At 40.0% G+C, this 62,569-nt stretch overlaps 4 protein-coding genes across 9 annotated transcripts in view; 3 read left to right on the top strand and 1 right to left on the bottom strand.

Moving 5' to 3' along the window:
- The first annotated feature begins 3,862 nt into the window (after window positions 1-3,862).
- On the top strand, window positions 3,863-33,150 carry LOC102790571 (protein Shroom2). Of its 6 annotated transcripts, XM_035908648.2 has the most exons (11): window positions 3,893-3,973; window positions 15,038-15,139; window positions 15,444-15,461; window positions 16,988-17,104; window positions 17,179-19,474; window positions 19,781-19,836; window positions 22,758-23,387; window positions 25,711-26,202; window positions 28,723-28,897; window positions 28,995-29,267; window positions 30,417-33,150. In XM_035908648.2, the coding sequence occupies exons 1-11, from the start codon at window positions 3,912-3,914 to the stop codon at window positions 30,687-30,689; spliced, it is 4,494 nt and encodes a 1,497-aa protein (XP_035764541.2). In that variant the 5' UTR covers window positions 3,893-3,911; the 3' UTR covers window positions 30,690-33,150. The 6 variants fall into 6 exon arrangements, with proteins under 6 accessions (XP_006792929.2, XP_035764541.2, XP_006792928.2 ...); XM_006792865.3 differs by lacking the exon at window positions 15,038-15,139 and having other exon boundaries at window positions 3,897-3,973; XM_087836347.1 differs by lacking the exons at window positions 3,893-3,973; window positions 15,038-15,139 and adding an exon at window positions 9,651-9,856.
- A 5,905-nt stretch (window positions 33,151-39,055) lies between these two features.
- Window positions 39,056-40,348, top strand: LOC102791603 (claudin-34-like). The gene has a single exon (XM_006792870.2). The coding sequence runs from the start codon at window positions 39,181-39,183 to the stop codon at window positions 39,880-39,882; it is 702 nt and encodes a 233-aa protein (XP_006792933.2). The 5' UTR covers window positions 39,056-39,180; the 3' UTR covers window positions 39,883-40,348.
- Window positions 40,349-41,648: 1,300 nt separating this feature from the next.
- sumo1 (small ubiquitin like modifier 1) lies at window positions 41,649-55,031 on the bottom strand. The gene is made up of 5 exons (XM_006792871.3): window positions 54,930-55,031; window positions 54,458-54,532; window positions 46,700-46,777; window positions 46,480-46,551; window positions 41,649-44,504 (listed from the first exon to the last, which is right to left on the bottom strand). Exons 1-5 carry the CDS (start codon window positions 54,939-54,941, stop codon window positions 44,436-44,438), a joined length of 306 nt encoding a protein of 101 aa, XP_006792934.1. The 5' UTR covers window positions 54,942-55,031; the 3' UTR covers window positions 41,649-44,435.
- A 3,396-nt stretch (window positions 55,032-58,427) lies between these two features.
- map3k2 (mitogen-activated protein kinase kinase kinase 2) overlaps window positions 58,428-62,569 on the top strand; it is a 17,616-nt gene continuing 13,474 nt past the window's right edge. Inside the window, exons 1-5 of the mRNA XM_006792872.3 lie at window positions 58,428-58,767; window positions 61,847-61,919; window positions 62,225-62,343; window positions 62,426-62,466; window positions 62,564-62,569. The exon at window positions 62,564-62,569 is cut by the window's right edge and continues 94 nt beyond it. Of these exons, the coding sequence (XP_006792935.2) occupies window positions 61,865-61,919; window positions 62,225-62,343; window positions 62,426-62,466; window positions 62,564-62,569 (221 nt within the window). The 5' untranslated portion in view covers window positions 58,428-58,767; window positions 61,847-61,864. The remainder of the gene's footprint in view (window positions 58,768-61,846; window positions 61,920-62,224; window positions 62,344-62,425; window positions 62,467-62,563) is intronic.

The following is a 62,569-nucleotide window of genomic DNA, read 5'->3' as shown; positions in this document are numbered from 1 at the left end:
TTTTTCACACCAAGCTGCTTGCCTATTGTAGATTCACTCTTCCCAGTCTGGTGCAGGTCTACAATTCTTTTCCTGGTGTCCTTCGAAAGCTCTTTGGTCTTGGCCATGGCGGAGTTTGGAGTCTGACTGGTTGAGGCTGTGGACAGGTGTCTTTTATACAGATGATGAGGTCAAACAGGTGCCATTCATACAGGTAACGAGTGGGGGACAGAAAAGCTTCTTACAGAAGACGTTACAGGTCTGTGAGAGCCAGGGATTTTCCTTGTTTGAGGTGACCAAATACTTATTTTCCACCCTGATTTACGAATAAATTCTTTACAAATCCTACCATGTGAATTCATGGATTTTTTTTTCACATTCTGTCTCTCACAGTTGAAGTGTACCTCTGGTGCAAATTACTGACCTCTGTCATCATTTTAAGTGGGGGAACTTGCACAATCGGTGGCTGACTAAATACTTTTTTGCCCCACTGTATTTTTTTATGGAACAAAAGAGGAACTTTCTTAGGATTGGGGGGGTTTTATACCAGTTTTTGCTATGTTTGACTGCTTTCTTGGCTCATGTGTAGCTTGTTGGGGCTGAGCATCAGCCAGCCGGTCAGCAGGAGTTCAGCAGGAGGTCAGAGGTCAAAACCACAGTGCTGGAGTCTGACGGTATATATCAGAAAGAAAATGCAGACACAAGTAATATGTGGTTCAGAAGCACACGTTGTCCCCTGAAAATGCTAAAGCCCTGCAGTGTTTCTTCTACAAACACGAGCTTGTGGGATGGAGAGGAAGGTCGGCTGCAGGCTGACAGTCTCTTACGTGGGCCTCTCGCTGTTTGTTTGCTCCCGAGGCTTAAACAAAAGCTGGTATTGTGGAGGCAGCAGGGCTCCGGCCAGTGCTGTTATTCCAGAGCACAGATAACCACTTGTAAATTACACCGAGAGGATCACCAAACGCCCCTCCCTCCAAACTTCTGTCAAGCCAGCTCTACTGGGAGATGGTAAGAGACCAGTTTAACCTGCAGGTCAGCAGCTCATCAGATTTCTTTTATCTAACTTTTGAAAAGTCTGTAAATGTTGCTAACAGTGAAATGCAGACATGTCAGAAATGAAAATTGTCTAAATGAAAAATCTAATGATCCAAAAGCAACACTAGAAGAGTGAATCAGCATAACAGGCTTCCAAACAATAACACGAACTCAAACATAACAAGAATTAATGCTCAAGATACTGAAATTATAAATCAAAAACTCAACCTAACAATAAAGAAAAATGTTAATTATTATTATTAACCTTTATTTAACCAGGAAGATCCCATTGAGATTAAAAACCTCTTTTTCAAGGGAGACCTGGCCAAGATAGGCAGCAGCAAGTGTCTCACAGTTACAGAAATTACTCAATTAAACAGGCAGCATCTAATTGAAACAGTTGCATGTTATGGACTTGTCCTCAAGGATTCGTAGTTTAGATTTAAAAGCACTTAATGAAAGGAATTCAGTCATTTTCCATTCGTTCTGCAGTTTGTTCCAAGCCAAGGGTGCTAAATGAACAAAAGCTCTTTTACCAAATTCAGTTCAGGCAAATGGAACAGAAACAGTAACCATGCGGACGAAGAGAATACCGACCAGCATGTTTCATTGTAAGAAGGGAACATATATAAGAAGGTAGCAACCCAAGTATTGCCTTATATATAAAACTGTATAGATGAGAGTTCCTCCGACTTGCCAAAGCAGGCCATCCTACCTGAGAGTATAACTCACAGTGGTGAGTCTGAGATTTACGGTTAGTGATGAACCTCAGAGAAGCATGATACACAGTATCAACCATTCAAAGACATTGAGCAGAAGCATTTCAGTTTTAACTTCAGATTTTTCACAAGACACATATTTTACATGTGGTTTGATGGTGAGCGAGTCATCAATCAAGAGTGTGAACCAACTCTATTTTATAACCTTCAAGAGTGGTTACTGATGGAATTGTTTGGGCCCATTTCCTTGATTTAGAAAACAACATGAGCTTTGTTTTGTCTGCATTGAGAACAAGTTTAAGCTGAAGTAATGAGTGCTGGACAGCAAAAAAGGCTTTCAAGGAGTCAATGGCTTGGACAGGAGTTGAACCACAGCTGTAAATAACTGTATCATCAGCAAGATTGTTTATGTAAATGATAAATAGAAGAGGACCTAATACAGAGCCCTGTGGCACTCCGTTGTGCACTGTAACAAAGTCAGAACAGAGAACATCAGATTTTATGCACTGATACCTATTGTTGAGGTAGTTTGAGAACCATGCCACTGCTCTGTCAGAGAGTCCCGACTGGAAGACTCTAAGTTTTAAAATACAACGATCAATAGTGTCAAATGCTTTTGACAAATCAATAAAAAGTGATGCACAGTGTTGTTTCTTATCAAGTACAATAGTAATATCATTTACCACTCTCATTGCAGCTGTGATAGTAATGTGATTTTTCCTAAAGCCTGATTGATATTCAAATAAAATGTCATTGGTGTGTGAAAACTCCTTTAACTGCTCACACACAAGAACTTCAAGAACGTTGTCAAGCACAGATAGATTGGATATTGGTCTGTAATTAGTTAACCCTGCTGAGTCGCCCCTTTTAATACAGGAGCAACAAAAGCTGATTTCCATACTGAGGAAATTTCATTCGTATCCAGTGTGAGGTTGAAAAGTGTTGTGAGAGGCTCTGCCACAAGAGGAAGAGTGAAGCAAAGCAGAATAATATTATAATAAATGATCATATCAGCATAAATATATCAGCACAGACAAAGTCCAGAGGTCCAGCTCAGCAAGTCTTATTAGTGACCACTGCTTGTCACAGCTGTCAATCAAACCAGTCATGCCAACTTAAAGCCTCAACAAAATCCCCCCAAATTTGTTTTTTTTAAATGATCTCCTGTACAGTTTGTATGAAGGTGGAAAATATCCATAGAGATGAGGAATGCTTGTTGTACCAGGTTGTAAACATGTTTATTTCTGCTGTAAAGTTGGACTTTTTAACATGGGAGTCTATAGGGACTGGTTCACTTTCGGGACAGCCTCTAGTGGACATCAGAAGAACTGCAGGGTTTCACCCTGGCGGTTGCTGCTTAATTTTTTGATGAGCATCTAAACTTTAATAAAGATGCGATATGCCTGTAGATATAAAAATGAGGACTCATAAGAAGAGCTTTGTACAGTTTTGGGTAAAAGTATTTGCACCTTCTTGATTTCTTAGTTTTTCCATATTTGTCACATTTGCATGTTATTAGCTTTAGGAGGCAATTTCTTTTTTACACAGGCCCAGGTACATTTTTTAGGATTTTTTTTCCCTAATAAATTAACTCATTTGCTAAATATTAACATTTGTTTCATGACTTAAAACATGTAGGTGTATAAATATGCAAAAAAAAAAAAAACCCTATAAGAAATCAGGAATACAAATACATTCTCACAGCGCTATGCACCCATACAGATAACCTTTTTGATTACATGTGTCACCATGTCCTGTCCTGTCAGAAGAACATGCTCGTCTTCTTGCTTGCAAATGGCAACAGAGTCTTAGAGCTTGAATCCAATTACTCCCTGCAAAGCCACAGCGTGGACCCAGCTTTGCAGAGTGGGTTGAGTCAACAGGAGGGAAAGGTGGACTGGTGGTGTTTCAACAAGCTGCTGCTGGGAAGACCTTTAATCTGAGTGGGTTTAGAGAGCAAACGACGGGCTCAGAACAACAAAACGACCTTTAAAGCTCTCTGAGACACCGTTGAATTGCCGTGGGAGCTCCTTCAGTGCAGGCGTCCTCCCCTGTTTGCAGGAGGAGTGGTATAGTCCATGTTGCCTAGGTGAGTTGACACTGCTTAGTGGGATAGGCCGTATCAGCAGAGCCCATTGTTTTCAGGGGCTTTGGCTACTCAGACTCCTATGTGTGTGTATGTTTCCACTCTCTGGACATGTGTGGTTTTTAGAAGATAAAGAGAAGATTTCCACTCCCAGGTACTTCCTCTATTCCTCTCTCCCTGTTTCTGTCTTTTTTCTTCTGCCTTTTTTACTTCATCATCTCCTCTGATTCAATCAGTTGGTTTCCTCTCAAGTGGGATTAAATCAGGAAGCAGTGAATAACTTTGAGATAACGGCAGCTTCTCTCTGCCTAGATGATATATAAAGGTTGAGAAGCTGAGGCACATTTTACCAAAGCCTAACAAATAGCTTGAGGGGAATTTTTTCTGTTTTCCTTCATTTCTTGTGGATTCGCACTGAGATGGAAAGAAGGTGGATGGCATTAATGCAGGTAAACCATATCTGTGTGGGTAACTGATTCTCCGCTTTAGCGGATATGCTCGGTGTGGATTTAAGAGGCCTGTAATGTGTGTGGAGTCTTAAACCTGTTGCTCTCTGTTATCACAAAGATAAGTAAGCTGTTTTTTTGAGCCTGTGTTCATGTTTGTTGGCAGGATTTTAGAGGAAAAAGGACATTTTTGATTTTACAGGGACTTTCCAAAAACCCCATCCCCTGACATTTATATAATTCAAAGTGAAACTGATGTGGTGTTTTATAGGCTTATCGTTAGCTTAAAATGTTCACAGATTTGAGAGCCTGTTACACAGTTCTTAGATTTTAAAAGCTGCAATCATATAAAATGCTAACAAAAGACACCCATAAAAAGAGAATGAAATCAAGCGCGTCTTCAGGGATTGTTTCTTAGATGTTGTTGGAAATAAATAGTACATAAACATAATTTTTAGGAGACTGGTTTGCTGCTTAACAGCTGGAGTTGAATGAAAGCTTCTGAAAACAACGTCTTCAATTCCCTCTGCATCTATATGTTAATTTCCTGGGGAAAGCTTCAGGTTTCAGAACATTTTCCTCACTTTACACTAAAACAATATTTATGCCCAAAGTGCTGACTTGTAGTAATTTGATTACATATAGTGTGAAATGTTGCATTATATGGAAACTGGTCAGATGAAATTTACTTCATTGGTCAGTTTATAACAAGCACATGTTCCTTAATGATTCATTTTTTAATAAATAGCCTTTTGATTTTATATATTAAGTTGTATAAAGTTATATTAATCAGAATTATTGCTTTGTGTTTCTTGAGACTGAAGTAATGCTAGTGAGCACAGGATCACAGCGGTGTCCTGGATACAAACATAATACAAATATCTTTGTGGACTTTGTTGTCTGCAGTTTGCTGTTGTCATTTCAGCCTCCTGGACTCTTTTGCTTCGCTTTTTCATCTGTATTCACATTAGACTTTAAAACAAAGCAACAGAGTGCTGAGCAATAATAAAGGCAACAAACCTGAAAACTTAAAATAGTAAAATGGAATTAAAAGCAATTTCAGATTCAATGCAACGGGAAAAAAGAAGGAATAACTGGCACATATACACAAGTATAGTAGCAAGTATATAAAATCAACCAAATAATAATAATTACTATGTTAAGTGAAGATTATTTATTAAGTGTCTTTCACAGACAGCCACAAAGTGCAGTACACACAAAAAAGAGTAAAACAAATGAGAAAATTAAGTGCCATAGTAGCTAATGTACAGAGACAGTAAGACACAATAAAATAAACAGATCGTTAAAAGTAAATAAATAAATAAATGATGATGATACTACTACTACTACTACTGCTACTACTACTAATAATAATTATAATTATAATTATAATTATTATTATTATTAGTTTTAAATGCCCAATAGAAACCTTGTTTAAACAAAACAGGAGTGCAGAAAGTCAGCTAAATAGTAGTAGCTAATGGTAGTGCTAGCCTGGGTTCCACACACTGAAAGGCACTGTCTTCCCCAGTCTTTAATTGTGTACGAGGAACACTAGCAAATTCTTAGCCTGTGAATGAAGAGATTTCCCAACAGTTGTAGGGCCCAGACAACAAAAGCTCAATCACCTTTAGTGACTAGAAGAGCCTTTGGGTTTGGTCCAAAGTCACGCCAGAAGGTCTCAAGCAGCATCCGGGCTCAAGCTCAAACTAACAGATAGGAAGTGAAGGCTGCAAGGACTGGTGTGTTGTGGTTGTTCCTTGTGCTACGTGTTTAAAAGCCTGATAGCAGCATTCTGTGTGCCTTAGGATAACTGATAACTGGATCCTGTTCAACATATTCAGGTTATCTTGCCTTTATCTAGTTTCACTTATCCTAACATTGATAATCAGGCTCAGCGGTCACATGAAGATCATTATCAGCTCAATGATTGTGTTCACATGAAAGTGTTAAGTTCAGGTCTGCTGGGAGCAGACAGGCTGATTTTACAAAGGAAGGTAGAACCACGGTGTTAGAAAAGTGTGTGATGCTTCTCAGTATCACACCTCTGTCATGAAGGCGCAGTAGAGTCTGGCAGTAGTTCCATTAAGACGTGCAGCTCCATTCACAAAGCTCCATTCTTCTACACCAAAAAAAGAGTTGACCAATCAGACTTGGCGCGCATGTACATCTTAAAACCCCTGAAGGTTCTCATCTATGTAGTTTTTATGATGTTGCTTAGCAACCACCCACAAAACTGCTACATTTGTAGCCACATTTTGACTTTACTGCATAACAAAAAGATCTCATTTAGACCCACAAAACTTAGATAATGTGCCACAGCCTGGCAATCACCTAACAGAAGTAACAGCAGAACCTCAACATTGCACAGGACCCATCAAAAAACTGGCTGATTATTATACTGAATCACATTTTGTCACTGCTATTAAGTATATCAGTTTGCCAACAGCCTGAAAACAATTTTTAAAAAAAGCTGTAGCATGGGCATGTAGTAGTTGAATTAATTTGTATATTTATTGTTAAAGCTCATTGTAAAGAGTAAAAAGTTTATCTGATCTGCTGTTTTCTGGAGATTTGATAGATCAGCAGGACGTGATGTCATACTTACTAATGCCTAAATTTGATCAGGTTAAGACTAAAATTAGGTTGCTGGGGTTTTTTGTAAGGATACTTGAGACTGTGACTCTGAATTAGTCAAAATTGAAGATGTTCCAGATGTTTGGTGATCCCGTATTTGAACAAAGTTTTTGCACTTTTCTCGGCACTGCATTCGATTCCTCTTCTCTCCTCTTTGTTGTTCTTTTTTTAAAAAACTATTTCTTTGTTTCCCGTGGCGGGCAGTGACACATCGATAAGCCCAGCTGTGATGACGCTGGCACTTTCTTTTGTGTGGGCAGCGTTCACAGCTCAACGGGGGCGAGATCAGCCCCGCAGACGGCCGCTTGTTTGGGTTCCAGTGTCAGCAAGATGGTGAATCAGCAGCATGTGAAAGGGTGAGGGAGGAATGGAGTGACACAGGGAGTGGTGATGTCATATGAGTGATAAATAATCAAACATTTCTTGCATATGTCAGTATCCTGCTGTGGCTCAGCTAATTAATTACAAATACAAAGGTTTGCTCGTCTTGTTGGGAAAACAAAAATAAATTGGGCACTGAGCTGTCTCAGTTACAAAGTTGAGCTTTTTAAAGAAGCTATGCAGAAGGTTCCCTGTGCAAATTCTGACACTTCTGGGTATGATGCATCAGGGAAACCATGTGAAAAAAATCTTCTGCCTTTTTATTCCCTGAGGACAAGATTATTATGAAACAGTGCTAAAAAGCAGAAACTGAGGTTTCGAAAATAGAAGAAACTGCAGTTCCTCTAGTGGCCACTTGGGGCTTGATTCAAGACTCAAGTGGCCGCTAGAGTTCCCATAGTTGAGACTATAGTCGTCCATCTTTACAGCAAAAGTAAACGCGTTTCCATCCTACTACAAAAAAGATTTTAATCTCTAAGTTTCCCCTTTCATAACATCTCTGAGCAAGGTGAATTTTATTATAACTAATTAATTAACAACAGTACTGAGAGCACACTCGCCCATAAAATAATTAAGTGGAATTCAAATGTTTATTTTACCACTCTGTGCACTAAATCCCAAGACTCATAATTTTCTGGAGCATTAATCTTACCTTTGCAACAGTGTTGCAAAAGTAAGATATAGAGTTTTATCACCATTTTACACAATAATGTCTCTGATTGGAGTAGGTGGTGCTCATAGGGCTCATTTATGCAGAAGAAGAGTCACATGACATGTGAAATCCCCGTTGTTATGAGAGCGTGCACAGAGACTGACGTAGAAAGTGTGGCTTAACAGAAAAAGTTGATAACCACCTTCATGATACCTGTTATCTCCAACTGTGGTTTTAGGATTTGCCAAAACAGCCTGGCTGTGTTGATCTTCCTAATGTGCACCTCGGATTTACCTCCAAACAACATCCATGCATGTCTGGTATTTGTGGGTTCAAACACTGCTATAATTGAAGGCTCACATGTGCTTTTGCCAGTTTTAAATGCAATGCAGTCTAACACATGTTGTGAATCAAATATAAAGATCAGACGTGGCTTTGCTTTTCTGACTTTTTAAATCACAAGTTGGACAATAGTAGATCATCTGGGTCTGAATTAGCTGTGAAATTGTTTAAAGTTAAACTAACTGGACACATACATCAGTATTGGTCAACCTAGCAAATTAAATTAATGGTGCATTCATCAAAAGCTCCCATAAAAACCTGAAACCCATCTTTACTGTTTTGCCTCGTTGGCCTAAAACAGCAAGAATTGGAGTAAAGATTGGCTCTTGGAATAAAAGCATATACTCACTGTATGGCTATAGCTAAGCAGCCTCAGACCTTTGTGTGGTTCCTGTGGTGTTTTAAAGTTGGCGTATCAAAACTGTTGACTTGTGTGAATGTTTACAGCACAGTAACTGTAAAGAAGTTTATTTGTCTCGTTTTTAGAGCAGCCGCATATTTAAGTGAACGTGATAAGGTGGGGGATTTGAACAGTAACGTGCCTTCACACACAGTTTTTAAACTGCTGCAGAGCTGTCACCGTCTCCTCCCCCTCTTTGGAGGAGATATCTCAGGGTGAGGCAGTCACTCAGCCTCTGCCCCCTCAGTCTGACATTTGCTGGTATCTCTGAAAACAGACGTGGACCTGGGCCAAACATTCCTGTCTGTGCAGCAGTTCCTGGGAAGGACACTGAAGGAGATAGTCAGCAGTGGGGAAAAAACAAAGGTTGTGTGAGAAAAACCTTTCATAGAAAAATGTGTTCGTTTTAGAGGTTAAAACCAAGAATATTTTTGAGAGGTTGACATAAGCCACTGATATCTAGACTTTTTGACCACCGTGTTTGATTTTACTGAGCCAGAAGTGTACATTTTTGAATGATCACTGGCTCCTGTCCAGTTGGGCATTTTAGCTTCAGATACTACAGGGATTGACTCCTTTTTAAAGACGGCCTCAAGTGGCCACTAGAGGAACTGCGGATTTTGGCACTGAAGTTTTTACTCTCAGCTAAAATTTAGTGGCATGTTTTCAAAGCACATCATCCAGGTAGTGTCAGATTTTAGGACCTGAATGGCTTAATCCCGCCTTCCCATGATCGTGCTTGCTCTGTCTTCATTTACTTTCCCAGCAGCCTCAGTGGCTCTGCAGAGGCAGCAACTCCCAGACCAAACACTAGATTACAGCAAGGACGCTGGACAGGACAATAACTCCTCCTCCCCTCCATTTTCTCAAATCCCCCACTTTATAATCCTCAAGGAAATCTCCTCCCCCGAGGAGGAGTGTGTTTGTGTGTGTGTTCAGACTGGGAGCAGCAGGAGGAGGAGGAGGAGGCAGTAGCTCTTGAGTCATGGGGTTGTCAGATTCCTCTGGGTGCTCGTCTCCATCAGGCTGGTGGGAGTACTCATGTTTAAGTGCGTCTTTTTTTGTCCTCAAGTGTTTTTTAAAAAGAAGCGGGTGTGGAGAAATGGAGGGAAAGTGTGCACTGTGAACCAAAACTATCAGCTTACACGTACACATGAAACAACTTGTTTCATGTAGCTGGTAAGTTACAATGTTTAGTCCTTCATTAATATCATTGTTTAGTTAAAATAATAGTCCTGATTTCTGCACGGTGTCAGATAGATCTGAAGACTTGCTGCTGTCTGGAGCAGGTGTGTTTTAGATATTTATACGTTTTTGACCTTCGAAGCCTTTTTCGACAGATACTTGGGGATTTTATTGTAAGTTTGAGCATTTCTTTCAGATGCAAGCTCCCTTTTAGGTCATTGAAAGCTGACCGCCTGCAAAAAAAAAAAAAAAACGCAAATAAAATCCCTCCAGGGTACACAGACTTTTGGAAACAGTGACAGAGATACCTGCGTTTGCTTCCTGATGGCGTCACACTGTGTCCTCCCCTGGCTCCAACTAAGCAACCAACCCTCTGCTTCCTCTGTACATCATGTGATGATGCAGAGATTATTACTGAAACTCGATGAAATGCCGCTCGGCTCTGAAAGGTGCTGGAGAGAGGATTCAAATACGGGTTACAACTGTAAGCAGAGTAGTAGAATTAGCACTAAATTAGTGGTGGGGACAATTTTGAGCAATCAGAGAAAGGGTATAAATTATGACCATAGTGTGTTGCAAAGCAGCTCGCAGAGGCAGCAGAAATGGTTTTCACACTGGAGCAACTTAAAACTATGAGATATACCAACTGAATATAAAGAAGATGACGAGTACTGGCACTGAGATCAGATGACGCGTGCTCCATACTAGGATAAAGGTAATGGTAAAGTTCAGAGTTAACAGCAGATACACGTTATTAATAATTGAGGAGATCAGAAATAAATTGCTGAATCTGTTTCAGTCATTTTTAATTAATTAACAACATGTTATTACAGGAAAGCTTTCATTCAGAACTATCCCACTTCATTCCTAATGATCTATTACACAGTGCTGTGCAAAAGTCTTGAGCCACTCATCTTTTCTTTATATTTTGCTTCCAAGGAGCCAGACTTTCTTCTTTTTTTTTAAAGTCCTGTTGAGGAGTGTTTCTTGGGACATTGGCTGCTTTTTCACTCATTTTCAGTCCAGTCCTCACACCTGACCATTTTCATAGGAATATTTTTTGTTTGTAAAGCCACTTAACTCTGACCTATGAATCAACACGACAATGATCACAGACACGCGTCAGTGCTCGGATAGAAAAACACACAGTGGAACACTAGCATTCATGGATCTTGCTTTTCCTAGCAAATATAAAGAAATGAAGGCTGGTTCGAGACATATGCACGGCACGGTCTCTAATGATTAACATATGGTCATAATGTGGACTCGTGGTTATCGTCGTGACTCTATTATTTGCAATAGAAGTGACAGTATTAGAGCGTCACAGCTGGTTACTAAGGGACTGAACTCTTTGTTTGTGTAACTGTTGTAGCACCTTTATTGCACCCTGTAAAAATCTTATCTTGAAGCATCAGCTGTTCTGTTTCTACACTGACTGCTAACTTTTGCAGAGAGTGTAGCTTTAGTTCATCCTCAATACTCAAACGTTAATCTACGCAAACTCTGCATTTTCTTATTTATTTATTTATTTTTTATCAAAGATTTACATTAGAAGATTCTGCTCCATGATTGGCACGGATTGGCTTTAACACAGTAACCAATCAGGTGGGAATATTATCTGTTCTTCCTTTGACTGTAACCTCCATCTGTTTCACACGGTCCAACAAAGCTCTCGCTGTTTTTTTCAGATCCAGATTTTATTTACAGTAGTCAAATATTCACTAAGAAATCAAGATGAGTAGCTTCTAAAGATCATTTGTTACTTTTCATGTGGTTCAAGCGATGATGCTTGCTTGCATCCCAGGGTACATCTGGACTGTAGCTAGGTCGGAGAGCCAAATCATTTTATTATTAATCGTTTGGTAATCGGGCTGGTTCTTACTGTATTTACTTTTCCATTCTAATTTTCCTCTTGGAGCACTTTACACAACATGCCTCATTTAAGGCAAGCATTTTTTTTTAGCATTTGCCCTCTGATGAACATGAATGCATGGGAAGCAACTTCAAGTCCAGTATCTTGCCCAAAAACACTTTAGCATGCAGACTGGAGCAGCCAGGGATCGTCCCACCAACCTCCCGAGCAGTAGAACACCTGCTGTTCCTCCTGAGCTACACCCTTTTACAAAAATGTTTAATATCAGCCATCCACAGCAAGTGACTGGGAGCCTGCTGCTCCTGTTCTGCTTCAGCAATAGGCCCAACTGGAAGCTGACTGTATCGCTCTCGCAGCCATGTGGGTCAGCCACGTTTCAGTTTCAGGTTCAGTTCTTCCTGAATGAACGCGGTGCGGCTTGTATTTCCTGGAAGCAATATCTGTGACAGCACAGCTGCGCCCCCCTGACAATAGACCCTCAGCGCTTTAGAAAGAGGGGACATTTGCATTTTCTTTGTGCAGCAGCTTGTTTGGAGCTCTCACTTTTGTCACATGGAGGGGAGGCAGTGTTGGTGATTAAATACAGATATCGACTCTGTAGAAACAGCAAATGATTGTGCAGATATGGGAAAACGTAAAGAAATATGGGAGGCTAATGTTAAAATAAATTCACCCAGGCCCAACACTAGTCATCATATCTCAGCTGTATTTGTTTTGATCTTCTGTTTTCTAATGTGTGTTCTGTTACAGTGTTACCGTGCATTCCTATCACGGTGCTCCATGGCTCAACTTTACTGCACTACAGGCTCAGCTCAGGTTGAAAGTATGAAACCTTGTGCAGAGAATATCGCACTTAGTGCTGCCAGACCCAAAATGTTTGACGCTGATCTTCAGGAAATAATGTGAAGCAAACAGGGAAAGTGTCGAATGTTGATTAGATACCAGTGAAACCAGTGAAGTTAAGACAGAGAGCAGGACTTAAAACAAGTTCTAATGTTAATATAGCCAGGCAAAAAAAATACCTCGCTATCCCATTAATTTGGCTTCATAGTGTACTCCTTAGATCCCAAATTAAGAAAGCTGCTTATAAACTCCAAACGCTCCATTTTTACCAAACTGTACAATAAATAAAGTTTACCAGATTTGTAGTAGGAAAGATTTTTGAACCTTCAGATCACAAAACAACACAGCAAAGGGCACCAAAGACCAAAAACCAAAACATTTATTGAATCAATCAAACCTTTGGATGCTTATAAATACATACAATTTGAAAAAAAAAATCTCATTATTATCTGAAAAAGTTTGACTTACTAAACTTCTGAGAAAATAATAAGAAAAGTATAAATATTTAGATAATGCTCGAAAATTTGTTCCATCACAGCGAATCATGGAAGGCGGCCAGTATCGCTGTCCCGCTTGAAGCGAGGGAAAATACCTCCCTGCATTCCTTTGCTGAAAGAATGTGGCGTCGCCATCGCGGCCTGGCAGGGTTAATGTTTGGCTCAGGGTCGGTAAAAGTCTCATCTGGTCCAGATATTTCATTCCTGGACAAATACACAGCAGTGTGTGTTTTAAAGCACCAGCTAAGATGAAAAAGAAAGCTAGGTTGATATCAAGGAGTGGTATCAAAGAGAGGTTTGGGGGTGTCCAACTCAGATGTAATTTTTCTAAGCTGCTAAGCTCCAGCGGGACCATATGTCTCTGACAGATCCATCTCTTAATTTGAAAGTCCTTCACAGTAAGAGACGGATCAAGTCCAGGAGCCAGTAAACCTGCTCGCTTGACCTTTAGACATCATTCTGGATTAAATGTTCCTCACAAGTTGACAGCTTACACTTGAAAACAATGACAAGACGGCTCAGTTAAATGTCACACATCACGGTCCAACTTGTTTCTCACAAAGACTGCAATTAAACAACAGCTGTAGCTTTAAACTTGCATTATTTTTAAGGACCAGCAGGGGCCAACTGCGAGCTAGACAAGTAAAATATAAAAGTGCCCAAAAATCCCCAAATTTTCTTAATCCTTTTGTGTATTTTGTGTAAATTGGTATGAACCAATTTTTAAAAAAAAACAAATATCTAAAGCAGATAGCGGAAAAAACGTTTTTCACCAGGTGTAGCATGAATGACTGCGAGTCAGGTTTGACTCTGTAAAAGTTATGAAAATACCGTTTATGCTGTCCTTCACATTTTCCAAAGTTGTAGCAGATTGGAGTCTCTGCCAGGCCGATTCTGGCCTCCAGGCCTCATATTTGACACCTGTGTCCTAGAGCAGCGGTCCCCAACCTCTACTGCGCCACGGACTTGTTTAATGTCAGACAATATTTTCACGGACCGGCCTTTAAGGTGTCGTGGATAAATACAACAAAATAAAATGATACGACCAAGACAAAAACTGTGATATTTTGTAAATATAATAATAAACGTGAATTCACTGTGTAATTGTGTAACTTTATTAGCAGCGTCTTCCTGAAATCTGCCAACAACATTGAGAGTAACATCCTCCTCTCTGCCCCTTAATGCTCTCTGGTTGCTATGGTAACACGTAAACATTTCTTTCAAAATAAGACACACAACTACAACACGGGAAAAGAGTTAACGATAAAATCCCTGAAAAACATACATTTCACACCCGAGCCTCAACTCTCGCGGCCTGGTACCAAACGACTCACGGACCGGTACTGGTCTGTGGCCGGGGGCTGGGGACCGCTGTCCTAGAGTATTGATCAGATGTTGGTGGAAGTTGCACACTGTGAGCTCATTGTATTATTTTACGGGCAATAACCTGTGAATTATGAAGAATCATGTGCCAGATCAGAGTCACTGACTTTCTGGTTAAAAGCTGCTGTATAACTAATATTATCCTTATATGCTGAGGTTAGTTATTAGCTGGCTAGAAACTGATGAGAGCCGGGTAGTCACAGTGAAGAAATAAAAGGAATCCATGAGAACCAGTGATTACCAAATAAAACAGGAAATAGATTTAAGCATAACTATCCAGAACCATTTAGAGGTTTATGGGAAAACCGTCCTCAGCACCCTCACTCTGTCACCTCAGGAAACACTTTCCAGATGACTTCATGAGCTCAACTGCTAGTTTCAGATCATTCTGGGGAAAAAAGTGAGGCTTATTTTGTAAATTAAGGTCACGTGTAGACTGAAAAAGGAAAGGAAGTGTACGTGTCCCTGTGGGAAAAACCAGAGCAGTAAAAAACTACATTTGATTGACATCTTTTATTCTAACTCTTGACTTCCACCTTTTCTTCTTCCTGCTTCTCTTCTTCGCCCACTGCCCATCAGGGTTAAAATGGTAGATGTTGTGTCACCAAGTACAATGCCGTCAGAAACTGAGGTGCATGTGGCGAGGAGCTTTCTCACCAAGATTTTGCGAAGCTCTATGAGGTACCATCCAGTTAGCTTGTGTCTGGCTGTGTTTGCTGGTAGTTTTTTGGTGGACCTACATGGCGTCAGATCATTGAGCTTTGTGCTTCGTGTTCTTTTGTAGTACTTTAATGTGTATGGTGCTAGCTGTCCAAGTATCTTTAGTTTACTTGCACGTTTGTGTCTGTCATCAGTTCTGTGATGTGGGAATTACCAGATTTTACACGTACAGCGCATTAACATGACTTGCTTGCATGGTTTTCTTGTGGTTTTATATTTTGTGGAAAAATTAATGTGTATGATCCTTTTTCAACATGCTCTCCAGGAAGAACCGCTTCAAGGGGTACGTGCATGTTTGGTGTGAGCAAAATTAAACTGTGAAGCTGTGGATTTACCTTTGTGGAGTCTTACCTATCAAGGTACTGATGATGTTTAAAATAGGGTTTGCAGGCCTGAGGCACACAGTGAGCACCCCCCCCCCCCCCCCCCCCCCAAAAAAAAAAAAAACCAACCCCAAAACAATACAAATAATTATTTGTTATTCGAGATCACAAATGTGTTACTAAAAATAATAAATTTTTTCATCTGCAAAAGTTGCTTTTTGCAGTTTAAACAAACAGCATATCTGAATATTAGGAATGATCATGATTTTTAATTATTCAAATATTCATTAAACTTCAAGTCACTGGGTGCCCTGTCATTCTAGGTGTTGTTGTGATATTGTTATAAAAATGTTTCCTATCATGTGTTTGTCAATCTGCTTCTACTTTTCATAGCTTTTCCTATTAATCAGTATGGACAATAGAAATGAAACATGGCAGGTTTTTTATTTTATTGTAGAAAATGTATTTTAGGAAAAATATTAGCTCGTACTGAATCTGATGGCAACAACACGTTTCAAAAAAGTTAGGACGGGGTCATGTTTACCACTGTGTAGCATCCACTCTTTTTTTTAACAAGTCTACAAACATCTGGAAATTGAGGAGACCTACTTCTGGACTTTTGTCCTTGATATGCAAGGTCTTCCCTGAAAAAGACATCAGGCACATGTTGCTCTAAAACTTGTAGATATCTTTCAGCACTGCTGGTGGCTTTCCAGATGTGCAAGAAACATCATTTAAAAGTATAGTTAATAACATGACATTTTTGAATATCTCTCATAGAGATATGAGAAAGACAACAGAGCTATTAAAATATTAAGACTCAGTCATTTTAGTCAACACAATAGCTTGGTCACTTCAGTGTTAAGTTATAGTAAATATTAAACAATATGTAAGTATATTTTCTCTAGAAATATATATTTTCCCCTGGTTTTGCTATTGCTAGCCATCATTGAATAACATCCCACTACCCGCTATCAGGCATCCGACCGCTAAATCATATATGGTGCTGTGAGATTAGATTCTGCTGACGATTTTAGCTGTCAAAAAGTGTCACTGAAAGAAGAACTCATTCAAAAAATGATTAAAACATGGGTCCAGAGCAAACGCTGCCAGGTCACAAGTCTGCTACAACTATAGTTATTAATTTTAGTGTTTTTGGACAGTGTAGCTATATAATTCTTACCAGTTCTTTGTAAATATTTGTGTTTGTAATGGTGCCATAAATGTTATCTAATGATCATGGGTTGTTTTGTTTGTTTTTCCTTGCATTTCTGTGGAGTAATAAGACTATTTACACTGTTTAAAATACTCTATTGTCCTGAAACGATTGAATACACAGTGGTATCAGGGGGAAGGATTTGGATGATGGTGGCCTGCAAAGCCCATGAAGAAATGTTAACCTGTAGAACTCTGTGAACTCTTGTCTTCTATGAAAGAATTTGAGAAAGAGCATTGAGAAATTGTTTGCTGTGCTTCTGCTTTGCAGGAAGAATGACCCAAGCTCACGTCCTCATTCCTGGTATGCCTCGAAGCTGACAGAGGAGGAGCCTCCTGAGAGAGAGGCTACCCAAGCCCCAGTCTGGCAGCCAAAGCATGAAGCAAGGTGAGCTTTTTTGGTGGTTTATCTTGTCTTTCGTAGACAGATCACAATATTTTTTTTCTTATCATCCCCTCCAGGCCCAAAGAGTCGTCCACTCAAGGAGATCAGGACATTCAGCATCAGCAAACCAGTCAGATGAGCTCAGTGAAAAACATGGAGAAACTTGAGCGTCCCTCACATCTCTACCCAGCAGGTCGTCTTTCCCCAAATAAATACACCAGCAGTGCTGAGCCAATCTGTGGACTGGGACCAGGCAAGAGGGACTCTGGGTTCAGCTGTTTCTCAAGTGGCTCCAGCCCCCCTGTTCATGACCTTAATGCATCTGGTAGAAAGGGAACAAGCACTGAAAGCATTTTCTTCAAGGGTGTTCACAATGAAGGACCTCAGCAGAATGAGCGGCCCAGATATCTGCAGCCAACACTGGGGAACGGAGGCTGGAAGGAGCAGCCAGCATCTCGTGTTTCCATTGCAGGGAGACCCAACGTAGGCCCAGTGTGGCAGGTACCAGACAGGAAAAAGTCTCAGTCTCCTCCTCCGCCACCTCCTCCCCTGCGTAGTGACAGTTTTGCAGCTACAAAGGTGTTTCCATACTCTGAAGGTCCAGCAAAAAGCCACGGCACATCATTTGAAAAACTGCCAGAAAGTAACCACCACAGTGGCATCAGATCCCATCAGGAGAAATCCTCAGAAACCAGACGTAGCTTCAACCCAATACCTGCCAAAGACTTCCTCCATCCAAACATGCCGGCTGATTACAACCACAACCAGCTCAACCCCAACAAACACTTCTCTTTGTCCAGCAGTGATGTCAGACAGTTTCATTACACCCAACCACCTGCCCACCAGAGGCAGTTCAGTGATGAAAGTCCCTTCTACTTCCTGCAGACTGGAAAGGCTCCTCCCACCAAGACTCAAAGTGTAGGAAGCTACTACCGCAGCCTCCAGGATCTGCCCACAAATGCTTTCAGCCGCAGGCAGATGCCACACTCTGCAGCATCCATGGTAAGCACTGCTGCAAACCCAAACCTGGAGAGCGGAGGGCATAAGAGATACTACGGTCTTGCAAGTAAGACTGCGCAGTACAAGGCTAGACAGGGCAAAACTGAAAGCCGGATGACAGAAACAGAGAAACACCACTGGGTGAACAGCAATGAAACAGGGTACCCAAGTTCCCTGAAGACTAACACTAAGGCAAAGTACTCACTGCCTCAGGCCCAAATGCCTTATATTGAAAATAAGGAATGCCATACCCATTCCCACTTTGGGAATGGACTTCACTACAACCACCAGACCTCTGAAATTTCTGTTCAAAGACGTAGTCCAGAGGATACTGCAAAGAGAGGTGAAGGTCACACTAATGACATGAAAATACAGTTTCCAGTACATCAAGTCAAAGATCACAAGGCTAATCTTCCAAGACATCAAGACCCATGGGTCCCTCAAGAAGACCAACGAATAACCGCCCTGAAAACTCCACTCCTCCACTCCCTGACTCTGGAAAACAAGACTCTGGCAGCAACAACCACAACTGTCTTGTCCACCCAGGACACCAGTGACACCATGGCTGCTAGCAGTGGAAAAGCAAATCGCCGCAGTGACCGTTATGCCACCACCCTTCGGAAAGAGATCCAGCAGAAGCGAGCCCAGCTGCAAAAGAGCCGCAGTGCTGCAACTCTGACTTGTGATGCAGAGGATGAGGATGCAGAGGAATGGAGATCTATGGAAGCTTCTGCATCTTCTGCTGCTTCCTATTCAAATACTTACAAGGACCACCTGAAAGAGGCGCAGGCCAGGGTCCTCCAGGCCACTTCCTTCCAGAGACGAGACCTAGAACCCCAGGGACCAGAGGCCTCTGTGCTTAAAACCTCAAATGGGCGCGCTAGGGGACGTAAGCGATGTCAACTGGCAAAGAGGACGCACTCTTTTTCAGAGCCTGACAAAATAGACAAAGTGGGAGTGGAAGGAGAATCCCAAGCAGGCTCATTTGGGGAGCGGAGGAAGTTCTTTGAGGCGAAACCAGCCTTTTCCAGGCCTGTACTGAAGTCAAGTCAGAGTGCAAACTCGAACACAGACCTGGATGAGTCGGGCAAACCCAAAGGGAGAGCACCTTCTATAGGGTCTGTTGAGCCTTCTCCATCCACAGACCCCAACCACCTCAACCCTGGACATAACGAAGTCTTACTAGAGCAGCAGAGGCTGGGAACATTTGCTGAGTATCAGGCCACATGGAACAAGCAGAAGAAGTCATCGGAAGGCAAGACGCAAGGGCGGTATCACTCAGCAGAGAATATCTTAGATGCAGGTGCAGAAGAGAAGGCCATCTGCATCCATGAGAGATCCAGATCTTCGCCTTCTGCAGACTTCTATACACAGGTGAACAAGATTAGGATGGTTTTTATGTTCTAGACCGCCAAACAACAAAAAAGTACAAAAGTCAGTTGGAACATAACCTTAAGTTGTAAAGCATATTTGGCTGTTGGTTAGGTTTGGGCAACTAAAAAGTCCTATTTAAGATAAGGGGAAAATGGAGTCACAGTTATAAGAAGCCTTTATGACACTACTCTTGAGAAGTAAAAATATGCACAACAAATACCCTAAAGTGTACTAAGTATTTAAACGAGCAAACTGATGCTGATGTTTTCTATGAATGGCACACTAAACTTCACCTTCTTATTGCAGAAAATTCATTCTTCTTGGAGAGACACTCAGGCCCAAAAGGGCAGTTCAGCTACCAGGTAAGATTAATTTTTGATTGGACTACTAATATACAGAGAAATATACTAATGTACCACTAATATACAGAAAAACAGCACTGGGTTTTGATTCACGAATCATTCACTGCATCTACAGTTAGAGTACTGTGCAGGTCTTGAGACACGTCTCATTTCTTTATATTTTGCTAGAAAAATGGAAGCTATGTGCAGCAATTTAGTGAAGCATGTGTAAACTGCAGTATATTAAGCCAAAACAAAATATTCTTGTCATGTCTTTAAGTCGTCTTCAGGAATAGTTCTCCAGGCTTCTTGAAGGACATTCAAAGCTCTTCTTTGGCTGTTTCTGCCTTTTGTTCTGTTCTCTGTCAACATGATCCCACACTGCTTCAATGATGTTGAGCTCCGGGCTCTGGGGAGGCCGATCCATGACTGATAGTGTTCCACTGTGTGTTTTCTATCCACGTATGCTTTTACTGCATTGGCAGTGTGTTTGGGATTATTCACATGCTTGAAAATAAAGCTGTTGTTAATCAGATGTTTTCCAGATGGTATTGCATGGTGGATCAAAATCTGATGGTACTTTTCTGTGTTCATAATTCATCAATTTTGCCAAGTTCTCCAACAATAGTGAGTAGACACTGTTGTGTCACAATGACGACATTTGGACCAAAAAATGTCCAATTTGGATTCATCACTCCATTAGACCTGTTCCGACTGATTTTCAGTGCAGTTCTTGAGCAATTGTGCATACCTCAGCTTTTTCTCCCTGTTTCGTTTCTTTGAGAATGGCTTCTTGAAAGCCAATGTCCAAAGAAAAACTTTGACTGACCTTCAGACCACAAGAAGACCATTTTTGAAAATTACAAAAAGCCTGGCTTATTTAAATCAAAATGCAAATAAATAGGGGGTGGCTGCAGAACTTTTCTAAACATTTCTTCTATGTTCACCAACTCCTATAATGTGTTTAGAGGAATACTCATCACTTTGCAGTGGGACATTTGACAGGAAGAAATATCTGTTTGGTTTCATATAAATGTGGAATTTATCCAGTCTGTGACATTTCAGTGCAGAAAGAACTGCTCTCAGTTTCTCTTCTCAGGCTTCCTGAGCTGAAGTGATCACTTTCAGTCAAACTAGAACCTTTTTTTATCTTTTGCTATTGAAGCTCAGGTTTGGGTGAATAGATTCTCCTCCGACTCGAGTCGTCAACTACACCCTTATTTACAAAACGTGTCTGAAGCTACTGTGGATTTACAGTGGGTGGAGAGGGTATCAGTTTATCCGTAAGCTGCTGCTGACAAAGAACACTTATCTGCTGCATACATGATCAGTAATCCTCAGCATTCACTCCTTTTGTTGATGTGCTGCCTGGTATGCAAGGTGGGATATAAACACAAATACAAACTCATCTTTCAGCATAATCTTTACTCAGAGGTGTAAGCCAAAGTGATGCTCAAATTCTTTCTTTCTAGTGTTACAATATGCACTTTTTTCTTTTGTTGTATTGGATTTTTCCACATTTACTCTTTTATTTATCCCATCGAACTGTATATATTAAATGGAAAAAGAAACAAAACATCCTACATTTTTAAAATTAACGTGTTAGATATCTAATAATACCATATTCTTCTAAACATGTTTAGATATTTTAGCCTGTTATGTGAATAATGTTCCTTAAAACTGTCAATCCCTAAAAATATATCTGCAAATATAAAAAGCATGCAATGCAATCTAACAGCATATGCATCAGAGCTCTTTTTAAGCTCAGTGATGAGCTGCAGGATGCTGGTTTTTGATACGTGAAAGATGGGAAGAACAGGCTTTGGAGGGTCCGAGTCATATAAAAGCTTTAAGATTTGGTGCTGGAGCCCTGGAAACATTTCAGTGGTTATTGTAATTATTCACTGCCCCTAACTGTGGACTAGCTCCCTTGTAATCCAAGCTCTGTGTTTGGTTTTCACACTCGTGGTTCGGGTGTCGTGAACTGTAATAGACTCACTCAAACCACACCTGTGAACCTCAAAGTCATCAGTAATATTACTCAAATACACCAGGTGAACAGGTTCTTCTGAACTTTGTATCCATGTAACCTGATGTAAACCTGCCCCAGGGTCTTGTCCCAGTCAGATATGCCAGAAACACCTCACCCAAGAGGGTTGAATTTTGCACAAGTTGCTCCATATAAGATCTGATGAATTGTTTAACCAGCTGAGAACTTTAGAATATTTAATTAAGAAATATTGTGAATACTTTCCCAGTGATCAGCCCTTTAAGTACAAAATCTATATGATGTTTTCCTGCATAATTTCATAAGTACAGGAGAAATCCATATGAAATTATGAAGGCAATTTGTGATACTTGGAGTGGGTGTAAATCTAAAGATAAAATCTGTTTTTTCCATATCTCCATATATAGTTTCATCAGCACAACTGCAGCAGTTTAATGTCTGTGAAGCGTTTGTTCCCCTTTTTTTACTTGTTTTCTCATAATTCAGTGGAGAAAACTTCAGAAGGTGTGTTTTGGTTAAACTTTCAAGGCTCATATCACCATGTGGGAGAGGTGTCTGCTCATAACAAGACGGGGGAGACCGTTCATGATTATTAATTTAGAAAATGAGCTGTTTTAGGCATTTATCTAGCTATCCAAATAAAAATAGGAGAATAAACTGTATTAAACTCTATTTTTTAAAATATTGTTGCAGACTTGTTTTTTTGCTCAGACATGTGGTTCAAACATCCTGATAAACCTCATATTGATGCCCAGTTTCTTCCCTGAACTGACTTAAAAGGAGGCAGCACATATTTGAACATTCCTGAGATGTGAACTGAAAATGTCTGAATCATCGTGTTGGAGATGAAATGAATTGATGTATTTTTAAGCCACGTGATGTTTGATATTCCTCAGGTGCTTATGATGAGGTTTGTCTTTATTTTGACCTCTAGAGTGAAGTCGGAGAGTCAGAGTTATGAGCCCGACCACAGCCCACAGCTGGTCGAGGGCCCCTCCCCAGGGCTCCCTGACCAAAGGACAAATCCCGCTGCCATTCCCGCCCACACCACACTGTCCTCCGGCCCTCGCAGCCTCAGCCCCAGCCCTGGTTCCAAGCACCCAGCCCAGCCGCCACAAACCCAGAGCCTCCTGCCGCCACCCAGGCCCCATTTAGGCCTAGAAACCACATCCTCCTCCCAGGAATTCCTCGCTGGCGCCCAGGCAGATCCGGCTGGAGTCCAGCCTCTGTCCAGCTCTGCCTCTGACACCCAGCACCATGCTGCCACCTCCACTGCCGCTGCTGATCAGGTCTCCTCTGCTGGCCCCGCCTCGGCCAGCTCCCCTCGCCTCAGAGAGAGGTCCTGTGCAGACGAGAGCAAAGCAGCTGAAGGACATGAGGTGAAGGAACAGCCGGCTTCACCTTCTCCTTCCTCATCCCCTCTCTCCTCCTCTTCCACCTCCTGCACGGCCCCTCTGCCTCTTCCCGGGCTCGATGGAGCACGGTCCCCCTCGCCACAGTTTGCGCCACCGAGGCTGACCGACAGACCGCCCGCCGCGTCTGTGCAGAATGACTCAATGCTCAGGTAAGCAGCTTAACCTCTCTGCCTCCTTGTTACGTAAAGTTCCTCCTTCCCTGTTCCCAGAGGAAGAGGCTTTGAGGAGCAGCTTTAGGTAAACATGTCCAGGAGGGAACGTGAGATTGAAAACACGACAACAGCGCACAAACAAAAGATAAATAACGACCGAAGCGGTGACGTAGCCGCTCTGCCAGCAGCTGTGGATGCAAAAAAGCGCTCACAGAATCAGACCGGAGGCTGTAATTTTCTCAATGCCACATGAAAACTCCGACCTTTGATTTCCACTCAAGTTCAGCGAGCGATTCTTCCTCCAGTTAGAAACTCGCTTTATATAAATCTCTCCCTCATGTTTCAGCCTCTTTTAATCAGTTGAAGTTTAATATTATTTGTTGTCATCCATCTTATCTAGAAAATTTACCTTGTAATGACAAATGTGATCATGTTGTTGCAAATTGTGTCATAATGTTTTAGTTATCTGCACCTTTTTTTTTATTACCCTCATAATGGTTTAAGGGGTGTATCCCCCACATCATTTGTTCTTTTTAAATGATGCTGTTAAAGACCAGTCTTAGGATTAACACCAGAAACTGCTCTGAGAGCTGTAATTATTGAACTACATGTCCCATAATAATTGTAGGACTGAGGATGCACTTTTAAAACAGGAACCTGGAAATAGTGGGGAAAAAAACAATTATTATGCATATTATTCAGCAGAGGTTTGATCAAACCTTTTGCCATTTTTCTTTTACAGCTGGTCTTTGTCTGAATAGATATTTCCAGATTGTCTTTGTACTTCTTTGTTTTTAGCTTTGCAGGCGATCAATCTGAATCAGAATACTTTATTAATCCTTAAAGGAAATTATGTGGCTACAGTCGCTCCAAGACAACAACATTAACAGACTGAACTAAATTAAATAATACAATATATTACAAAGTTTACAAAATATAAGAAATAGCTCTAATATACATACAAATAGCTCAGTTATAAATATCAGAGATCCTGTGTCATTCAGTGGTGAATTATGGGTAATCTCAGTCTTGTACTGAGCATGAGCATGTGATTGGCCAGCATGTCATGGAGGGGTTGAGAGGTATTGTCCTTATCTTGGACAACATCCGCCTCTCCGACACCATTTTAAGGGAACCGAGCTCCATCCCCACATTACTGGCCTTGCATCTGCGACCCTCAACCTGCTGCCACAACATGCAGCAGCATAGAGGATGGCACTGATCACAACAGACTCATAAACAGACTCACAGTTTCTTGTTATAAAGCACTGCGCCCCTCATTTCTTTATATTTTGCTTCCAAACAGCCAGACTTATTATTTTTCAAAGTGGTTTTGATGCTATAGTCGAGCATTCACTGCAGACCAAAACCACCACCAGGCCACCAGGAAATCAGACTCTGAGGCCTGGGATGGAATCAAATTTCTGGCCTGAAATATTGTTTCAGTCTACCCTGGAGCCATGTCTTCTCACATGGAAGATTTGTAACATCAGATTTCTTTTTAGTCTTTGAGAATAAAAGTCAAACTAATTTAAAGGTGCCAGAGAGGAAACCAAACAAAAAGGTAGAGTCAGTAAACAATTTAGAATTTGGTAGTAAAATGCCTGGAAAGTTAAACATAAAAGTGTAATAAAGGATCCGGTAATTGGGAGTGGGGGGGCCACACAGGGGAAATAGATACAAGGACTGTATGTGAAAGACGGAAGTAGCCACACAAACCCTTTTGTCTGTACAGGCCTTGAGCTCAGCCCTTTACCATTTGACTGTCACCAGCTAACGACTGAGCATGCTCTATTTTATCACAACAGTAATAATGATTTACAGAATAAAGTCTGTGTCTATATTACCTGAAACCAGGAACTGAGCCCAAAAAGTCTCCAGTAAAGTGTTTAGTGACATCAGAGGCACACAGACTGCGATACAACCAGAATACTTTTTGCAACCAGAGGAGTCGCCACCTGCTGGCTGTTAGAAAACATGCAGTTTTAAGGCCCTTCCAGACTGACCTGATCTGTGCATGTAAATTTGGTTACTGGCCACTTGGGCACAGGTTCAAGAGGAGGAACAGAGCAAAGGGATGAAGTAAAAGTGACAGGGATGATAAAGAAAACTACATACCACACTGTGTCACACTAGACTCTCTAAATAAAGGTCGTGACAGTCAATTTTAATAATTACAGGTACTCTAATGTTAATATTAAGACTGGTGGGTGAATGATGTGGGGGATTTAGTGCTTAAAACATTATCAAACTAAAAATTTAAAAAAGGATGCAGAGACTTAAATTTTCCTGCATTGATCCTATTGTGTTTCTTTTTCAGGTCAGAAAGCGAATCAAAGCGCCCCGCAGTGATGGACGTTAGCGGTCAGGTGAGGAAAGTCCCCGTGAGGATCATTCACGCTGAGAGCAGCACAGGACGCGAGGGTCGACCCTACCTGCCTCAGAACAGCGGGTCCTGCAGCCTGTCCGAGCTGCCACCACGCATCCCTTCCCTGGGCGCCGCGGAGCGCTTGTCCTCATCTCGGTTCAGCACCTACAACCGCCAGACGGCACAGGAGTCAGCCCCCAAGCCCAGTTCACCTGGGCCCCAACATTCAGAGGAAGACGCCAAGAGAGAGGAGCTGGTGAGGGACATTATGGGTAAAGACAAGTCTCTGGTGGACATACTGGACCAGAGTGGCAGGAAGACCACCATGGACCTGATGGAGGGGCTCTTCCCACCAGAGGAGGAGATCCTGGAGGGGGCCCAGCAGCGCAGGAAGGCCTCAGCTGGATCCAGACTGCTCACATCGTCCCCCAGGAGCACAGACAGGTGGGACACTGCAGCAGGAAACCTTTCTATTCAAAATGTGCATTTTGTGATTGGAGTAACAGTAAGTGGATCTAGAAAGGCTGATTTTACACACAAAGATAACAGCTGTTTCAACAAGCTTATTGAGGAGATTAAACAATGTGTTTCAGACAGAGGATAACCTGAGTCCAACTTTTAGATAAATTACAATTATTTCTAACTGTAATCATGCAAAGCTACCCTAGTAGAGTCCAGGTATAAAAGTGAACTGCTGGAGAATGAAGCGTCCACTGCAAGGCTGATTTTCCATTTGCCAGACTAGCCTGCCCTCTGGTGGACAAGTGTTGCAATTTCGATTAATCCACTTTCCTCGAAATCATAATAATAATAACTTTATTATTACAGCACTCTTCAAAACAGAGTTACAAAGAGCTTCACAGTTAAAATAAAAGCTGCACATTGTAGATAAGTGTACATGTTAAAACATACAGACACATGCATACATACAGAATTCTATCGTCTGATAACGATATAAATCACAAAAATGTAACATTTTCTGTAAATTCTGTGAATCTCGGGCAGCTCGACTTGCGGGAAGTGTTTCCAGCTGCGCGTATGTAGCTGGAGTCCGCCGCCGTTTCCTTTGTATTTATTACACGGCGTGCTGCGGGGAAAAGCCTGTTCTAGCGTTTAAGTCTAAGGTTTATTGTTTAGCACCTGGCTGCTCTTTTTTACTTCTCATCCGTAAATAATCTGCTCTTTCACGTGATTCAGTTTATTTTGAAAAGTCTCAACAGGATCTTGAGCTTTATTGTGAAAGGTTTATGTGGAACATAAACAAGCAGACACGCGATGGTTTTACAGTCGTGGTTGCTAACAACAACGTATAAAGACAGGTGCTTGTCCATCCGTAGTGTGGTTATATCTTTAAGAAATGAATATAGCCACTACAGTGACCATCAAAACGAAAAAATATTGCCGTAAACAGTTTATTTTGCGACACCACGAAACAAACGATAGCATAAAATGAAATGATAGACGTTTTTATATCGTCATCCGATATATATCGTTATATCGAACAGCCCTATACATGCATGGTTTCAAACTATAACAACAAATGAAGGAGAACAGATTAAGAAAACACTAACCTATAAAAATGAGTTTTTAGCATTCACTTAAAACAAATAACCAACAGTCAGCCAACATAATTGAAGGATGTTGTACAAAATCACATTTAGTAGACAAAAACATATTTGTCTTGGCTATTGCTGGCTACTTTTTAATGCTACTTGTGGCAAAAGGCCTTTCCTATACTAATAAAATGCAGTTATGGTCAGGAGTTTCTATCCACTCATCATGGGCGTGAATGTCCTGGTAATTTGGTGCTTTAAAGGATTTCTTTGAACTGTTCCTTTCAGGGATGGACTTATTGTACAGCACATATCTTTAATGACTTTAAAAACAACAACTCAACAAAAAATACATTAAAGCTCAAACATAAACCTACACTTCCAATCATTTTTGGTAAAATGTCCCTTAACAAGTTGTCCCTGGATCAAATGCTTTAGGTAGCCATCAGTAAGGTTCTGGTATAATTCTGGCTGATATTCGATCATTCTTCTTGTCAGAATTTGTAGAGTTAATTTAAATTGGTTTATTTCCCAGCACAGATCAAGCTTTTAAGTGGAGTCCAGAAATTGGTTTGGGGTTGGGGCTTTATGAAGGCTGTTCCAGAAGCTTAATGTTAGCCTGCTTTATCCATCCAAAACCAGTTTTGATGTGCTTGGGATCATTTTCCTGTTGGAACAACTGTGTCCAAGTTTCAACCATCTAGCTGTTGATCTGAGATAAAGTCGAAGAATGTGGAGGTAGTCCTCCTCCTCCTTCATTATTCCATCCACTCTGTGCAACGCACCACTGGCACCAACACAGCACCAACACAGCACCAGAGCATGATGCTACCACCACCATGCTTGACAGCTGGTACAGTGCTCTTAGGTTTGAAAGCCTCAGCTTTATTCCTCCAAACATACCTTTTGTATTTGTGGACAAACAGCTCAAACTTTGTCTTGTTTGACTATAAAACATTTCTCTAGAAGACATTTGGGTTGGGAAGATTTCATTCGAGCTTAAAGGTGTTAATTTGTCAGATTTCTTGGTCAGCACCCTCTTGAATCTTGAATCTCAATCCGTGACGATGTAAAACTGTCTGCATTGTGGACAGTAATGCTGGTGTTCAAGGTAGGATTGAGCCTTGGGGGTTTCTGGGTTGTTCCTGAATATCCTAACTGATTTCCTCTCATCTGAGGATGACAGCTCGTGTCTTTATCCACACTTTTGCAAAGTTGTGACATATCTAAATAACTTTTACTTACGTTCAATTGTTTGAACTGATGATCGCTTGAACATACCGAATGTTTTTATATTTTGGTGTCATCACCAGAAGAGTTCCAGTTGAGGACTTCGAAGATTTTGGGTGCAGACATGCAGTGTCAGTAAAAGTTGCGTCAGAGTATTTGTGTTTGTCCTTGTGCATTTCAGAAGGGAGGAGGAGGAAGTGTCTGTGTCAGCAGCCGCCTCACTAGTCCCCAGCTCCTCCTACTATAACACGTCAGCTCCTAAAGCTGAGCTCCTCATCAAGATGAAGGACATGCAGGAGCAGCTGGAGGAGCAAGACTCAGAGGATGAGCTGGATGTTGATCTGGTCAATAAAAAGGTAAAATATGCCCACTTTATGTTTTATTATGCATGCCATTCTGCTATCCTAAAGTAGTAAATGGATTGTTTTTATGTGTCTACTTCATCAACTTCAGCAAGAACTGATCTCCAGCCTTGCGAAGAAGCTGGAGGTGCTGCGGGAGGCAAGGCAAAGCCTGCAGGAGGATGTGGAGGACAACGAGGCTCTGGGCCGTGAGGTGGAGGCCATCGTGCAGCGCGTCTGTCAGCCCAACCAGCTCGACAAGTTCCGCATGTTCGTGGGAGACCTGGACAAGGTGGTGAGCCTGCTGCTGTCACTGTCGGGCCGGCTTGCCCGGGTGGAGAACGCCCTCAACAGCCTGGAGGATGAAGCACCGCCAGAGGAGAAGGTAACCCCAGCCACTGTTCACCAAATCGACTGCTTCCCTCAGCTTTATGGAAGTTTACACTAAGTTTTAGGACATTGTTTAGCTCTTAATTTTATAATTTTGTTTATGTGTATTTCACAGCATATTTATTGTTTGCAGTTTACAAATATGAACACGTCTGAAAAAGATGAAAAGCTTTGAGCTAATCTATTTAATCATCCCTCCTGAAGCCCAGTGACAGAACAGCAGCTGCAATAACAACAGTAAAACAATCTTTACCTTCTGTTTATGTTCATAAAAATGCTAATTGAATTCACATAACATACAAAACACTGTATTTGTCCATTGATGCCAAACGTGCAGTTTAATAATGTATGTATGTGTACCTTAATAATGTATGAACATTTTAGTTCACAGTACTGTGCAAAAGTCTTGAGCCACCCCACATTTCTTTACATTTTGTTTCCAGGGATCCAGACTTTCTCTGAAGGGTTTAGCAGGCTTTCTGAAGGTCATTCTGGATATTGGCTTCACTCATTTTTACTTAGTCCTTTACTTTAGTCCTTGTACCTGACCACGGACGTCAAAAAAAAACTAAGACAAAAACAAAGAAAAAACAGAACAAAAGGCAGAAACATCCTAAGCTTTGAATGTCCTTCAAGAAGCCTGGAGAACTATTCCTGAAGACTACCGGTACTTAAAGAAATGAAAAGAAAGTAGACTGTGCACATGTTTCAATAAATCACTGCATATATTTCCTATTTTTCTAACAAATGTAAAGAAATTGCACAGTACTGTACCTCTCTGTTGTTATGAAATGAGCTCTCTGCAGTAAAAAACAAATGCAAAAGAATAATCATATGACATTATTGTTGTTGGCAGCTTAAATCATAACTGGAATTAATTTCAGGTAATGAATCTACAGTGCAGCAGATATGGCACATATTTCCCTCAGGAGCTGGCTTTAACTGTGTTTGTCTCCACCAACTTACCTCTAGGACTCTAAATGAAGAATAATCTAGCTTAATGAATGCTGGATTGTGTGAATACGTAACCGCTTCCTAAGAAGTTTTCTGTTTTACTGTTTTTGCTGCACTAAGCAGGTTTAATGTGGTTACATGATCCATAGATGATGTTCTAGATTAATAACTCATATCTGTCGTCCATCAGCAAACCCTGACTGAGAAGCGAAAGCTGCTGATGCGGCAGCACGAAGACGCCAAGGAGCTGAAGGAGAATCTGGACCGTCGGGAACGACTGGTGTCCAGCATCATGGAGGCCCACCTGGACATGGAGAGCCTGGACGACTACAGGCACTTCGTGAAGATGAAGTCTGCGCTCATCATCGAGCAACGCAAGCTGGAAGATAAGATCAAGCTGGGCGAGGAGCAGCTGAAGTGCCTGTTGGACAGTCTGCCACTAGAGCAGAGGCCACTGCTCTGAATCAGTCAAGAGGATGAACCATGTAGCATTTTTATATGAACATCTTTGAATTGCGTGTGAGTTTATGACCTCAGCCTAGATTTGATGCTGGTGGAGCTGCTGTTGTTTGTTAAAACCAAACTGAGGAGCCTCAGAAACCAAATCAGACACCAGGATTAGTCAGTTACACCTTAAACAGCTTAGAGTGGACCACCACTGATTGTGATTCTTGGACTCTCCTCGAGTAGCTTCACATGACTCACAGGTTAAAATTGTTCCTTTTTTTCCTTTTTTCTGGGCCCTGGTGCAGCACGACAACAGCTGTTTTACCTTCTATATGTCTGACTGGTTGCCCCTCGTAAACAGTGGGTGGGACTTCTCCACGACATCATTTAAAGCAAAGACTAGAAAAAAAACTGTCCAAAACCGAGTGTTTGGATCTTTTGGGCCACGGGGATGGCCATACGTAGTATGAACATAAACATAGAGCACATATAAGAGGTCCACTTTAAAACTGTGGGGTGTTTTTGATGGTCAGTTTTTACTCAGAAGGATTCGACAACAACACAAATGTGTTGTCATTTGATTAGTGGAATCATGCCAGGCATGTTTGTCTTGGACATACAGGGCGGCAAGATACCTCTCTGCTTTGGTCTATTTTTCACATTATTTTGCTGCTTAACAGACGTAATTAAAGTCAGTAATAGATAAAACCATTATTGCATGCCGGTGCTGTATCAGAACTCCCCTTTTGGCAAAATGGGCTCAGAGTGTCAGAACATTACTCGTTACCCAAGCAGAGGCTGACAAATACATATGAAACCAGAAACCATAGACTGTATATAAAAGACGGAGGACCACAACGTCACCATTTGGTTAGTGAATTTCGCTTATGAAGCCTTAGCTTGAGATTTTTTGGTGTCTTTGTGCTTCAAAAGCAGACGTGTTGACAGAGGGTTGGACTTGACAGAGAAATCAAAGACACTGTACACCCATTGGCTAATGACTCATGATTGACAAGTTGTTAGCCAATGGTATGCTCATACTAAACTCATGTGGCTACAGAGAGGAAGAGGAGTGCACTCAATAGCTGGGCCCAAGTTACAGAGACATAGTTGCAGAATTTAACATGAATTTGTATGATTTCTCTCAGTTTTTCCCCAGCCCTCCCTTTTTTTCTGTCTTTATATTAAACCCACACTTCTTTCTATTAAAATAGGAGCCCCAGTGGCCCACAAAATGGTGACCGCAAGCATGTCTTGTTCTGATCGTCATTGGTGTCAGTAGACTGTCCTCTCAGTAGACAGGCTTTGTGACCCAGAGTGAAATACTGATATCTTGGAATATATTTATCAAGCTGCACAGAAAACTTTGCGGCTTCATGTGAATAGGTCTTTGGCGATTGATCTGATTGGTTGCCATGTGTGTTACGTTTCATTCAAAAAGACTTGAAAACAGTAACTGAATAATTAAGTGTTTACTTTGGTCACAAAGATCTCTTTACTATTAGCCCCCTTTACAACTGGAAGTCCTTTTAAACTAAAGGTATCGCCCCCTGATGGCCTTTATTTAAAAAAAATGCAAGTTTAAGGTACTGCAGTGACGGCTTCCTGTTCCAACTTTTATATACAGTCTATGCAAGGAACTCAAAGTACAGCTTTTTGTGGAAGAGCTGCGCCCCCTGTCTGTTTTGTGGAATAAAGCAAACCAGCACAAAGTGAACCAACTCTATGATTTTATCACACTATTTAAACACCTATTAGCCAAGGTCAATATATTTATCAAGTAATATTACAGTAAGGGTGAGTTTTAATACATACATATTTCTACACTGAGTGTTAAATGCTGATAGTGCTGCTCGCTGTGTGAAGCCTTTTTAAGCTATGAAACTGAGCCTTTATCTAGACCCTTGTGAAGTTTAATACATAGAACCGCCACCACACGTGAATTATGATATTTTCCTGATTCCCCGTATGAAAGCTGCGTTTCTTTTGCACCTCATAAAACCAAAGCTCATAAAACCGAATTACGCTGTTACTTTGCTCACCCTGCAGTGTTTCCAGTCCCCTCTAATGTTCTTTTTATTTAACTTGCTGAAAGTGGCTGGGTCACGTATGTTTTATGTTTTTAAGGTAATATTTCGTAGTAATTTATTGTAAAGCTTTGTCTGGAAATGTATGTAAAGAAACACTTAACTGCTCAGCAAACGTTTCAACTTGGATTACCCAGTGAAAATCATTTCTAAAAAAAAGAAAGAAGGCAAGTTGTTTAATTTTTTTTTCATGACATATTTTGTTGTCTAATAAGATTAGAAAGAACACGTTTGAATCCAAAATGGTAAAAAGAGTTACGATCTGTTGAGGAAAATATTCTTCTATTACAAACTGTTGCTTTCCAGATGTTATTTTTACATGTGATGCACATCTCATTTTAGAGTGAAGCTATTTTATTTATGCCAGAATAAAGGGTGAATTTGATAAAAATGAACTATCTTCTCATGCTAATGTTCCTCCTGCTTGTTTTCAATACAGCAGTGCGTAAATAGTGACTGATTTTCTGCTCTCTCGAGTAAAAGGACCGAGACACTGCTGGTGTTTCTGTGGAGGCCGATGTAAGAAGTAAGCATGTGAAGATGTGCCTGCGGTAGCCTCGTGTACAGCCCACACTTCATGTTCGCTATTTGCAGATGGCCTCCTTAACGCCTCTCTCAAATTTTAATATCAGACAAAGATAACCAGAATAAATGAAAAATGCAGTTTTTAAATGATCATTTCATTTATTAAGGGGAAAAAAGCCTAACCTACTTGTGTGGAAAAAGTAAGTGTGTCATAAACCTCATAACTGGTTGTGCCAGTGTTTGTGATCCCTGTCAATAAATCTTTGACATCACTGCAGAGGAATTTTGGACCGGTCCTCTTCACTCACGTCGGAGGGTTTTCCATCTGAACGGCCTTTTTAACACCATACCAAAGCATCTTAATCTGATTTGAATCCAGAGTTTGACTCGGTCACTCCAAAAACCTTCAGGTCTTGAACTGATGGTCAGACATCCTCCTTCAGAGCAGAATTCATGGTTCCATCAGTTACAGCAAGTCGTCCTGAAGCAGCAAAGCAGCCCCATCACACTACCACCACCATGTTTGACTGTTGCTGTGATGATCTTTGTTTGAAACGCTGTTGGTTTTATGTCAGATGTAACAGAACTCAATTGTTCCAGAAAGTTCAGTTTTGTCTCGTCAGTTCACAGAATATGTTCACGTGGATCATCAAGATGTTTTTGGTAAATGTGAGACGAGCCTTTGTGATCTTTTTAGTCAGCAGTGGTTTTCTCCTTGAACTCTCCCATGGACGCCATTTTTCTCCAGTCTCTGTCTTATTGTTGAATGTGTGACACAAGTGAGGCCTGCAGTTCTTTCAATGTTGTTCTGGTTCTTATGTGACCTCCTTGAGTAATTTTGGAAGGTCGGTCACTGCTGGGAAGGTTCACCACTGTTCCAAGTCTTCTCCATGTGTGGATAATGTTTCTCACTGTGTTTCACTGGAGACCCAAAACCTTAGAAATGGCTTTGTAACCTGTTCCAGAGTGATAGATGTCACTGACTTTGTTTCTTTAAATTGTGGTTGGTGGGTCAGACAGGTTCTGTTTAAGTGATTTCTAACTTAAGCAGGTCTGACAGTAATCAGGCCTGAGTGTGTTTAGTGAGACTGAACTCAGTTTTGGTTAATCACAATTAAATTCACGATTTTCCCACAGGGCCAGATAGGTTTAAATACATTTTTTCCCTTAAGAAATGAAAACATCATTTGAAAGCTGCATTTTGTGTTTACTCGGGGTACCTTTGTTTAATATTACATTTGTCTGATGATCTGAAACATGTAATTGTGACAAATATGCACAAAAAACAGGAGGAAATCAGAAATGAGGAATGGGAAATACTTTTTCACAGCACAGTATGTTAAGAATGGTTGTTCGGCCTTTCCTATGTAAAGATCTGAACACTCATCACATATGTGCACAAATATGAACATAATCATTACATTTAAGCACTTAGAAGATCGATGGGCATGAAAATAGGGGAAAATGTAAATTAAAATAACTGGATTTAACTATTACTGTAGCAATCAATTGACAATTACACCTTGTACTTAAACATACCTTAAACTGAACTTGTTTGGTGGCACTAAAGGAAAGGCATGTTTTATCATCGGCTGTGTGCATGAGTAATGATGTCTGCACACTCCTGCATACAGGAAAAAAACAAGTGACTCACTTAAAGCAGCATTTTGGGCTCCTGATGCAGGTTTTAAAGCAGCATCTGATAGCTGTGTCAGATTACCTGTGAATAAAAAGATTAGTAAGGCACCGATAATATTTAAATAACAAAGATATTTGGTTTTGACCTTTGAAACCGTCACATGTTGTTTCTGTTTGTTTTGGTTGGGCTAAGGTAAAGCAGAGATGAAGAGAAGTTTGTCATTCAGAAACCATAACCAGCCAAAACAAGAGAAGGTGTCTTTATCTGTTGTTTACTCAGTGTTTCAAATATTATATATTATCCATTTTTATAGCTTTGCACCGTGACGTTTCACAGCCACTCCTGTCTTTTATCGTCTCTAAGGGATCAGAGCTTTTTTCTCCTTCCCAGACCCCTTCACCTTAGTTCACTTTTATTTATAGCATGTTGCACAAGCTTCATATTGTGAGGTACATATGAGAAAGAAGCCTCAATAATCAGCAGCACTTGGTGACAGCAGGGAGTAAGGACTCCTTTTTACCAGAACAGAAGCAGTCACAGGGAGGGACGGCCATCTGAGAGATCACCAACAAAAAACTCAGGACAAAGCACTCAGGAGAGAGTCGGCTAAAGTTAACGACCTGCAGTAAAGGAGTGGAGGAAAATATCTCAGTGCATCATGGGAAGTCAGCCCGAGTGTAAGACAGCACAGCCAGGGGATGGTTCAAGGTCAGTAATGTTGCTGTGAATGAGTCACTGCTATAGTCAAGCCCAGAGATTCGACTTTACTGTAAGTCCTCCCTGCTGTTGCTCTGATCTCTCTCTTCTTATTGGGAAAGAGAAAAGAAAGAGAAAGGCTCTGGATTAAACCTCCCCTCCATTAAACAGAAGAAATCATCGTCTTCATCACGTTTCCATGTCATTAAAATGTATTTAAAGGGAAGAGAAGAGAATAATAATGTTCAAGTAGTGGTACTGATCAGTGTGGTGCTATGCTTAGGAGATACAGTAATGCGCAAAATTCTTGAACCATCCGTCATTTCTTTATATGTTGCAAGGAAAATGGGAAATAAGTGCAGGATTTATTGAAATGTGCAAACATACATGTAAATACAGTATATGGGTTAAAAAACAAAAGTTTGTACAATTCTACTGAGCTTGAAAGTCAATATTTGGTATGCTGACCTTTATTTTTCAGCAAAGTCTGAGCTTCAAAGCTCTTCTTTGGATGTTTCTGCCTTTTGTTCTGTTCTCTGTCAACATGATCCCACACTGCTCCAATAATGTTGAGGTCCGGGCTCTGGGGAGGCCAATCCAAGTGTCTTGGTGTATGTGAGTAGAGGACACCTAAATGCAGACTGAAATTACTGGTAGGTCAAATGAAAAACTTTAAGCATACCTTTGATAAACAACAGAGGAAACAGTCCAAAAGAAAAACATGTATGAAAAGTGGCAAAATCCAAAAACACAAGAGCGGGAAACCAGATACAAAAATAGCTAAGAATATCATGGGGAGGAAAACCAAACGTGCTGACAAAGAATACGTTCAAACTGAAGCTAACATGAAGTAACTATCAAAATAAAGAAATTTCCCACTTGTGGGACTAATAAAGGTATCTTATCTTATCTTACAAAGCAGGAAGTGAGAAGAGAGAATAAAACGGGGAAATGCAGATACAAATGAACTTAATACAAAGAAAGTGACACAAGAGGATGGAAACTACATGAAAATATAATCACAACTATAACAAAAATAACCCCAAAACATAAAGCAAATAACAACATAAACTTGGAATTTATAATTTAAAAACACTAGGCAAATGACAAGAACTGTGACACAGCGTCATTGTCATGCTGGAAAATGAAGCTGTGACCAATCAGATTCTGTCCAGATGGTTTTTCATGGTGGGTCAAATTCTAATGGGACTTTTCTGAGTTCATAATTCATCAGTTTTGGAAAAGATCTCCAACACCACTGACTGGAATGAAGCTCAAACCATGACAGAGCCTCCACCTCGTTTTACAGATGGCTGTAGACACTCACTGTTGTGACTCAAGACCTTTGCTGCATATTTACACTTCTAAAAGACTCATTTAGCAAACATTTTTACTCTGAATTGTTCTCATTTAAAGAGCTGAACTGAAACACTTCAGCACAAACCTTTATGAATTTCCCAGTATGTATAAATCTGCAAGTCATCCTAAATAAGACAGGACATTTCAAAAATAACAAAAAAGCCCCAACAAAGAGCTGTGAAATGATCTGAAAGGACAAAGACTAAAATGACTTGACCAGTAACAGCGGTACATCTAAACTTTTATTCTGTCAACCATTTACAGCTTCGCAATCATGACCAGAAGCTGTATCCAGGTTACCGGTGCACGATGAGGAAGTGCTGCAGGGTACCTGTGAATGAAAAAAGCCTTCCTGTTTGGCAGTTTTAGTCTGGTTTTCTTTCTCTGAAGGCGACTTGGGAGGTGTTCCACGAAAGCACCACTCAGGTATGTAACAAAACCAAGAGTTTCTCTTTAAACGCTGCAGTTTTTTAAATGGATTTCAATGACCTGATGTCTTCAAAACTTGCTTTCATCACATGCTGTGTATAATAGATATGAGGAACAAGTGTCGGTAACATCAGTGAGGGTAATTTGCAGGGCTGAAAGTTCATTTCAACAATACTGAGAGAAAATGGTGTGTGTTTTCTTTCTTTTCCATCATGTAGAAAGTTCCTTTAGTTTTAGTTTAATATTACAAAAGGCGAGATACACATAATGTCTGTGGTGTTAGATTTAAAGCCTTGAAGCATTATCTAAAACTCTTTTAGTTGTTAGAGGAGAAACAGAAACACAGTTAATTCCTTTAAAAAGTGGAAGCTAAACAAAGAAATTATAGCAGTTTAGTTGGTGTCAGAAACCAGACAGAGATGACATAGGTCATTATGTACATTTGACTGTGTGTTTAGCTTCATTGTCAAATTCATTTATGGAAGTCAAACAACTCTGTGAATAATCATAAAACAGCACCTGGACACTGTAAAGCTGTTTCTCACCATGTATGCTCATAAGACTGCATATTTGCATACGTTAACAGTGGGCTTAAATGGGGCCCAGTGAAATTCAAAGGGACTTATCGCTGTCTATAGTTTATAAATGAACTAAAGTTGCCAAAAGAACAGCTATGATTTTATGTATCTACAGCAGATGAACAGTATCTGAAAGTGACGTCTTTAGAAACAGGAAAAACAGTCCTAGTGGATCGATGGCTGTCAAGAAGCCATTCTTAGGAAGAGAAGAGAGACAGAAAAGGCTGAGCTATGCCAAATTAAAATTACAATGGCATCTACAAAACATGGTGGAGGCTCTTTCATGGTTTGAGCTGCATTTCAGTGGTGTTGGAGATCTTGTTAATGATGTGACAATGATTGCAAACTCACTGCCAATGCAGTAAAATCATACCTGGATAGACAAAAAACACAGTGGAGCACTATCGGTCATGGATTGGCCTCCCCAGAGCCCGGAGCTCAACATTATTGAAGCAGTGTGGGATCATGTTGACAGAGAACAGAACAAAAAGGCAGAAACAGCCAAAGAAGAGCTTTAAATGTCCTTCAAGAAGCCTGGAGAACTATTCCTGAAGACGACTTGAAGACATGACACGAAAGCTGCCTAAGAGAGTTCAGACTGTGTTGAAGAATAAAGGTGGTCACACCAAATAATGACTTTTAAGTTTGTTAGAATTGTACAAACTCTGTTTTTAACTTATATACTGTATTTACATGCATGCATGGGCATGTTTCGGTAAATAACAACATATGTCCAGGCAATTTAACACTTCAGGAAATCTTTCTTAAAATAAAAGTGAAGGATACAAAACTAACAGTCTAATATATTAAGATAACTTTGAAGAATTTTCACATAGAGATACTAAATAAAAATACCTACAGGCTACTTAAAAAGGAAGTACATATGGTATTTATAGGAAGTATGTCCAATTGAAATGCTGCCCTGTAGTCTTTGTTGATGGTGCTTTGTTGCTGCTCACTAACAGCTGTGTCTGTGTTTCTTTCCTCTCAGAGGGAGCTGCAGGTGGTTGTTTAGGAGGTAACCCAGGAGACGAAGGAGGGAAATAACTGACGACTTGTGAGACGAGAACAGAACAACAGCAAGACTGTGCTGGAGCACAGAAGAGTAAAACATGACAGAGGTGACATCGCCCACCTTCCACCTGTGTTCGGTCTCCTGTTGACACCTTCAGTAGGATCAGGAAATCCACTGCTATGACCTACCTGGCTCACACAGGCCACGCCCAGTTTGGTGCTCTCGGGCTGGCCTGTTTGGGATGGATGCTCACCGGTGTGGCTCTTGGACTGATCCAGTGGAGGGTGTGGCAGGTATCGGACAGGGCGGTGATCACCTCCGGTGTGGCATGGGTCGGACTCTGGAGGGTCTGCTTCGCCAGCCACACCGTGGTGAGCGAGGGCTTCAAGGTTATGTACTGCAGGTACATCATCCTCACCGATTCCTTCACGCCACCTGAGATTGCTGCAGGTCAGGTCCTCATGCTCCTGTCTCTGCTGGTGGGGGTTTGTGGGAACGCTAGTGGTGTTTACTCCATGAGGATCGTCTACTTTGGGATAGGTAAGAGCTCTACGGTCCGCCGCGGCTTCATCCTCACGGGAGTGCTGTGCCTCCTCGCTGCTGCGATATCGCTCGTGCCTCTCCTCTGGAATCTGAGCGCTGTGGTGACCAATCAGACCATCGAGTTCCCGCCGGAGTTTAAACTCCCCCCAGCACCTGAATCTCAGCACGTGGGAGGCGGCATTGGCGTCGGGATGGCGGGATCGGTCCTGATGATTGTCTCTGGGATTATTTTCTGCAAATATCGATTACCAGAGAGGCCTCTGAGAGAGCAGGTGCACCAGGAAAATGACACCCGGGGGGAAGATAACCCCACATTTGAGTTTCAGGAACACTTGTGAGGAGTTTGTGTGTGATAAAATGGACAAAAAAAAGGTTTTTGCACAGACTTTACACTCGTTTCTTCCTTTTAACTCCTCAAATGTTTACAGTGACTCATCTAGTTTTATAATCTCAAGGAGGATGACTCATCTGCTGACAGCAAACACCCATAACGCCCTCACCTTCATATGCCCGAGAAGCAGGAAAATGAAGATAACATGTTTCTTACAAAACAGACAACTCTCTAACTTATGGTTTAAAATTGGAGCCAAAAACTCCCCCTTCATGTTCACTGTATAGACAAAAGCTGTTAAGCTACTTTAAAAACTGCATTGATGCGTTAACAACGCTCATCTGCTAAATAGCTGAATGTAAATGTTACACAGTGTGAATAAATTGTGTGCTGAAATTATTTTATTACACTTCCTTTTCAGATTACGTCACATTTTCAATGTTTTATTGCACCTCGACTGAAGTAAATGTGAAAATGAGAATACTGTGACAGAGGTCTGTGTGTACAGGATACCTTTAATCAGCAGATTTCTGAAAACAGCTCATCAATAAATTAAACACAAACATGAGTCACAAGAAAGGCACTAAGTGTCCCATCTGTAAGCTGTGCTGTCGATGAATGTGGTTGTTTTGTCTCAAACGGGAAAATTCCCACCACTGCTCTTCAAAGGTCTAAAACAGTTTGCTATTTAACCCTCTTAATATTTTATTCTTGACTGTAAATACAAATGATTTTTACTGGTTTCCTTCTGCTCAGTCAGTATCTGACCTTTTCTACTTCCCTTCATGCTTTTGTCATGTAACCTTTGTTCCTAATTTTATTCTTAAAACAAAGAACACTGGTACAGTACATGGTAAATTACAACAATAAACAATATAAAATGTTTTTAAAAAATTGGGAAATGATAAAGTACATGATAAAATGCAATATTTTTTTTATAAATAATAAGTAAAAAACTAAAATAGAAAACTATAAAAAAAAATGAAATGCAAAAATATAAAAAAAATATGGCATACTATTTTAAATATTTTTACTAAAGATATAAAGAAAATGGCAATTATACAAATTTAAAGCAGAAAATAAAATTTAAAAATTCCTAAAATTAAAAAGTCTAAAAACAAAATGCTAAATTACAATAAATACAAATATCATGCAAGCATGATGCAAAATACAAACTATTTTAAAAGTGTAAATTATAAATATAAAAGAAAAAAAAAAACAACAACAATATCCAAGTTTACAAAACTCACAATTATTTTAAAAAAGGTATTCTTACAACTGAAAATTCTAAACTAAAAACTATATCTTTTAATTATAAAAATAAAATTCAAGCGTATAAATAAAAATATTAAATTTTAACCTCATTATTACAATGAAATATAAAAATAAGAAAAATGCAAAATGACTTATTAATTGGGTAAGTTTTACATTTAATTTGATATTAAACACATTTGTTTTCATCAGTTGGTGCAGCTACACTTTCTGGACAAAAGTATTGAGATTCACCTATTTGGTATTAAGAACTGTTGCCATAAAATCAAGCACCCAGTCACACAGCATATTTGTGACATAATGGGTTTTCTAATGGGCTCGCTCAATTTGTATCTGGCTCTTAAAGGATGTAGTGAGTTCACTGATCCACTGCTCAGTATGAACATCTGGAACAGGACAAATATTATACGAAAAGCATAACAGGACCACTTTAAATTATTGGACTACAACAAGTGCATAAAGTACACACACACAAAAACAAAAACATGCAACACACCAAAGTTTTGTTTTTAAATATTTTATTCAAAAAAAAGCCAAAAGCTCATCTCCAGAATTTCAAACCATCTGTATCAATGTTCCTCGAGTGTCGGACAGTCCCTTCACCTCACCGAGATCGGGTTATGGCTCAAATCACAGCCCTGTACGTCTGGGTGGAGTTTGGGTGGAGCAGATATATCACCAATGCACAAAAAGGACAAATTTCAAACAGCCGGCCAGGTTGAGAAAATCTTATCTACCTATTTTTTTTTATTTTTTATGCACACACCTCTGGGAAATGACAGCCACTGATCATTACTTTATTTAACGTTGTTTTTCCTACTATGAACTCTGAGATGCTGCTTTAACCTGATTTAAATGTGAGCCAGAGCTCTGGGGCTGCGTTTACCTTCTGGAGGAACTTCATACAGTACACAGATTAAGAGTTTCACTCCAAAACCAGGAAAGCAAAGCTTTAAAAACACGCGCCGACACCACAGCAGAAGACCTTTCTTTGCACAAAACTGCCAGAGGACTTCAAAAATCTCTGTGACTGTCAGCGATTGAAACGTGTCTATAACAGGTTTATATTTTCATACATAATTACAGAATGAAACCCTCAAACATATTAAAATAAAGACACTGGAGATATACATGGCATATCATTCACACACACTAATACTGAATACAACATATACACGTAAAGAGCAAGTCCTTTAAAAATGGGTTCAAATCTGAAGTAGTTTCATTTCAGGTTGGTTATTATCATCTTACAATATGGTGCAGTTTAAGAAACATGGCACACGGAGGATGATCAACATAAACTCTTATGTTGTCCACTTCTTATGGTGGACTGTCCACTAATCCAGCTGTTTATGAGCCCTGAATGTCTCACGAAACATGTGGAATGAAATGTTTAACCTGTTTCTTTTCTCCCCAAACATGAAAATGAAAGCTTAAAAGGAAGAGTTCATCCAGAAATCCCTGACTATCACCACGCTTACACCGGGCATCGACAGGTGAGCTCACTTTTAATCTCAGCTACAATCGAAGAGGACAAATATTTAATGGCTCTACCGCAGCTCAAGCAAGCCTGACGAAAAGATGGCTGACCCAGCCTCATTAATTTGCATGTACTGGACATAAAAAAGAAATCATTTTAATACAAGGGGTCCTACGAAAGTATAGCGCCACAAACGGGAGGTCTGTACAGCTGTCAAATTAATCCAGAATTATGGCTTCTAATAAACATGACGACCAGGATCAAAAGCAACCACCTGTTTCTCCAAAATAGGGTTTTTGTGGGTTTCTCAGGTGCTTCACAAGTACAGAATCATCCAACACATGCTGAACATCATGTCTGTTTTCCACACAGTGAAAGATCCCCAAAACATGTGGCCTGCTTCATAAGCCTCATAATTTCCCTTTAAAGGTGGTTAATTTAAATTATTGTGTTTAAAATTACCCAAAAGCTCCCTCAGAATGTAAAGAAACAAGTCCTGCATGTTGTGTTTATGAGATGTCAACTCAGGCTGAACTAGGGCTGAGCTGTACTTTGACGTTATACCAGTTTCTACCACAATATGGGTGCAGTGAGTCAGTGTGGCCTTTGTTTAGTCAGACAAATTATTAAGAAAACATTTTTCTTAACAAACAGAGAAAGCCTCTGAGGAAATGGTGATAGGACTAAAAAGAAATAAAACGCTGCCCCCTGGTGATGAAAACCAAATTCTGCATTTTTGAATTTGACTGTTTTAACAAAAAAAAATAGATAAGATTTGTCTTAAAAGTTAAACAAATAGATGAGATACTGTATTAAATGATCATGATTATAATTCAATCATAACTTGAGCTGTTGTGAGTGACAGCAACCAGATGTGGGTCGCATGTTAATGCCAGGTGTTAATACAGCATATCTGTTTCAGCTTCCTAACCAAACTGAGGATATGGTACTCCACCCCATCGACCAAATACGGCCACTTCTGGCTCAAAAAGAAAAACATAACAGCAGATGAAATGTTGAAACTTCAAAAACAGGTGATCCCATGGTGGCTACAACCCCAATATTTAGTTTCCTTTCCAATATAACCCAAATAAACTGCTTGTGTATGTACTGTGTAGTGTACAAATATAAAGGATATAGGCAAATTTTTTACTCCAAAGATCCATGTTTACTGGATTATAGAAGGCAAATAGCAGAAGACCTCAAATTGGCCATTTTCAGCACGATCAGAAAAAAACCGTCCTGCTAAACTTGACAGCTTGCTCCAACCTTTTATTGTCAGGAGGAGTTATATTTAATCTATCTTGGTAAAGAGGTGGGGCACATTCAAAAGAAGAAGATCAACTCAAACTTTCAAACTATAAAAATCCCATACCATCATCGGCACCGAACAAAAAAACAGCGGGTACTGAAAATAGAGATTAACAAGGAAACCTGAAACTCGAAGGGTGAACTGAAACTGAAACAAACCTTTTTATTCTGGGTGAACTAATCCTTTTACTGCAGCTGCTTATTATAGGATCATTTATTTCTTCTGAAATAACTACATGGATGATTAAAAACAGGCAGGAAAAAGAACGTTTTTCTTGGTAAATGTGGGCTGAATTCATCCCTGCACTTCAGAGAACCGGTAGTCCATGTCCTCGGCATGTTCGCCTGCCTGCCCACACACACATGGAAGCCCTAATTGAGTCCGTTTTGATCCAGATGGTTTGAAACTGAACAAAAATACGTACATACATACAAAATAAAATACAAAATAAGTAAAAGAGGAGGAAGAAATAAAAGAATTTAGAAATGTGGGAGGTTTAATTGTTCCAAAGTCCGCCAGTCTGTTCTTGATACACCTCGATGACGTCCTCGTCCTCCATTCCCAGCTGGCATTAACACACAGCACAGAGACACGTTTTAGTACAACAGTAATTCACTTCCTGTTATTTGCAGCTCACCAAATCCTGCCTCACATCTTGCTTGTGCTGATTTTAATCCCTCATCTCTCCAGAGCACACCTCCACCTGTCTGGGCTCTCTTCCACCTGCTCTCTACTCTCACTACAGGTCACAGTGTCATTTGCAAACAAACTGACCTCATCTGTCAACACGTCCATCAACCCTACAAACATGGTTCTCAGAGCTAATGCCTGATGTTATTCTACTTGATGTAATCTGTTAGTGCAGTGGATAAATGCATAGCTGCATTAATACATCAGAATGTTTGACTAACATTAAAAAAAAATCATTCATACATGTGCTTAAAGTATTCATAATAAAGTTTAAGGGCCATGCAAACAAGTTTTACACAAGTTTCCAAGGGAAAAAACAAATAAAACAAAAATAGGAAATAATGAGATGGATTTAAGATATGAGAGGAACCTGGAAAAAACTGGAGCGTTCACAGGGTTGCAAATTTAAGCAATTTCCACAGTGTAACACAAAGTCAGTTAAACTTCAGGGATATCAGTGCGTCCAGTTAGGAAGCAGAAACCACCCTGAATCCATTTCAGCCGCTTTAATATAATTTAACTGTTTAGCAGACTGATTTCTCTCTAGTTTAGCTTTGTGTTAGTGTCCTTGTCATTGCTGCAGTGCTGGAGACCTGCAGACCATTCAGAATGATCAGGTAGTGCAGCTCTTCCAGGACAAGACAAAACAGTTTGTTATGTCTTACAGCACATTTTCAAGAGTGGAGGAGATAATCAGGGGATGGGCTGTCACACAAGCAAAGGTGGACAGTTCAGTAGAAGAACATCAATCCAGCAGCAAGACAACCTCCAGCGAGCTGTTAGTGAGCATGTTTCTGACCAACAATCAGAAACAGACTTCATGAGGATGATGTGAGGGCCATGCACTCACAGCGGCAAGCAGCACTTGCCAGAAAACACCAGAACTGACAGGTCCTCCTACTGGTGCCCCGTTGTTTTCACAGACAAGAGCCGATTCACAGTGAACATGGGTTACAGATTTGCAAGTGTCTGGAGAAGCTGTGGAGAGTGCTATGTTGTCTGCGGCACTGTTATCCTGCAACTATTTGAGAGTGGATCAGTGATGGTTTGGGAAGGCAACTCCCTGGTGAAAAAAAATCATCTTGCGATGTCCCATCCTGGAGAAGCTGGACTACCTGTGCAACCTGAGGCCTGCCACCATCTCATGCTACCAGCAGTGATGAGGCCAGTAAAAAAATCTAAACTACAGAAAAATCATTCAGGAGGAATAAGGAGACAGCAATGGTCTTTGTCCATCATGTGCTAAACTGTCTTGTTGTTTGCTCCCCAGTGTACCTGTTGTCATTTTGATTTTACTGACTATGTTACACTGTGATGATTCTTTTTTTTTTTTTTTTTTGAACAGTGAATAACAGGGTATTAAAACACACATCAGGAACCCAGATCCAGGACAGGTTTATGGAAACTTCAGTAATTTAACAGAAAGGATCTCTACAGAAAGGAGTCTGAAAAACTGTTGCTCATTACATAAGAACCTTTTAGAAAATCTTTCCGGTATATCACATGGTCACAAACTGTATTTTATTTGCTGAAATATCTTGGTCGTTTGAGATTAACAGCACTTTATAAATAGTTACTACTCCCTTTCCAGAAGGTGCCATCACACCGGGTACCCCCGCTTGTTTGATTTGGCAGAACTTATGTTGGATGCCCTTCTTGACCCAATACGAAACAAAAGCATGAAATAACAAAAAGGAAATAAGGACGAGATAATCAGTGCAACACATATTGATAAAAACTGCAGTTTCTCTTATGGCCACTCAAGACTGACTAGTAAAAAAAAGAAAGAAAAAGAAAGGAGAAACTCTGGATAAATGAGGGGACAGTAAAGCCTGAAGATGAAAGGTTACCTCTTTGGGAGTCTGGTTGTCTGCGATTCTCTGTCCTTCAAACAGAAACCTTAGCGTGCTCGCTGGGACGCCCTGGAGGGAAAACACAAAAATACAGAGGTTGGTTTTTTTTTTGTTTGTTTCTTTTTTTAAAGTGACTTACTCCTGAGCTCTCAGCCCTCTCTTTGTGTAGCCTCGAGTCAAACTTGTGTCACTGAGTAACTGGGAGTGACTGATTTACCTGTCTCTGGCTGTATGACTCCTTCAGCTTCTTTAGATGTGTTGTCATTTTCACCTTAAAGTGGATTTCACTGCTGTCCTGTGGAGGCAAGCAAGGCAGTGATAAGAAACACAATCCCAGGAACTTTATTGTGTTTATGAACCGCCGCTTGCCTGACAATAACCTTCACTTTATATTGTGTCAAGTCAGATTCCACAGCGCAGGCGGACTGTAACACTTAATAACTTGACTCCGTGTCATACACTTCTTTGTGCTTTTCATTGTAAACGCGTTTCCTAGCATGAAATCTGCTACAATGTCTCAAAGGTTTTAGAGGACTTGGTTCACTGGTGTGTCAAAGATAAGAGACTTTATTAATATTTCCCACTTCTAATTAATACGGTGTTAAATTTTTCATCTCTTTTTTCAGTTATTTCAGAAATCAAAATGTTTTGAGAGTCTGCGGGGTCAGCAGCCTGAACAGAGAAAGCCAGCCCTCCCTCTCCCCAGCCACCTTCTCCAGTTTATCAGAGGGAACACCGAGGTGTTACCAGGTCAGTCGAGAGATAGAATCGTTTCAGCGACTCCTGGGTTTGTCCATGGGCCTCCTCCTGGTAGGACATGACTGGAACATCTCCCCTGGCTCTTTTGGGCCAGGCACACACCTCTTGATGTTGTGCTGTTTCCACCACAGCCGGGTTGAAGCCACAATTGTGCAGTCGTGTTAGTTTTTACCACTGATAACCTCCTTATACAAGTACAGAAGCTCAGAGAGTCACGTTGCAACAGTTTGGAAAGATGTCGTGTCTTTTACCTATGACAGATATTCCAAAATTACCCAAATAATCCTAAAAGCAGATGTTTCTGTTACAATTCATATTTATGTAGCACCAAATCACAACAACAGTCGTCTCAAGGCATTTTATATTGTAAGGTAAAGACCCTACAATGATACAGAGAAAAACCTCAACAATCAACAAGCACTTGGCCACAGTGGGAAGGAAAAATTCCCTTTTAACAGGAAGGAACAAATTCAATCTGAAGAAAAATCTGGTTCGTAACATATTTGACTTATTTTAATTTTGTGCAGAGACACCCAACCTATTTAGAATACTGAAACATCAGAAATCACAAGTCGACGCCTTGATTGTCAAGTCAAAGTTTAAAAACACAGACTTACATACATTTTTCCATCCACTGAGCAGTAGTAGGGGAGGCATATTTGAACTATTCGTGGCAGGAAACATTTTTATGACTGAAAATATCACAGCACCACATAGAAATGTACAGCACTCGCTCACTTGAAAGGTGATGTGCCAACGCTGCCTAACAGAGTCTGTGGAGAGATAGGAATAAAAACTATCTGAGTTTCCCTGAACCACTCGTGTAGTTAGCTTCTAGCTTCTAAGCCCCTTGCAGTCATACTATTCTTACAAGCATCAGCTTGTATTCTCGTTTATCTGGAAACTGGTTTCATTAAACACGCATATTAATCACCCACTATTGTCCTTTCCATTTTTGGTGTGGCGTAGAACCTGGGTCATGACAGTGACAGTAATATTTATCTTTAACTTTGTCTATTGTGTCCTTTGATGAAATTGTTGCCGAGCATGACTTAGCCCGCAGCCAGTTCTTTAGATATTCACAACTGAGAGATTTTATTAGAACACAGCAAACCAGTCCTTGTCCATTCCAGGCGTATCAACACTTGAAGAAATGATGGTGAAGGGGCTTGACTTCTAAAGTGTATAATGAACTGGTGGATGCCTCGCCAGAAACGTCAGTAAAGAAGCTTGAGTCCTGGAGAGAGGACTTACAGGAGAACCTCTCCATTGAAGAGTGTGAGAGGACTTGTGCCAAGGCACAATCACAAACAGTGAACACTCATTTAGATTTCTTGCAGTACAACTGGTTAAAGCATACTTTACGCTTTCTACAGTACCATCCCAGATGTTTGCATAAAATGTGACAAGGAAAAGTGAATGATTTTCCCATGTTTGTGGCAGTGTCCTGAAATTAGAAAAATTCTGTGAAGAAGTAAAACAATGCACTGAAGAAATATTAGAAATAAAAATATATTTAGAACCAAAACTTTTTCTGCTGGGTATTTACCCAGCTAATTGTAACATAACAAGGAAGCATCAGCTATTTTTAGACATAAGGCTGCTGATGGCCAAGAGAATGCCTGCAATTGCTTGGAAAGAGGTGGATCCAAGGACCAAGGATGGGTAAATGGATTTCAGAATTAACATCAACTCTGCCCTTAGAAAAGATCACCTACGCAATCAGGGGTAAACAACGAAGCTTTGATAGCATCTTCAAAAAACGTTCTTGCAAATAAAGACTTGCCCGTTTGGTGGAAGCTTTGGGGGATGACTCATAAGTGGCCCTCTGCAGTCCATTTGGGAATATGTTTACTGCTTGGCATTGAACTACTACTTTGTAATTTTCGTGTAACGTATACCTGCGAGTGTGAGTAATGTATGGTGGGAGTCCCACACAGTTATCCCCCCCCCCTTTTTTTTTCCTTTCATGGTGTTATATGTACCTTTGCAGTATATGTAAGTTGTGTATGTAAGTTTAGCTACTTGTTTTGTTATGTTTTAGTGGTTGTGTACAGGTGTTATGTTCGAAAATAAATAAAGACACTGATGGAAAAAACCCCACTTTGTCTTATTGTGCATTTTGTTTCATTTTGGCAAATACATTATACTCATAATACATTAAAGGCAAGGTGGAGGAAGTCTAAAACTATAGAAAAAGAATAATTCCATCATTATTTAAGATGTTCGATTTCACAGTTACTGTCATTATGGTGTACAGCATCAAGCCTAGCCTTTAAATACACTGATCAGATCTCAGCAGCCTGAACACAAAGTTTTCAATATGCTGAAAGCTAAAAAACACACTTTTACAAACAGAGACAGAGTGTAAAAATATAGAGGAAATGTCTTTAGCCATTAGGGTCAAAGGACTGAGAAAGAAAGGTGACTCACTGTGGTTGTTTATGTTGTAATCCATTAAGTGCCAATCATCCCTACATTATAGTTGTTAGAGCTAGTAGTGAAACTTAAAAAATCCTAAAAATAACTGAACATTGTCAGACAAAACTAAGCAGCAAAAAATAAAACACACTATGGAAACCAATTGAAACTAATTTCAAAGCAAAAAATACAAATGTGGAAAATTATGTGCTCACTGAGTGGCTAAACTTCTTTGTGAGGAGGATTCATGGGATTTATCGAGCCTGGAAAAAATCTGAGCTAAAACAAACAGATGATTAGCTGCTGTAGGAAACTGTGTGGTTATTAAAATCCACTGTGAAAGAGAAGAGGATGAGCTTCCTCAGGGTGAGTTAAACGCACCTATACGTGCGGCTCTTTCCACCCAGAAAAGACCACGGTTGACAGCAGAGATGCGAATCCAATGAAGTGAAACTACGAGGATACATATCCAAGCTTTCTTTGTGTTAGCCGGCTTGACAAAACCTAAAAGCTCTTCCAGAGATAATGGGTGTCAAGGCACTTATCATCTTTCTCCATTAACTCAGGCTTTCTGCTTCACCCTCCTCGCATGTTAACATAAAAGGGACTGTTCATTGTGTCATTTCACGCTTCCTCCTCACAAAATGGATCAACTGAGCACCGTCCACTCCAATCAGAGACTTTATCACTGAGATCTTTTCCTTAATTAGTGAGTTCATGAGTTACTTTATGAATAAATATATCCATTTTCCCACCCAATGTGCTTTAAGTCAGCTTATTTACTACACATTAGAGTTCTGATACTCAAGACTGCTCAGTATGTTCACATCTGACTGTCTCCAGTAACGTAATAAAGGAGGAAATCTCTGCTTTGTTGCCAGGCCAAAGTTAAATTATCTGTACTGATTGAACAGAACTTGGTGAGCAGCAACCTCCCAGTATAACCGCTCAGTTTTCTAATCCATGGCATTAACTGCAAATCCACCAGTGTAGAGCAGATTTAGCAGCATTACGACCTAACAAAGACATCTACAGATTCTCTGCGTCTCCGACTGAATTCATTTAAATTTCAGAATTAAAGCGACGCACAGTTTGCACGGCTGTAACCTTTTATGAAGGCTTCACAAAACAGAATAGCTACTTTCTTGTCATTCAGAACATAGACCAGTTTGCACATATCAGAATGAAATTTAGGTGCATTTACTCACCATGAGACTGTAAGGTATAAAGCATTTTAAAAAAGAAGGATATTTACATGTAAGAATAGAGGAAAAATATGTCTATATAAATATTCATAGTAAAAAAAAACCAAACTGAATAGGATCTTAAAAATATTGCTGCACAGCAATACAGCAGCCAAACAAAGCAGCGCACACTCACCATTCCAGACATACTGGACTGTCCTACATATACGGTCAATTTCAGAAGTTTGCCTCATGCATATATGGAGCAGGGGAGGGGTTACTGTGAGGGGTCATATCTGAAGGTGCATGGCAGACCGTCTTTGGTGGCTTTGTGGCCAGCATCTGTGACATTCAGTGGTCTTTTTTGTTTTGTTAATGCCACACAAAGCAAAACAAACAAAAACAACAACACTACACACTAACGGCTCACTACAAACACACTAAATGTCTCAAATCTCTCAACTTGCCGTTTTCTTTTTCAGCCCCATCACTCCCACAACTTCCTCAGCAAACAAATGCCATGTGTTACCATATAACTTTTTCAGGAAAGTCACGTTTTGTTTTGTTCTCATCTCAAGCACTTTCTGCGTGCAAGCGCCGACTATCTAAGAAAAAGCATAGCGTCAATTATTTATCACAGCTCTGGTTTTATCAACTCAAAGTCTGTTTTCCCCTTCAGAAACACAACACATAAACAGATTTCCCTGACATTTGTGACATACAGTTGTATATCGTGGGGCTGCAACTAAAGGACTATTTTGGTAGATGACTAATCTACCAATTTTTCTTTGATTAGTCAGTTGGTCAACGACTATTTTAATAACTTGGAAAAACCTCCTGTTATAGGCTCCAGTACTTCACCTGCTCAAGCCTGCCCACCTGTGAATATCACCCTGCTGTCTTGTCCCACAGCTAGGGCTGCCACAAATGATTATTTTGATAGTCGACTAGTCACCGATTATTTTTGTGATTAGTCGACTAATCAGATCATGTATCCATTGGACGTAAAACGTACAGCTTATTGCACCAGCAGCATCTGCTCTTATATAACTATCAGTAGCTTACAGCTTTAAGTGTTTAAGGTATGTGCTAACTAAAAATAAAGACAAGATAATTGTTTATTAAATTTTAATGAAATTTGCAGATTGTTTCGGTGAAGTTTAATAAACTCCTTGCTATCTAAAATATAACGGGACACCGGAGTATATTCTCGAGCATCTCACACTTCTGATAATCAGCTGTCTGCTTGATGTTTATTCAGCTGTGTAAAAACTATCATTTTAATCTCAGCCAAACCGATTTACTCAGGAACAAATAAAATACTAAAAAAAGCCAAACAATAACATTTTTAAGTTATCTAAATGACTTATATATGTTTAACCTGAGTAGCGAAAGACGGCGGTGGGTTTGAAAACGATTTGCCGGGAGTCCGGTGTTCTCACGGCTCTAGTGAGCCTTGAACCCCAGCTAGCTATCGAGCTAGTGGGTAACAGACGTCTCCGAAAACGTCGGAGCGCTTTTGAAAATATGTGGTGTCTTGATAAACTGAGCAGATATTTGAGGTTTACACAGCTACATTCTCGCCTGAAAATATGTTAAACATTTATTTTGTGACCCAGAAAGAATAGTAAGAGTAATATTAAAACTAACTAGCTGCCGCCATTGTTGGAAACTGAGCTGGGCTGCGCTATGAATTCTGGGACAGAGCTACTTCTTCTTCTTCGGGGTTTAACGGCAGCTGGCATCCTTGTACATGCAGTGCTGCCATCTTCTGTTTCAGTTTGTTATTACACTCTTAAATCCTACTACTTATTCCTGCGTCTTTTGGGATCTTACAAAGCTTCAAACGACGCGTCGACTATTAAATCAGTCGTCGACGATTTTGATAGTCGACGTAATCGTGACTAGTCGACTAATCGTGGCAGCCCTACCCACAGCAAATTAAAATAATGACCCAGGAAATATTTGTTCATATTAGGGCTGCCACAAACCATTATTTTGATAGTTGACTAGTCACCGATTATTTTTGCGATTAGTCGACTAATCAGATCATCATCCACTGGATGTAAAACATACAGCTTATTGCACCAGCTGCATCTGCTCTTATATAACTATCATTAGCGTACAGCTTTAAGTGTTTAAGGTATGTGCTAACTAAAAGTAAAGACAAGATGATAGTTTATTAAATTTTAATGAAATTTGCAGATTGTTTAGGTGAAGTTTAATAAACTTAGCCGTCTGCTCCTTGCTATCTAAAATATAACGGGACACCGGAGTATATTCTCGAGCATCTCACACTTCCGATAATCAGTTGTCTGCTTGACGTTTATTCAGCTGTGTAAAACAATAACTTTAATCTGAGCCAAACCAATTCACTCAGGAACAAATGAAATACTGAAAAAAGCCAAACAATAACATTTTTAAGTTATCTAAGTCACTTATATATGTTTAACCTGAGTAGCAGGTTAAACATATAGGTTTCCTCCTGAAAACGATTTGCCGGGAGTCCGGTGTTCTCACCGGCTCTAGTGAGCCTTGAACCCCGGTTAGCTATTGAGCTGGTGGGTAACAGACGTCTCCAAAAACGTCGGAGCGCTTTTGAAAATATGTGGTGTCTTGATAAACTGAGCAGATATTTGAGGTTTACACAGCTACATTCTCGCCTGAAAATATGTTAAACGTTTATTTTGTGACCTAGAAAGAATAATAAGAGTAATATTAAAACTAACTAGCTGCCGCCACTTTTGGAAACTGAGCAGGGCTGCGCTATGAATTCTGGGATAGGCTGGGCCGCGAAGCGACCCATCCTTCAAATCTGAGGAAAAGCAGGGCCTTTTATCGGCCGCATATGTCGGAGTCTTCGAATTTGGACAGTCTTCGTCGTGTCGCTATAACGTAATCGGCCTACAAATGCAGCCTCAGGAGGATGCGGTTCCTGAATTTGGACACAGCTCATCTATACGTGCTCAATGCTCAATGTTAAACTGTTTGACTATATACATAATTAATTACTGATATGGTCAAAACCACAGATTAACTACCTAACGTTAGGTGGAAGCGGTTTACTATTCAGAATAAACACTAATATTAATGTGAGTCACTCGTTAAACATGCCAATGCCAAAAAATAATAAATAGCCAATAATAGCCGATAACCTCAATTTGCTGATAAATCAGTCAGGCTCTAAGTGTAACTGAATAAAACAGAAAGTCATGCGTGTCAAACTTGCTTCGTAGTAAAGGAACCAACTTAAAGGACCGCCACCTTATTGCAGCATCAATCAAAATAAAGCCAAATATTATATTTTTGTTAAAAGAGCCACTGAGTAGATTTATGGTTGTGGATCTGTAGTTTCAGTTTATGTACACTTTATTTACTATTAAAGTATAAATATACACCCCAAGAATCCTACAAATGCAAATGTTTGGTCAATGTTTTTGATAACAAAACAAACTGGTTATTTCTGATAAGACAGTGTAAAGTGACAGCCTTTACTCTAACTCCTCCCTGGAGCTGACTCTACAATGACACTGGTACAAAAAGAAAATGTAACAAAATAACACTAAAAATATGTAAGAAAGCATAATTAATATCATCTAACACATACACACCTGACCAATCACTTTTAATTTGATGTACTCTCCGTCTTTTTTATCCCCTCCGTCTTGGCTGGATGGTTTTGTCTCCTAAAAATAAACAAACAAACCGTAAATAAACAAAACACATCCAAGCACGACATACACACACTCATATATATAAATATTTATTTAATTCCAGCGCGGCTCGACACCCGAGTGTCACTGCTTTGGAAAACCATGTCACTCTGTTTTGTAACAGTTTCTGTTTCGTATTACTGCCAACAACCGTTGCTCCACAGCAGAACTTTAAATAAGAAACCAGAGCTAGCCGCTAGCTGCTAGCTGCTAAAAAAGCTGTGAATTCAGGCCCGAAGCTACACGAGCTAAGAGCTAGCATATTAGATAAGTCGATACGAGCCAGCGGGCATAAATAAACACAAAGCAGCCTTTTCCCGTTTTCTGCTGATGACAAAACAACACAGAGCCTTCGGAGCGCATTTCGTACCGTATCTGACATGCTTTTTCTCTGTGTGTGCCCAGGAAAATACACTGACAATAGATGAAGCGTTAGCTCACAGGCGCAGCTCCTGGTTGATGTTATTCGACAGCCGGAATTGACGCATGGGGTTGCTTCTTTCAAAAATAAGAGCCTCTCCAAAGTGAAGCACAGACATGATCGTTTAATTTTGAAAAATATAGTTGGGGTCGCTAATCTTTACTCTCAAAAAAGCAAATTTTACCCTATTTTGTTTGTAAAAAACAAACAAACCCAACAACAAAACAACAACAAAAACACACTTGAGCCCTATAATAAAGCCTATTACATATAAATTACCCTGTATCCATGTTACTAATAGGTGTAAATGATTAAAATGTATTCCTATCTTCTTTATTACCAAATAAACTGAATAATTTTGGTACAAAATAACCAGTAATATGCTCTGCAGACCGCTTTGAGCCCTACTTGTGATTTTACAAATACAGAAATTTTTGACATAAGCTACTTTTACAACAGAAAAAAATATTATTATTTTTTTAATTGCCAGTTTTGATGTAATTTTGACTAAAGTACAGATGTAGATAAACCTTGCTGGATGTGAAAGAAGCCAAATTTGTCCACATACTTAGTTAGAATTGTTAGCTGAGAAGACCCAAGGCTTGAGAATTCAGGGAACAGGCTGCACATTTTTACAGTCATAGAATATGAAGAGTTCCTTACACTAGTGCTGAATAAAGTTCCAAAAATTAATATCCACTGATCACATTTATATAGTGTTTTTAAAGGAAGAGGAAGCCATTGGAGATGGGTAAAAAAAAAAAAGAAGCCACATGTAGCGCAGATTTGTGACCCTGAAACTGTGGCCTGTTGTTATGAGGCCAGGCTACGGTTTCTCTGTCCAAGAAGGCTGACCAAGATAAAGACAGCAAAGGTCCACATATTGGACAGCTGTATTATAACATATCACACGAAGAACTATATAAATGTATGTAACTCCATAAATGTGAATTTCCCCATAACAGGTTATTTTTACAACAAGTGGCTCTGTGGTGTAGTGGTTAAAAAATTTGAGAGGGTGGAAACGCAAACTCAGTCTCCATCAGTGTACTCAGGGTATGTGCTGGTCCCAAGCCTGGAAAAATGGGAAGGTTGTGTCAGTAAAGACATCTGGTGTGAACTCTGTGCCATGGCAACAACTTTTGCACATCTATTGGCTGTGGCACACCCTTGGGCACAGCTAAAAGTGTTATTTCGAAAATCTTTTGAGTATTCTAAATCTACAAATTGTTACAACACTGAGTGAAACCCCCAATATCAGACAGCCCCCTATGAGCAAGCACTTGGTGACAACGGGGAGGAAGAACTCCCCTTTAATAGGAAATGAACTTCCAACACATGCAGAATGAGGGAGGGTCGGCCATCTGCCCCGACTGGTCACCAAGGCAGACCATTTTACGATATAATATATGCATAATCTAATGTTTGACCCTTAGAGTGTGATATAAATCTTTGCTGATAGTAAATGCAAGTTTATGGGCACGGTAAATAATTACACCCAATATTTATTTAAACAGTATGGAAAAATATTTATAAAACATTTAAATGGAACATTCCTTTATTTGTAGTGTATTTTATGGACCCCTTTCCAGTGTACTGTTATAGCACAGAAAAACTTTTTTTTTTTAATGGGCTAATAATATGGTGAATACGCAGCACAGAGTACAGACGTATGATGTTTTTTAAAGAACAATGTTTATATTTTTATTGAATGAACGCTTGCAGTCTCTGTATTTGACTTTGGGTGTAACAATCCAAAGACCAAAACCATAAACCACAATCTAGATAACACTGGGTCTAAATGCAATAATAAACTTAGACAACATGAACAAAACTGACACTAAAATATAATTTAGAAACTGTTAGATGGAGAAATGTATTGTAAAGGGTCTTTTCCATATCATACAAGTTGTAGGCACAATGAAGAAAACATAGGGCTGTTTTTGTTTTTTACATTTTGGTTATGTCAGGATGTGACACACACACACACACACACACACACACACACACACACACACACACACACACACACACACACACACACACACACACACACAATGACTCGCTGTATGTTATTTCAGGATAATTTTAAAGCTGTAAAATATATAATAATGTTGACCCAACAGTAACCACCATTTCATTCTAAATTGTGACATAGTGACTTTTTTTTAATTAACAAATTCATTTTATCTGGCTAATAAGAATGAATATAAACTAGATAAACACTGGCTTATTTGGAGCTTGAGTTTTTAAAATCAGTTTTGTCTCACCTGAGTGAGTAATAGTGACATCAAGTTATTGGCCTTTTAAATGCTGGTGATGTGGATATATAACAAAATACTTTTATAATACATTAAACATTTTGTTAAATTGTATTTCAAAAAAATTAAACAACATGGGGCTGTATAGGAAAGAAACACAAAATAATACAAAGCATATTATGCATTTGCAAAACTAACTTAAACAGAATTAAAATATTAAGGAAATCACTTTAAATTGACTCTTTTTCAGTTTAGTCCAGTTTCATCAACACGTCAGCCTCAGGTGTTAATTGTAACAATAGCAGTAAATACCACCATTACCTAACCCCCTAACCCAACAAATAGCACCCATTACATAACAAAGAAACCTCCAAACTAACACTAAAAATAATAAAAACTAAACTTAAAATGAAAGAAGCAATCCGCAGAAGCAAAAGATTTAAATTTATATTTACTTCTTTTAAATGGGACAATGCACATTAATTTACATGAGCACTCAGGGTTATGATGTAAATGTGCCAGAGTAGTCATGCAGGCTCATTTTAATCTCCAAGCCAAATATGCAGAAGCATGTACAGTCATGTAGATGTCAAAGTATATATAGATATATACCAGCTGTAAATAACTCAATTCACTCAAGTTCAATTCTAATGTGCAAAATTTTTATGTCGAGTCTCATTATTTACTTCCCTCAAAACTACATATGTTGATATATTATTTATGCATTTGTAGGCATGACTGTGTATATGTATATACATATATATGCATATTTTAATTTTATGCACCCCCTGAGAGAGTGTAGCTAGAATTTTGTGCTTGCCTAATTAATAATAATTAATTTAATCAAAAGAAACTCTTAAATCTCTAAATATGTAGAACAATTATATTAAATTCTAATAAAAAATCTATAAAACTATTAAAAAAAACTACAATAAAGTGATTAAACACCAATCAAATGTATTTATTCTTTGACAGGAAACTCATAAGTTTCTCTGACGTGACAGGTCGTGTTTTTATTGGACTCTTCCGACAAGGTTGGGGTCAACACCTTTCAAGTTTCCGTAAATGAAATATGATATCCTGGCACTGGTTATCAAAATAAAACACATAATAGTTACTTGAATGTATCTACTTTTATTTTCTGTCTCTACTTCCGGTTAAATTATTTTTAATACGTGATAGCTTGATGGCGTCGTGGGGTCAGCAGCGAGCGGAGCTACCGTTAACCAGGGTGTAAAGTACAGCTAAAAGAGCGCCTCTGATGAAGTTAGCCTTTTAACCACTGCACAGACAAGGAGCTACTTAGTTGGACGAGCCGCCGTTTTGTCGTCTTGTGGTTGAAAAGCTTCAGCTGGTTCCTTTAACAGCCGTCAGGCCTCGTCGTCGTCGTGGTCCGGCAGCACTCGAGTGAAGTTGGGAGCGGACTGCCAAACTTCTGCTTCCTCCAGCGGCTCTCCGCGGGGCCCGGGGCTCCTGTCACCGGCCCTGTGGATGAGGAAGTGACTACACATCTAATTAGCGCCCAGGTACGGTACTAAAGAAGTATTGGATCCATTTGAAGGGTTTATTTATTCCTTTAAGGGCTGTTTGTTTTTCTTATAGTCGTGCAGCGCAGGTGAACGCTGATTAGCTGTGCGGCTGGCTGTTAGCATTAGCTCAGCTTGACAACTTCCCTGGCCTGACAGCTAGTTGCACACGTCTAGCTTAGCTCCACATATCGGCTCTCTGTTTAGATAACAAACAGTATTTTGGGTAAGTGTCAAAAGTGTCTTATAATTATTCATAGAAACGGCTGTAATTGCTAAAAATGTGCTAGCAACAGTTGCTATGTTGCTACTCGGCTAACGCTAGCAGGAGAATCTAAAGCGAGCTAATTATCTACCAAAGGAGGCCATAATTGTGCTGTTGATATCAACTTTGTTGTGAGCACTGAGCAAGAGTCGGTACAGAAGATGAGGCTCATGAGGAGGATGATGTATGTAAGGATAAAAGAGAGAAGAAAAAAACGCTAAGCTAAGGCTAGCACCAATGCTGCAGCTCTCTCATCAATCAGTGATGATCACAGACTATCATCACCAATTTCCAATCAACTCCTCGTCAGCAGAGGCCATCTTGATTTAAATTTCCACTCTTTTGCAACAACAATAACATGAAGGCTCATTATGTTTGTACAGATTACATTCTGGAGGTTATGTTCAATGGTATTAATTGATACCTGAGCAATAAACTACTTTGATTCCACACACAAGCTTGTGCTGCAACCTTTATAGCCCCTTTATTGGACACTCATAGCTACAGTCATTGCATATTTCACTATACATGACAATGCAATAGTATAATATAAAGCTTAGTGACAAATTAAAAAGCTGAATGCTTGACCTCCTATAGTGTGGGCATCCGGAGCCCAGTTAAACATAATCAGTGATCAGTAGAAAGCTATGGCCTGGAAACTGACTCATCTGAATGGACCCACATTAACCAACATTGTCACATTAAAATGGCAATAAAATATCCACCAGTCTTGGTAGTGTAAATGTGAAGAAAAGGGCTCTTAAAGTAGGGTCAGCATTTACTCCACTACACTTGTATTAAAGATTTTGTCGCAGCTGTTTTCTGTTTTTTATGTTATAAAATCACAAATATACTATTTATCTTTGCTAGGGAACACAGCAATTTAAGGGCTCCCATTCCAGAAGTGAGTTCCTTGTTCATCCTCTCCATTGATGTTTCAGAAAATCCTTATATAAAGAGTTTTAATCCTCAGACCAAACCAACCAGCTACGAGGTGAATCATGGCTATTAAAAAGATTTGATTTGGATGAAAAAGAAAAAAGAAGGCAAAGGTACGAGGCTGTGTACAGGAACTGCTCATCCCTATAATGCACTGCAAATCCTAGATTTCACAGTGAATGACTTCCAGCCTACTTCAATGTAATCCTTTGCATTGTTGTAGTGTTGCCTCACTGCAATCATTGCTCTCTTGTTTTCTGAAGTTTTGTGCTGATGTTCCTACATTTACAGAATTTCAACAGTAACAACGACCTCCACCGATTTGAGGCATTGCTGTTTCGGTTCAGGATTGTGGGTAGAGTAGTTCTTGTAAGCAGTGTTATAGTAAAACGGTTTTTTGTTAAACCAGGGTTATATGTAAATAGTATTTAGTAAGCCTGCTTAAGGTGTTTACATTATGGCTGATATTCAGAATACTTGTGGGAGTTTTACTTCAGCAACCTCACAGTTGAGCTCGATATTCTTATGTTTTAAGTCTGTAGTGTGCAGAATAACCAGACACAAAAAGAATAATTGTTTTTAATTGCATTGGCAGTGTTTGGGATTATTGTCATGCTGAAAAAAAATAAGGCATTGGCAATTAGATGTCTTCCAGATGGTATTGCATGGTACTTTTCTGAGTTCGTTATTCATTGATTTTAATCTCCGACACCACTGGTTGAAATAGAAAAACAAATGATGTTTTGTGACAGGCTTCTATTAACTAATCGGTTCTTTACTCAAGGCCACTTTTAAAAATGACAGTGTGGCTTCTTGGAAGCAAAATGTAAAGAAACAAAGGGTGACTCAAGACTTTTGCACAGCACTGTATATTGATACCAAGTACCGGGTTTGGGTTTCAGTGTTAATTTAATCGTATGTGCTCCTCACTGGGAGGAAGATACTGTGAATCTTCTTTTTTTTTTTTCTTTTTTTTTTTTTGATGATCAAAACATCGTGCTTGACACAAACATTATTTTACTTATTTTAAGAAACATGACGAATACATCCAAGAATATAAACTTATTAAAGTTTATTAGTGAAAAAGACAGATGATTGTCCAGCACAAGTAAAATGAATCTAATGTGTCTGAATTCCTCACCTAGCTTATTTGCACTATTCTCCTTTCAGCTCTCTGTGAGTGCTCCTGACTCACACATGCATGTCGTGTGGGGTGTGAAGTGAAGAAATATTGATGACGACACATTATGTTACCATAAAAATGTAATAAATGCTTCCTAACAAGTTTTACACCTTACACATACCGAGAGTGAGAAGCTGACGGGGAAGCTCACAGTTAAGTCAAAAACTTCTGCAAACATACAGAGAAAAGCTGCTGGTGTAGCAGTGCTCAGGCCCAAACCCCTGACCCTCGTTGCTGCTGGTGTCCTCCAGGCTATGTTGGAGCAACTGCTGCTAATACGTAACATAGTAGACATAGAACAGCATAGATGACTTATATCTGATCCAAATGCTGGATTGGTGCTTCGGGAAATACAACAATAGAACTATCATGTAGACATAACACTCTTAAAATATGTATAAAGCCTCCAGATGCTCGTTTTGACATAAAATAAATAAATAAAGACGAGTTACTACAAATTTGCATTATTACAACAGCAGAATGGCCAGAACAAAAATGAATAGATGCAGCACAATGTTATAACAATAATACTGCACAAAAACAATAGAAGAAAAATGTACAGTATACATCACAAATTAAATGTGTATATATGAGACAATTTCAGTTAACAGAAATGTTTTTATTCACACATTATCTGTAATGATCCCTTTTAACTGCATGTAAGGATTTATGATGATGTTTTTGTGTTTTAGGAGAAAGGAATCCCTTTGATGGGAGAATCCTCTTTCCTGGCCTCCTGGGTCAATCGCCGTGCCATTAAGATGGGTACGTACATGCTGTGAGATGGTGTTACTGCTTGGCAGCAAGTCAGCTTCATCTTTTGACAGACCTATAATTTGAGGAATTTTTTTGTCCTCCCCGAACAATGGCTCTTTGACATCTTTGCCTGACAATAAGTCCCTTGTGTTGTGCGGCTAAGTGGAAGCGGCTTATCTGAAGAGATAAATGCAGCAAGGCAACTTCATTTTTTGTGTTCATACCCCAAGACAGGTTGTTAGAGGAGTCTTTAGCAAGTTGAGTTTTTCAATGATAAAACCTGTTGAATAAGCAGAAGTCGTACTGTCTCACAGATGAGCAGGAGGCGCTGAACTCCATCATGCAGGACTTGGCCGAACTGCACCGCTCCAGCCGTCCTGCCGCGTTCCTGTCAGACCTGTGCAAACCCAAAGCCTCGTCGCCCAAGAACCAGGTAACCCAAGTGAAAGCACGAAGGCTCAGCCTGGCTCATCTTTGCTCTGGCTGTCTTTAACTCTGTGCTCTGTCTCCAACAGAACGATGTGAGAGTGAAGTTCGAATTCAAAGGGGAGAAGAGGTGAGGTTTGCACTGCTGTGTTTCTCCCTCTAGTGCTGTCAGTGCAGACCAGCAGCAGTGCCCGTCTCTGACCTCTCACCTGTCTTCCTCTTTGCAGGATTCT

Source organism: Neolamprologus brichardi, chromosome 23, assembly GCF_056152115.1.
Source record: "Neolamprologus brichardi isolate AB-2024 chromosome 23, ASM5615211v1, whole genome shotgun sequence".
NCBI lineage: Eukaryota > Metazoa > Chordata > Actinopteri > Cichliformes > Cichlidae > Neolamprologus > Neolamprologus brichardi.
The sequence above is the reverse complement of the archived record's forward strand: the minus strand, read 5'-3'. Positions and strand labels throughout refer to the sequence as shown.

What these genes read in the sequence shown, in the direction of transcription:
- LOC102790571 (XM_035908648.2), top strand. Translation starts at nt 3,912, where the DNA reads ATGTTTCCACTCTCTGGACATGTGTGGTTTTTAGAAGATAAAGAGAAG. An exon ending in CAGCCAAAGCATGAAGCAAG is followed by an intron (nt 17,105 to 17,178) that starts GTGAGCTTTTTT and finishes CATCCCCTCCAG; the next exon opens with GCCCAAAGAGTCGTCCACTC. An exon ending in CTGCAGACTTCTATACACAG is followed by an intron (nt 19,475 to 19,780) that starts GTGAACAAGATT and finishes TTCTTATTGCAG; the next exon opens with AAAATTCATTCTTCTTGGAG.
- sumo1 (XM_006792871.3), bottom strand. An exon ending in AATTAAAAGTGATTGGTCAG is followed by an intron (nt 46,778 to 54,457) that starts GTGTGTATGTGT and finishes TTGCCTCCACAG; the next exon opens with GACAGCAGTGAAATCCACTT. An exon ending in ACAACCAGACTCCCAAAGAG is followed by an intron (nt 44,505 to 46,479) that starts GTAACCTTTCAT and finishes TGTTAATGCCAG; the next exon opens with CTGGGAATGGAGGACGAGGA.
- LOC102791603 (XM_006792870.2), top strand. Translation starts at nt 39,181, where the DNA reads ATGACCTACCTGGCTCACACAGGCCACGCCCAGTTTGGTGCTCTCGGG.